Source organism: Argiope bruennichi, chromosome 10 (genome assembly GCF_947563725.1).
Source record: "Argiope bruennichi chromosome 10, qqArgBrue1.1, whole genome shotgun sequence".
NCBI classification, from domain to species: domain Eukaryota; kingdom Metazoa; phylum Arthropoda; class Arachnida; order Araneae; family Araneidae; genus Argiope; species Argiope bruennichi.
The window spans coordinates 74,941,251-75,013,339 of NC_079160.1; the positions used below are offsets into that span (position 1 = coordinate 74,941,251).

Consider the following 72,089-nt stretch of genomic DNA (forward strand, 5'->3'; position numbering starts at 1 on the left):
AATTATTATTATTATTATCTATCCTCTGTTCACACTTTCCTGAGTTCAAAAACACATTTTTGGAGTTATGCCTGTCTGTGAACACGATAAATCTAAAATGAAGAGCTAAATGGCTGAAATTTAGTATATGGAGTTACGACCAAAGTTGTAAACTTTTTGAACTAAATCTACTCACAGGGAATCTGTCTTTTTATTGGAGTCCAAGCGAATTCAATAAATACAAAACGCAAAGAGATAGGACAATAAAAATTGATACACAAGTTAAGCATCTAAAATATAAATATTTATCAAATTGTGTGCCAAATCTGCCAAACGGTTGATCATCTGTCAGCTGATACTTTCCAATATATGTAAAGAATGATTCATAAATGCATATCAGTGAGCTTCGAAACGTTATCTTGAGACTAAAACTGTAATTTTGTGTCAAACTTTCGTGCCGACCAGACCGATAAAAAGACCAATTCCAAAACGTATATTCCCGCGATGAATTCAATAAAAATTTTAGATTCCGCAGCTATCATTCAACAATGCCATGCAAGGAATTCGCGGCCCAGTTCAAGATCCACAATTTTATGATGGGGAAAGAGGGATAAGACTTACATTGGAGGGTAAGTGAGAAAGTTTCAGAGAGACGCTCCCGATGGTTTTATTAATAAGAGGGATAAGACTTACATTGGAGAGTAAGTGAGAAAGTTTCAGAGAGACAACTCCCGCTGGTTTTATTAATAAGAGGGATAAGACTTACATTGGAGGGTGTGAGAAAGTTTCAGAGAGACTACTCCCGTTGGTTTTATTGATAAGAGTGATAAGACTTACATTGGAAGATAAGTGAGAAAGTTTCAGAGAGACCACTCCCGCTGGTTTTATTAGTAAGAGGGATAAGACTTACATTGGAGGGTAAGTGAGAAAGTTTCAGAGAGACTACTCCCGCTGGTTTTATTAGTAAGAGGGATAAGACTTACATTGGAGGGTAAGTGAGAAAGTTTCAGAGAGACAACTCCCGCTGGTTTTATTAATAAGAGGGATAGGACTTACATTGGAGAGTAAGTGAGAAAGTTTCAGAGAGACTACTCCCGCTGGTTTTATTAATAAGAGGGATAAGACTTACATTGGAGATTAAGTGAGAAAGTTTCAGAGAGACAACTCCCGCTGGTTTTATTAATAAGAGGGATAAGACTTACATTGGAGTGTAAGTGGGAAAGTTTCAGAGAGACCACTCCCGATGGTTTTATTAGTAAGAAGGATAAGACTTACATTGGAGGGTAAGTGAGAAAGTTTCAGAGAGACAACTCCCGCTGGTTTTATTTATAAGAGAGATAAGACTTACATTGGAGGGTAAGTGAGAAAGTTTCAGAGAGACCACTCCCGCTGGTTTTATTGATAAGAGGGATAAGACTTACATTGGAGGGTAAGTGAGAAAGTTTCAGAGAGACTACTCCCGCTGGTTTTATTAATAAAAACCAAGAAAATGTTTCTATTTGAATTACAATGCCGGATGTATCAACCATCTCATAATAATTTGATATTTCATAATCATATGGGATAGAGGATAAGACCTAACCTGGAGAGTATGCAAGAAAGTTTCAGGTAGGCCACATGCACAGGTTTTTTTAATCATGAAAATATTTCTCTCTGAAGAAACGCCGGATGTCTCAGCTATTTCATAATAATTTAATATGGGCATGTTTTTATATTTTCGAGTACAAAGTATATAAAAAGGAAATATTGTAATGGTTAGAAAATTTGAACTCAAAATTTTGATTACTCCCCATTAGGGTGAAACGAAAACGGCCATTAAAAACATTTTTTTTTTCTATTTTAGTTTGGTAATAGCGGGGAAAAGTTGCCTTTTAGGTTCATAAAGAATAATTGAAAATTTGGTTGCAATATTGCAACATCTTGAGATGCCGCAAAAAGATTGAAATTTGAAAAAAATTGACAAATTTTAAAATGGGCCTTTAAATTTATTTTTTCGATTTCAGTTTGGTAATAAAGAGAGAAAAGTGCCTTTCAGGTTCAAAAATTTTTTTTTTAAATTTGATTGCAATACTATAACATTTTGAGGTGCCGCAAAGAACTTAAAGTTTGTAAAAAATTGAAAAATTATAAACTTTGACAAAAAGAACTTTATGAATTTTCCGTGGGTATGATGCTACAAAAGATGGTTTTAAATGCTTATATAAGTACTACAACTCGAAAAATTCTTAAATACAAAACATAATAAAAAAATATATTGGAAGTTAAATTTTGTTTCTTAGTTTTGTATCCTTAATGATTACAAATGCTACAGTTCAAAATCTTTTCTTCTTCTTCATTGCCACATTAAACTATTTTTTTTATTAAATTTTGGCATATTTACACATGAGTCAATTTTTGCTCTTATGCATCCTCTTGCCTGAACCACAGACATTTTGGGCCGATTCGGTTGCCAGTTTTACAGCTCTTTCCACAGCTTGCGAGTGACAAGGAAGCCGGAGAAAGTCGATAACCGAGTCCACTATATTATTTGGTTCAACTTCAGATGCCTTCAGTATAAAGTCCCATGTTTTAACAAGGATGTCACAGTTACGTCATTTTCAGATCAATGAGATCATTTCCATGTAATCCTGGCGTCCTGGCATAGGGGTAGCGCGTCTTCCCCGTGTTCTGGGCGTTCTGGATTCGAGTCCCGGTACGGGCATGGTTGTTCTTCCTCCGTTCTATCTGTGAGATGTGTGAATGTGTGCAAGCGAATGAGATGTGTGAGTAGCTAAGACGTACTCTTGGCCCTAGTTGGCGCTACTAAAACAAGAGACGCTCCCTTGGCTTAAAATCGCTGACTTTGTCAGAAAGGCCGGCGTCCTGGCATAGGGGTAGCGCGCCTTCCACGTGATCTGGACGTCCTGGGTTCGAGTCCCGGTTCGGGCATGGTTGTTCTTCCTCTGTTCTATCTGTGAGTTGTGTGAATATGCCCCCCTGTAAAAAGGGGTTGTGCAAGCGAATGTGAAGCGTGAGTAGCTAAGACGTACTCTTGGCCCTAGTTGGCGCAACTAAAAACAAGAGACGCTCCCTTGGCTTAAAATCGCTGACTTCGGCAGCGAGCTTATCCAGGGCAAGTGACATTAGAAACAACAACAACCATGTAAACCTTTGCATCGAAGTTTATCTTTGGAAATTTGAACTTCCTAACTATGTCTCTACTTTCTGTTTTTGCTTTTAAAATACGTTGTAAACCAAGTTCTCTTTGAATAATTATCTTCATCACTCAGCATGGATAAAAGGATATTTTCTGGAGCAGCAAAGTACACATTTCTTTGAATAATCGGGTCTATAACGTTCTTGAGATCGTCAGAGAGATAGAGCGAATATGAGATAAGATTAAAAAGATATTTGGAACCATACGTACCTGAGGGTTTTAACTTAATATTAAACCACGCAGGCGCACACACTTTCATAATATACTCAGCCAGATTCTTAAGATTTTCAGTTGCCACATACAATCGAAGCAAGCGATTGGCTAATGTCAACCACCTGGAGCGAGCAAGTTTTCCAGGGTTTCTTAAAGATAAATCTAGTGAGCAATTTTCACTTGATACAGCGATACACATATCCAATAAATATCTTTGATCTCTACTTAAATCATTTTTGTCTTTCAGAAGAGGAATGTTATTTTCAATTGGCAAGAAGGTAGCCATACCAAGACTAGCACAGTTTTCTAGCTGCAGACTTTTTTTTTTTTTTTTTTTTTGCCTTTAAAGTCATTGGATCTTTCCATTTTACCATCTAAATGGCAAAAAAGATGTCGCAATGGTAGTTCATAACAATGGAACAAAAAACAGATTAACCATTGTAAGGATCTTCCTATTTCCTTTCCCATCAAAGAAATCACTCTATTATTATACCCAGTGTTTACAACGGTTCCATCACACCCAACAGCAGAAAAGTTCAAAAGTTGTTTGTTGTGTTCTCTATCTTTAAGAAATTCCAGTATACTGTCTGCTATGTCTTTTCCGGTGCAAGATTTAGGTGTTACGTGGCCTAAAATCTTTGAGTTTAGTTCCTCTATTAGTGAAACGTGCACTTCTGAAACAACTTTTTTATACAATTTACTACCTCTCTTTTCTTGAACAATTGTTATGTCTTTTCTCCCATCAAAAAACAATCCTCTATTTTCGATTATCTGTGTATAACGATTGTCTTTAATGAAAACTCTTTGATTTCTTGATCTTACTCTTGTAATTTTCATCCTGTCTATTACATATGTTTTGTCTTCTTCTGTGATTATCCCCAAATCTTGTAAAACAGCACTAGCTATAGCTGCAGCAGCTCTATCTGATATTCCGATACGGTCAGCAATGGAAGCTACAGATGGCAATTTAATACGCATTTGAGTGCTTTTCTCTTCGTTCAGTTTCGAAGGGTCTGGTTGTTTTATCTCTTCATGTCTATTTGATGGATGCGGTTGGTCTATCTCTTCTTGTGTGTGATCTCTTAAAGAACGATGTTGTTCTTCAGCTCTGTCAATAACCATTTCTGGCACACTAGTATTTTTTGCCCGTTCTGGATTAAACTTAACTATTCTCTGTAGTTGTTTACTTTTTCTTCCTTCTCGCTCCCGCAAAGCGCTTGTGGTAACTACATCAATGTTACTTATAACCATTTTCCTTTTAGAGCGTTGATCGTTTAGACACTCTTGTTCCATAACTGGTACTTTGTTTTCTTTTATGCAAGTGCAAATATTACAATTTACATGTTCACAGGCAGCAATATCAAATAAACGTTCAGCTTCTTCTCTGAATTTTCTGAAATTGGAATCAAACTTATTTGAATCTTTTTTGCTTTTAGATTTTAATAAATTCCTGTATTTAGCCATGATAAGCTTTTATCATTTGTAAAATTCTTTTGCTAGAAATAACGGAAATAAAAGCTCTTGACCATATTTGTTCTATTTTGTGAACTAAAGTGTCACATATTTCAGTTACAGAAGGATCCTTTTCTGAAGCAATTTTGAGGTTATGTCTAATATAACAATAGCAATTCATAACAAATTTGTAAGTAGGCTGTTCAACTTCAAGCAAATCACCAAATTTCCCAAAAATAGGGTATTTTCATATTTTTCTTCATTTCACTTAACTTAATTTGAACCATTTTTACTAACTACATAATATACAAACGTATAAATTCACAAATCAGTTGCGTTAATCATTACACAATAGACAGAGCGGAGACTCAAACTTAACTCCAGTGCATCTCATCACCAAATGCAGACATAACCCCGCCTCCCCTCAATAACATCTACTTCAGTGATGACTCAGCTTCCTGGATGTCATACCAATGCAGGAGTAAAATTGTTTTAACAAACGTATAAATTCACAAATCAGTTACGTTAATCATTACACAATAGACAGTTAATCATCACCAAATGCAGACATAACCCCGCCTCCCCTCGATAACATCTACTTCAGTGATGATTCAGTTTCCTGGATATCATACCAATGCAGGAGTAAAATTGTTTTAACAAACGTATAAATTCACAAATCAGTTACGTTAATCATTACACAATAGACAGTTAATCATCACCAAATGCAGACATGACCCCGCCTCCCCTCGATAACATCTACTTCAGTGATGACTCAGTTTCCTGGATGTCATACCAATGCAGGAGTAAAATTGTTTTAACAAACGTATAAATTCACAAATCAGTTACGTTAATCATTACACAATAGACAGTTAATCATCACCAAATGCAGACATGACCCCGCCTCCCCTCGATAACATCTACTTCAGTGATGACTCAGTTTCCTGGATGTCATACCAATGCAAGAGTAAAATTGTTTTAACAAACGTATAAATTCACAAATCAGTTACGTTAATCATTACACAATAGACAGTTAATCATCACCAAATGCAGACATAACCCCGCCTCCCCTTAATAACATCTACTTCAGTGATGACTCAGTTTCCTGGATGTCATACCAATGCAAGAGTAAAATTGTTTTAACAAACGTATAAATTCACAAATCAGTTACGTTAATCATTACACAATAGACAGTTAATCATCACCAAATGCAGACATAACCCCGCCTCCCCTTAATAACATCTACTTCAGTGATGACTCAGTTTCCTGGATGCCATACCAATGCAAGAGTAAAATTGTTTTAACAAACGTATAAATTCACAAATCAGTTACGTTAATCATTACACAATAGACAGTTAATCATCACCAAATGCAGACATAACCCCGCCTCCCCTCAATAACATCTACTTCAGTGATGACTCAGTTTCCTGGATGTCATACCAATGCAAGAGTAAAATTGTTTTAACAAACGTATAAATTCACAAATCAGTTACGTTAATCATTACACAATAGACAGTTAATCATCACCAAATGCAGACATAACCCCGCCTCCCCTTAATAACATCTACTTCAGTGATGACTCAGTTTCCTGGATATCATACCAATGCAAGAGTAAAATTGTTTTAACAAACGTATAAATTCACAAATCAGTTACGTTAATCATTACACAATAGACAGTTAATCATCACCAAATGCAGACATAACCCCGCCTCCCCTCAATAACATCTACTTCAGTGATGACTCAGTTTCCTGGATGTCATACCAATGCAAGAGTAAAATTGTTTTAACAAACGTATAAATTCACAAATCAGTTACGTTAATCATTACACAATAGACAGTTAATCATCACCAAATGCAGACATAACCCCGCCTCCCCTTAATAACATCTACTTCAGTGATGACTCAGTTTCCTGGATGTCATACCAATGCAAGAGTAAAATTGTTTTAACAAACGTATAAATTCACAAATCAGTTACGTTAATCATTACACAATAGACAGAGCGGAGACTCAAACTTAACTGAACTCGGCACCAGTGTATCTCATCACCAAATGCAGACATAACCCCGCCTCCCCTTAATAACATCTACTTCAGTGATGACTCAGTTTCCTGGATGTCATACCAATGCAAGAGTAAAATTGTTTTAACAAACGTATAAATTCACAAATCAGTTACGTTAATCATTATACAATAGACAGAGCGGAGACTCAAACTTAACTGAACTCGGCACCAGTGTATCTCATCACCAAATGCAGACATAACTCCGCCTCCCCTCAATAACATCTACTTCAGTGATGACTCAGCTTCTTGGATGCCATACCAATGCAAGAGTAAAATTGTTTTTATTTTTCTATTCATATTATAACGCCTATTTAAAGCTTTTTATTTCCTAATCGAGGCTCGCAAAAATCTGTAAAAAGTTGCAAAAAGTGTGTTTTTATGAAAATTTAATGTCCTTGTGGCACCACAAGATGTAATCTAATATTTTTTATAATTTTTATTTATATTATCTATACCAAGAGACATCTTTTCCACGCTATTACAAATTTAAAATCAAAAGCTGATTATTTCGTAAAAAAACTTTAAAATGTAGTAAAAATTTCAATTTTATGAAACTTTAACGCTATTGCGGCACCTCAAGACGTACTCTAATTTTACTCATATTTATAATTTATTTTATCTACACCAAAAGGCAACTTTTCCACGCTATTCCGAATTAAAAATCAAAAGTTCGTTTTTTTGTTCCACCCTACTCCCCATGTAGTACACCCTACTCCCTTTATATCTCCTTGAGAAAGAGAAAATACGCTTTTAGAGTTATATCTGTCTGTTAAGTACAGAAAAATTTTGAGCTTGACTAGGGAAATTTGGTTTATGATTTTTACTCCAAATTTCTAGATTGCTCTGAAATATTAAACGAAATCCATTCAGAGGAACTTTATCAGACCTAATAATATCCCAGTGAAATGAACACAATAACTACAAAACGTAGAAAGATAGGTAAATATTAGTACAAAGATTTAGTATTTAAAGTATAGGTATGTTTTAAATTTGAAAAATCTGTACCGAGATTCTTTCTGTACAGTACACTCCCGATTATCCGAGGGCGGGTTATCCGTGCCTGCCACAAAGAGTTTTTTTTTTTTTTTTGGACTGATTTCTTCAAAAAGGTGCAGTTTTACAGTTATGCTTTTGTAATTACATAATACATTACAGAATTAAAACAGTACATATGTATTAATTTTCTGTGCATCCTTGACGCCTCTCGTAAGTACAAAGCACTTTTCTGTTTTCATTAACAAAATGCATTTTAGGTTAGTTTTGAGTGATATACTAAAATATTAAGCTTTTGTTAAACATTTCCTGCTGTTTATTTTACGTTTTATTGTACATAAAACGATTTTTCAAAGTTGGAATGACTGTTTTCTCTTTTGCTATACCCGTTTTTAGCTTTTTTCGGATTATCCGTGATTTCTGTTATCCGCGGCGGCCGCGCCACCCAATTCCGCGGATAATCGAGAGTGTACTGTATATCATTCTGTACTATTGGTCTGCGCTCTCACAAAAATGTATAAACAATACCTCAAAAATACAGAGGTTTAAATAAATTAAATTTGAGTTTTCTTATCTTGTGACTAGAATTGCAATTCTGTATCAGATTTTGTTTTTAATCGATCAGAAAAAACGCACATTCGTTTTATCGGTACATTTGTATTAGCCACATTCCAGCAATTAATCGCCAAGGTTCGCATATTACGAGACCTTTCCGTAACTATTTTTCGCCAATGGCATGGGGTCAATACTATGCAAATTTGATTTATAAGAAAATATGCGAGGAAGTTTTCAGGAGATCATTCTCACTGGTTTAATTTGTTGGCAGTTGATTACAATTGCACCCGTTAATAAATATATCTACAAAATTAGTCAAAAGTATTAAATTAGAAACTTATTCAATAAAAGATGACATTTAATATTGTTGTATTTGTATTTATTTTGTATTATTGTATTGGTATGTATTTTGTATTGTTGTACTTGTATTTATTTTGTGTTGTTGTATTTACATTTATTTTGTATTATTGTATTTGTATTTATTTTGCTTATCCTCTATATGATGTGTGCATTTATTCTTTCTACTTATCTTTGCATCTAGCTCCAAGGCGGAAATGTTTCTTTACGTCAGTGTGACCAAAAAATGTGTGCTCACGGGAAAATGTCAAAGGATCCAGCCGCGTTTGGAATTTCCGTCACCCCTTTTGAACTTCCATTCATTTCTTAAAGATCTTCTGTAATCTTTTGCCGGCACTCCTGCTTACATCCGGTGCGCCCATCTGAGCATTCCTAAAAAGTACTCCAAGAAATAATCTGTTTGCTCTTGCTAAAATGCCTCTGTGACAACTTCCCCATATTTCACTGCAGTAGCTGAAAGGAAGGAACTGTCAACCGTTCAGGGGGATGGTTACTTTGCTGCAACTACCCCTTTTTGCAAACGATTTCTGACCTTTCCTTTTTCTTTTCTTCGTATTTAACTTCCCCATTCAGAGAAAGATTCTTTCTCGTGGTTTGTTGACTTTCATATGGATGAACTAGGGGTCGAAAGGGGGTATTACTTTCTTCAGAATGCGTCGCGTCACGTTCCAGCATGCTGAAAGGAATGACTAAGTGGAAGTTAATGTTCGATCTCAATTGATTCTTTGTAAACGTTTAGAACCCTTTCAGTGTGCAATCATTTTCAGAACCATGGATGACAACAGAGAAGGAATAGATAAGGCGTTTGAAAATACAAATACCTGAAATGTGGCAGCTTTTCCTTCTTATTTTCTCCTATATAAAGAGAAATTACTGTAATTGTCAAAACGTTCAAACTCAAGATTTTGAAGATTCTCCTTGTTTCAGATCTCCCTGCACTATCTCGAAATTTTAAAAGCATATTTTTAAATTTTTGTCTTTTGTCTGTCTGTCTGAACATGACAATTAAAAAAATATCTTGTACTAAAACGGTTGAAATTTGATATGTGGTTTTTGCGCCGAATTTCACATATTTCTATCAAATTTTGAACGAAATTCATTCAAAGGAATGTCCGTCTGGCTATACAGACACAAGTGAACACAATATATGCAAAATACAAATAGCTAAAGGAATAAAATGTGGTACACTGATTTAGTTTATAACGAATAGATATGCATCAAATTTTGAAAGAAATCTATCGAGGTGTTGAACGTCTGTCCTTCTGTACTTTTGTGCGCGTGCAAATGCGGTAACTCAAATTTGCATTTTCTATAAGCATAATTTTTAGATTATGCTCCATATTTTCGATTTTTTTTAAAAAATTTTTTTATTTTCAAGTAAAAACTAAAAAAGTAGTTTATTGAAACTAGAAAAAAAAATTAAATAATTTTTACTTGTTAGATTTTTTGTTTTTTTTTTGTTTTGTTAGTTGAATGCATCCATATTTTCGGTCCTCGGCGATTAAGACTCTTAATTACTGAACGATTTTACATTTTTACAATATATTGAAACAAAAAAAAATAATGAAATTGCTAACTGCTTTTAAAACCTGAGCATGATAACAGTGAATTAAAGGATTGTATTGCTGATATTGAAGTTTTATTATACAATTAATGAATTTAAAAGACTGTATACAGTTCGTTTATAATAAATAATTATCTATTGAAATTATTATTATAATTAAAGTGATAACTTTAAACTATAATGGTTATCATTTTGTTTACTAAAATCATTTACTGCTTATTTGTTAATGATGCATTATTTATTGGTGCTGAAAAATATTAAAAATTAAAGTTCCAAGCCATTTTTAATTTTAAAATTGTCGTTTTCTCTTATTGTACTAGTTTTTATAATTATTTAATTTGAATAATTAATTTGAATAATATTTTAATTTGAATTTGTTTTAAAATTATCGTTTTCTTTTACTGTACTTGTTTTTATACTCATTTTTTTTTATTTGAATTTGTTTTAAAATTATCGTTTACTCTTACTGTATTTGTTTTTATACTCAATTTTTTTTTATTTGAATTTCTTTTTGAATTATCTTTTACTCTTACTGCGCTTGTTTTTATACTCATTTTTTTAATTCGAATTTTTGGGCAAAAATCTTTATTTATTTTATTTTATTTATTTATTTTGTGGTCTCTTCAGTTTCACAAAATCCTATTATAGAATTTTTCTTAGAAAAAAGATGTTTACGATTTTGCAAATCAGCCACATTCCCCCAATAATGATTTGTTAGATAACCCGCGAACCTCATCTTATCAATTTTATGATCCTCTTCCTCTTCCCCACCGCTGATTGTGTGCCCAACCCGCAGAGACAAATTTTAACCCGAAAGGTCCATGTAGGAGGTCTAAAAGGTGTCTAAATCAAAGGGGCCCATAAAAATGTCATTTTCAAATAGGTCAGCTGGCCTGACGTCATTAAAAAGTAGATAAGAACTCACACCTCTGCGCCATTAAAGCGTCTCAAGCCGAAGAAGACACCACCCGAATTGAGGAAATTCCCTGTTCGAGAGTGTTTCCCCATCGGAACTCTACTGGAAAGCACTGCTGACCTTTAGATGACATTGTGTCGTACAGAGGAATCCCATAAAATCCATTTCTCATGGATTAAATAATTGCATCGAGCCCTAGTGCTTTTCTATCTTATTCTGAGGAAATTACATTGGATTAAAATCGAAGTGAATTTAATGGGGATAAACTGCACGGTATACCCTTAATTAATAACTATTGGGTGATCAGTTCTTGCAAAAGAAAATGCACAACAGTGGCACAGCTAGGACTTGTGACATTTTATGATTATTTCACCCCTATTGCCATTAGTCCAAACGGATTCATTTAGATAATAACTTTGTGACGGATTGCGATGAGCGGGGATAGAGCCTGGGACCTTATGGTCCGCAGCCCAGTAACATGACCACGATACAAAAGCAATTGCTCGGGTAGCGTAGTTGTTAACTGGCTTATAAGCTTTCACCACAGACTCTCCCTCCAGTGAGTCGAATGATATGGCTGTTGAGTGGTAATGTATTAGCTATTGAGCCTGTACCCATTTGAGTAGCGCCAAGCGTTATGGCGAGAGTGTGTGAGTGAGAGGTTGCTGACGCTGTTGCTGCGTCGAGTCTGACGACTTTGGTTTGCTGTTTAGATGGCGCCACGACAGCTGTACGAAGGTTGAAGGTTCATCGTCCGATGTCCAATATGGCGGATTGTGATGAGCGAGGATAGAACCTGGGACCTTATGGTTCGCAGCCCAGTAACATGACCACGATACAAAAGCAATTGCTCGTGTAGCGTAGTTGTTAACTGACTTATATGCTATTCACCCCAACTTCTTGCATATTCTCTAATAAAAGTGTTATTGATATTATACATTACTCCCTCTTCGTATGATATTACAGACATTGAGCAAGGCCGCGAATCTCCTGAATGCTTTTGATTTTTAATAGGATCAGACATATAGGAGCTGTATATAGTAAAAAAAATCGGTACTCATTTTTAAAAATAAATCTGCAAAAATCATTTGAGATCAATAGTTATGAAATATCGATCTTTGGCGTGAATCTAGTTGCTTTGCTGTATCTGGCGTGCGATTTTTGGCGATTATTCATTGGCATGTGGTTAATATACATGTAATATACAGAACCCCTTTATTCCAATCGATTGAATACATTGATGATCCGCCTCATCATTCATTCATCAACTAGATCAATATATCAATGATCTGACAAAATTAAAATGTAGGCACAAGATCATATATCAGATTTCACACATTTAAACCATTGTTCTTTTTGAGTGAATTGCATTTGCATGCATAGAAAAGTAAAGACTGACAATCGATCAACCCTAGATGGATTTGGTTCCAAATTTGATAGGTGTCTAAATATTTAGATATTAAACGTACATGCCAAATTTTATCCATCCGCCTCTCTTCGTTTTTTAGTTATTGTATTAACTTATATTCAAACAGATAAATATCCTTCAGATGGATTTCGCACAAAATTTGATAAAAATTAAGATTTTGGTGTGAAGTTCATATACTAAATTTCATTCGTCTAGCTCAAAGCGTTTTTCAGTTACCGTGTTCACAAATAGAGAGACAAACATAATTACAATTTTTTTTTTTTTTTCAAATTCAAGAAGTTTTGAAATATGTCGATTTATTATCACCTCAGTTCCATAATTTTTTATGCAATATTTTCTCCTTGTAAATTTTGCATACAAGAAAGTACAAGTAAATCTGAACGGCAATGAAACGGCATATAAGTAAGAAGTGTATAAAATGTGTTTCATTGTATTTCATAATTCAATATTATAATTATTATGAATATTATAATTATTCTGATCAGTTTTTGTGCAAATGCTTAAGCACCAAGATAGCGCTTCTCATATGGATTCAAAATTTAATTAAAATTATATGATTAGCTGGTATTTAAACATTAAAATATAATATTTCTGTTTGAAATACACTATTGAACGAAATTTGAAATCTGAAAGATCAATAAGATAGAGAAATATCAAAAGAAAATTTTCATCATTACAATACTAAATAAATGAATTTGTGAGTTCGAACCTCGCGTGCCGATGACTCTCTGTGTACATGGTATCTGGTGCACGTATAAATCTGTCGTAGCTACAAAGTCCTCCAAATCGAGACAATACCACTGGGGGGTACACTGGAGGTGTTCTTTTTATGATTCAGGTTTAAATTGTAATCTGTGGATAAGTGAATGAAATGTAGGAATGAAGTCCGTCCTGTGAAAAGGACTGTGACGCATGAGCAGCTAAGACGTACTCTTGGCTCTAGATGTCTCTACTGAAACAAGAAACACTAAAACTCGGCTTTAAATCGTTGATTTCGTAGGCGGACTTGTTTATGACAAGTGTCAGAAGTAACAACAACAACAGAAGTGAATTTAATTATAGGTGTATAAAAATATTCTAATCAAAAGCAACAATTAAAATATAGTATAGTAAAGCATTTTATACATTTCTCATTTATCCGTCGTTTCACAACAGCTCCAATTCAATTGTAACGATTGTACTGATAAAGTAGATCATTTATACGTCACAAAGTTTTAGTTATACGTCGTTTTATACCTTTCTAAAACAGGCAGATACAGAATTTCCGAAGTTGAGTTTGCAGGTTTCGAAGAATTTGTGCACTGTGATGCCGATATCATGAATTCGGAATTATTCACAAATAATAGGACTAATTTTTTGAAGCTAATTTAAGCGATGACATCTACGTGGAATTTTTAAGGAGTACGTGGACTTTTAGCTAGCAGTCTCCTACACTAACAAAATTTCTAAAACTGCTAAATAAATAAATTTATCTTATTAATTGATATTTCAGCCATGATAAGGAAGAAAACGGAAGTTGTTTCATCTTCTTTTAAAGTCACAATTGAGAATTTGAATTCGTCAGTAATTGCAATATTTTTTTCGCTGGCTCCTTGATATTCCTTTTAACATAAAGCCCAAAAATATCGTCAATATCACCATTAATTAATTCAAAGAAAGGACTAAAAGAATGTTTTTATTTCTTATTTGGTTAAATGAAGACGTCCGTGCATTGCTTCAACAGCAATCCAAATAATAAATTTTTAATAATGAATTAATAATGAATGAATTTTTATGGTCCTGAATTCACTGTAGGATTTTTTGCTTTCAATGTTTCAATGCAGTCAATCAAAAAAAAAAAAAAAAAAATTACAGCTATCTCTTTTTAAAAATAGCTATGAACAGGTTAGTTGTGAACTATTCTATTTATTTTAAACTTTTATTGCACAACTTCTGCTATTCAAAGTACAGTAGAAATCCATTTACCCAAAACCCAGATTATCCGGACTGATTTCAAGGTCAAAATCTTGTCGAATAACAACGATTCAAGACCGCGAAACGATAGATTCGACCGATGTATACAAGTGATATTTTAGTACAGTAATAAGTATACAAAATATAAAAAGACATTGTATTTGGAATCATTAAAAAAAACGCATTATATTTTATTCTATTTTTCTCCCGAGATATCTTTTTAATTAATTTTACAACTATCTACGTTGGGTCTTGTCCCAATTATTTAAATTAATAATACAACTATCTACATCAGTTCTTGTCCCAATTACTTAAATTAATAATACAACTATTTACATTGGGTCTTATCCCAATTATTTAAATTATAATACAACTATCTACGTTGGGTCTTGTCCCAATTACTTAAACTAATTAATACAACTATTTACATTGGGTCTTGTCCCAATTATTTAAATTATAATACAACTATCAACATCGGGTCTTGTCCCAATTATTTAAATTAATAATACAACTATCTAGGCGGGTCCTTTAATGCTTACTTATTATAACAACTTATTTGTTATTTTTTCAAGTTATTAAAACTTTATAGTTAACATTTAATTCGATAAAATTAATTAATATTTACTAGATAATTTTTCAATATTCTTTAAAACGTTAGGTAATGGAAATGTATCTTTAATGACATCTTTAAATCAAAAATCTTATTTTTTTTGTTACGCAATGCTTTGACTTGGTTTTTCTTAATTTCAAATTTTAGATAAATCAAATTTATATTGTGATCCTGACAACCTCGAATTAGCCATATTTCACTACATTTCATGCTGTCAAATTTAATTTATTTCTTACTCACAAATTAGCAAAAAAAAAAAATTCTTCAGGGGGGGGGGAGATATTTTCCACAAGCTTATCCTAAAATAATAATAATTTATTCATTTGAAAAGGTAGTAACAAAAACATCAGCCTGTTTCGCCGCAACTATTCTTGCATCGATTTGGCGTCAGTTCTAGCATATCGTAGCCGGTTTTGTTTTTCTTGATCGAAACAAAAATAAAAAAAATCTGGCGATTTATGAAGCGAAAGAGCCATAAAACATCGCCAACAAACCATGACAAATGAATAGGCATGATGGATGGATATTCAGAAAATAACAAAAGTGTGCAGTAAGAACAAGTTTGTAAAAATTTTGATGCTTTAAGCGAAAAATAAAAAATCCTGAAATGGAGTAAGAAATATATTAAGATTCGCCATTCTTTTCATATTTTTCTGTTTTTATATTCAAAAAGAGGATTCATACTAGCTGGAATAGACAAAATAAAATTGCATTTAAAAGCAAACTGTATTTTCTGGCGAGCTTTTGATATTTCAGCAATTGTACGAAGAACACTACAACAGAAGCCTTCCGTTTGACCTTGGGAAAATCAGTTGGGATGAAAGTTTATTTTCATGGTTCGAGATTGTAATAAAAGTTGGGTTTTAGTCGAATTTAGCCATCCAAATACAGATTTGCACTTTCTCGTGTGCCAAGGGAACGAATAGTAATTATAACTATTCCATCTCGAAATTTTGATCTCGAGTCCGAAAAATACGTTTTTTTAAATAATGCTTGTCTATCTGTTAACTCCAAATTATGTCCGTCTGTGAATCCGTTAACCCTGAAAAGCATAAAGTTAGAAGAATCATTTGTGGGATTTTTTTTTTTAATTGTAATTCATTTCCCTACATCAAATTACTAAATTTCTATCAAATTTGAACAAAATGCATCCACATATAATTCGCCACTTTTTGAAATTTGTCCGAGAGTAAGTGAATAGGATAAATATATATATATATATATATATATAAGCATTGGTATACAATTTTAGCATCTGAAGTTTAGATCAGTATCAAGTTTTAAATCAAATTCCTCAAAGGTTGAACGCCTGTTAGTTTGTAAATAAGCATGCTTGTAAATACGATAGTTGAAAAAAGGAAGCCATTTAGATAAGTCATACCACTAACTCTCCGACCCGCCCGAAGGCACACGGATAAAGAGACCTGAATGACCGAACCGCCGCAACAGCAACACTGGCGGGAACTGTGGTTGAGTCCTAAGGGCCATCACCGGCCACGGTACAACCCTTCCCGAAGGAAGTACGTCCCCTCATCGATGGGAGGAGCCAGATCCCCTACCTTTTTGTGTACCCACCAGGGTGGCGAGATCTAACCACCATACCGGAATCATATCATCCTCGTTTCGACGTGCCTCCCCCGGGATAAGCCATTTAGATAAATGAAATTTGGTATGTGAACTTGTTTCAAAATTGTATTCTGTATCAAATTTTGCTTCCAATCTATCGCCAAAAAGGTAATGCGTACAAAAAGGTATTTATTTAAAATGCGTTTCTCCACTGTACTTGAAAACACAAAACGCCCACGTGTGGGACTGAAAATAAAATTCATCTTTCAATGTTCAATTCTTACACCGTTTCAAAATTCATAGGATTATTTTTACAAAGATACAAATTTAGTTTCTGCATCATCTTCTTTAATCTAAATTTTATTAAGTTTTAAATTTATTTTTATGTACATTTTACGGCAATATTTATGAGTATTGAGAATGAAAATCGAATGTTTTTTTTTTATTGTTGCTTCTAATATTTCGTATCTCAGAAGTAAACAATGATTAATTAAAAAAAATATTCTCACATTTTTAAATACTTTTACATAGTTGCTCTTTAACTTGATGTTTTAGTTTAATGTTTCGTCAATGAAGTATGTCTTTATTGAATCATCGAAATTCTTATTGAATAATCCTCTGATACATTACGTAAATCAGAAAATATCTTCAGTAATAAAAATATTTTATTATATATGTGTGTAATGATGTTTTAAAATCTAATTTAAAATTTAAATAATTTCCTAGCTTTTATCTTAATTCAGCCCATATTGCTTTAATCTAAATTTTTCTCTTATTTACTGATCCATTTAATACTTTTTATTTAATTATTTTTAATTCGCCCTCTAAAAAGTTGATGTCTAATGCATTTTCTCACGCTTTGAGCGAAGGGTTAAAAATCCCTAGCATTCTCACATACTTTTCAAAAATACCTAAGATACCTTTGCCTAAATCGGCACACGGAAAAGAAATTCCCATTAGAATATAAAAGTAAAATCACTAATTGGAAAATTTCGTCACTTCGCTTTTATCTCGCGATGAAAGCAGACGTCAATAATTTCAACTAACATTATGAGTGTTGTGGCTTTTATGTGAGGCCGGGATAGCCCGGTTGGTAGGGCGTTGGATTCGCATCCCTTACATTGTGAGCTCGAACCCCGACGGCGGAAGGCTTTCTGTGTACATGGTGGCTAGTACACGTATAAATCTGTCTTAACCACAAAGTCCTCCAAGTAGTGGCAATACCACTGTGAGAACCGGATGAGAGGTTATCGTTCTCTTATTCAGGTTTAAATTACGGTCTGTTAATAAAGTCCACCCCATGAAAAGGGCTGTGACGCATGAGTAGCTAAGACGTTCCTTTGGTCCTAGATGGCGCTACAGAAACAAGCGACGCTAAAACTCGGCTTAAAATAGCTGATTTCGTCAGCGGGCTTGTCTTTGACAAAAGCCATAAGCAACAACAACAGTAACATTATCGTACCTGTTCTCACTTTATACAGATCATTGCAGTGTAACTCTAATCTTAAATATGTTTTTTTCCAATTCGGAGAGGTTTAAAATACGAACATTCATTAATACGCAGTTAAATATTTTTACGACTTAGGAAATAAACCTATTCTTATTTCCTTCAGTTTTTCAAATTACCTCTACTGTATCTGAAATCAATTAATCCGCATAATTGGAATCATTTTAAAAAATGACCACCCGTCTGTCTGTGACAAAAAAAAAAGCGAATTAAGCTAGACGGGTGAAATTTGGTATACGGTCTTCACACCAAATTCGCAGATTTCTATTACATTTTGAGTAAAATCTTTCCAGTGGAAATCCATCTGTCCGGCTGTTCGAATATAAGTTATCCAGATAAGTACAAAATGGAAAGAAAAATTCGGTAATGGAGATGAAGATAAAAATGGAGATAAAATTCGGTACACTGATTTAACATCTATAGTGCAGACGCTTGTCAAATTTTAAGCTAAATCCAACTAAGGATTGGTCTTCAGTTGGTCTATACTTTCAGAAATATGTAAACACGACAATTCAAAAACGCAGTAACTTAAATAAGTCACATTTTGTATGGGATTTTGGGACTAAAAGTGCAGTTTTTGTTTCGATCGATTGAGAAAAACGTGTTTCAAATACAAACCTTATTTTTGTATGCTATTAACACATTCTAGAGATTAATCGCCAAATAATTCGGCAAGGATTACAGGATGCATACAGTAAAAATGCTAAATTCATGCCAAAAATTAATATTTCGGAACTATTGCATGCCAACGTAAGGTATTCTCCGGCACAAAAAAGATTTTTAGAAAGTATGCTAGAAAATTTTGGGGAAATCACATTAATTTATTACGAGAAAGTAAATAAATGAAAGAAATTGCGCCAACCAGCCAGAAAGCATTGCCTTTCTGTTCTAACCACAAATCAGCTGTGCGAATGCAAATGGCGTAGAGATGGCGTTTTTGATGGATGCCCGCAGACTCGTTAGAGGATTAACCGGAGGTTGTGATGTATGGACGTAGCATAATCCCAGATAAAGGCCCACGCATCCGAAGGTGGAACAAACAAAAGGGTTTGCGCAGATTACAGTAAACAATGAGACTGTCTGGAGAGGTTCCATTGTGCGCTCCTATCATGCAGATGATCGAGATGGAGCCAGTACGGAATGTGTCCCGGAACAGACAAACAGGTGGTCTTCGACGCCGTTGAATCGGAAGAATTCTGCTATAAATCTCAACCCTGAAGAATTGGCTTCCAATTTAAAATGTCCCTTCCTAGAAACCCCTTAAGCTTATATATCGCTATTTAGTACACACTTATCCAACGACGAATCAAGTTTTTCGGATATATTGTAACCAATTGTATGTAGTTAGTATGCTGTACAAAATGTGCAAACTTCTACCTGTTGAACAACGATATTTTTGATGTTCGAAAAAGATTTTTTATTTTTCGCTCGATAAATGAATAATTGTTTCTATAATATTTCTGTTTATTATAGAAACAATTTGTTTGCCGAAATTACTTGTGAATATTGCTAGTTATGTTTTCCAACCTATCGGTCGTAGTTAATAAATAAAAGACTTTTCTTAAAAAATGTTTTTATTAGTGCTTAAAAAATAACTTTTTAATAAAAAAAATCTGAAAATAAAAGCAAAATATGTTGATAATAACTAACATGAAGCTCCAGCCGTCTTTGGTGACCAGCTGTATACGCTTAAAATTTGTATATTTGTTGTTGTTTCTTATGGCACTTGCCATGGACAAGCCCGCTGTTACGGAGACAGCGATTTTAAGCCGGTGGGGGAGCGCCTCTAGTTTTTTATAGTGGCGCCAACTAGGGCCAAGAGTACGACTTTGCTACTCACGCATCACTCATTCGCTTGAACAACCCCTTTTTACAGGGGGGCACATTCACACATCTCACAGATAGAACAACCATGCCCAAACCGGGACTCGAACCCAGGACGTCCGGATCACGGGGAAGATGCGCTACCCCTATGTCAGGACGCCGGCATTTGTATATTTAAAATAATTCGTAAAGCTAAAGAGTCAGTCAGCATCACAGCCGGCACCACTACACTAACTGCGCCATTTTTTATTTTGTATATTCTTTTATTTTTTTTTTTCGATTTCCCTCAAAAATGAAAGGTATAAGAGGATTAAAAAAAAACCATTAATGACATATTTAGAGGCTATGAGCTTTCATACAAAACACAATCTTTTGGAATTGGCTCAATTTTTGGGGTTGTCTCTCTCTCGCTCTCTGTCTCTTTTTCCTCCCTCTTAAACAACGCACAGTAAATGATTTTCTCTTAAAAATGAAGTAGTGGTGGCAATTAGCGATGACTTATTTAGCTTAAGGGGGGGTGGCTAAATGAGCGATTGGTTTATTGGTTACCCAGAATACTTTAAATACATAGATAATAAATAAAAGAGCTCATATACTACTATGATAAAAAAAAATATCCTAAATGCTTCAGTTAAAATAAATCTAATGTAATGTAATCAATCATCACTTTACATGACATTTTCACTAGGCAGAAAGAATCGAAAATTAGATTTGTTCTCATTAATATGTTGCTTTTGGTGACTCTATACATATAATAAAAATCTGGAATATGCAATCAGATCTCTATTAAAAATGAATTCTCGTTAACAGTTTTACTTTCTCGTTTACGTAGTAATTGAGAAAGTACAGAAACCGTCACAAAATTCAAATTCAATATTTTGACGAATCTTCTCGTTTTAACCCTCCCTGCGCGTTCGAAAAATACATTTTTGGAAAATGTCCGTCTGTCTTTAACAAAAATAATTGAAAAATGCTTTAAGTTATTATACGAAATAAGGCCTTACACCAAATTTGTAGATTTCTATCAAATTTTCAATAAATTCTGTTCAGAGGAAGTCCGGCTGATTGAATAGAAGTGAATACGACAATTACAAAACGAAGAGAGCTAGATAGATAAAATTCGGTGCACATATTTAACATACATAGGGTAGACACCTGTCAAATTTTGAGCCAGATTCAACAAGGGGTTGACAGTCTGTTTGTCTGTATTTAACAAAAAACATTTAAGGTAATTCAAAAACGCAATGACTTAAATATATCAAATTTGGTAAGGGATTTAATGCCTATAAGTGCAGTTTTGTGTCAAATCTTTGTATCAAAAGTATCCAAAAATAACTTCGATTTTGGGGTACTATTAACCGCCCTGTAGGGATAAAATTCGGTGCACAGATTAACATCTATAGTGCAGCCATCTATCTAATTTTGAGTCAAATTTGACCATTTGCTGGCCTGTATTTTCAAAAGCATGTAAACGCTATTATCCAATGATTAATGACTTAAATATATCAAATTTGGTGTAGGATTTTGTGACTACAATTGTGGTTGTGTATCAAATTGTTCAATCGTTGTGAAAAAACGCGTCTTAAACACAATTTCGATTTTCGGATACTATTACCGAATGCTAGGGATTAATCGCCGAATAACTCGCTAAGGATGACACGATCGATTCAGTAAAAATTCTAAATTTACGCCTAAAGTCAATATTTCTTACTTATTGCACGCCAATGGCATGCAAACGTCCTGTGACGTGACAAGTTTATTAAAGAATATGCGAGAAAGTTTTGGGTTAGACCATTACCGGAGGTTTAAAATGTGAACGATTTATTTATTAGTGAATGATTGCTTGGTTTATTGCGGTTTAGAGCTTTTAGTTTAGTTATATTAACGTCCCGTTTTTAAAGCAACACTAAGGCTATTTTCAGAAGGACTTCGCAATTTTGAACCGTGGTCAGATGCTGAGGACGATACCTGAGCTGACACCTCCCTCGACAAACTTCTACGGCGTAACAGCTGGAGGCTGCTTACTCGACGGTTCTTCAGTAGAGTTGGGTCTCGAACCTGAATCTTCTCCAACTCCGAAACAAAGATCTCACCACCAGGCTACCGTGGCCCTCAATTTAGACATGCAAGAACAGAGATTTGATATTTGCTTAAAAAGAAAATGGCTAAATATTAATTAGGGAAATTTAGCATAATGCTGGAATTATAAATACAATTCGGATAAATGAGGGAAATTTAGATTAATTCAGATCCCTGCGGGAAATCTAGACAAAATTTGAAACAATGTGGGAATTTAAATAAAATTAGGGAACACACTCCAAATATTTTTGTTATACGTATGAATCTCTGATAATTTGCGTCCCAGCTAATATGGGACGTCCCGAAATCACTTCACTGACTAGTTCATTTTATGTTTTATATCATATTATGGTGAGAAGATATATATCTTTTTTTTTACATGTTATTATCCTTTCTGGAATATCTTATCACATTGTTTTCAAAACCACCCACCAAATATTTTGAATTCCAACTCACTCCAACACCATATCATTTTTAGAAGAACAAAATTAATGACACATCCAAAGAATCACAGTTTCCCCGCCACAAATAATAACACTTTCATCTAAAGAGGGTATTTATCCAGCGCATGCGTAGGACACGTCTAAACCCTTGGGTGAAGATTAGCATCCTTCAAGAACAAACTTTACCTTCAACTGTGAAATCTGCATCAGAATGGGAGGGTGGAGGAAGCGGGGAGGGCTGCTCTGGCTCACACGTAATGATGATGTCAATCAAAAAGGATGATCTCGTGTATGTATGCCGCCCGTAAAAACACACGCCTTCGTTTTTTTTTCTTCATTCTTTCGTTTTTAGAAATGTGCGATGAAAATCGTAGTGAAGTTTTTCATCATGAGGTTACGTGAGGGTGTTTCTTTGTTTTATGGTGTGCTCAGCTGATTGGGCAGATTTATGTTGCAGAAACTGCTCTAAAAAGAAAGGAACATGCGCGTAGGTGTTTTCCGAGCGCCAGTTTATTTTCAATTAAAACCATTGTTTGCATTCACTTCCTTAAAGATAATTGTCTTTTAATTCCCACTAGTCCAATACTGAGTGAATGGTGTGTGTAATTACCCATAGTTCCCTGTTTAGATCAAGTTAATATGGTTGATAGCTCTTAGAAATGATGTTTACTGGAATTGGTATTGTAAACAAATGTTTTCCAAAATAAAGTTTCGAATGAGCAATTGTTTTTAGTGTAAAAAACTGAAAGGTAAAAAAAAAAAAAAAAACGTGTAAAGATCATTAGCGTAAATATTTTTGTGAACTAATTTTATGAATGATTTAAGTACAGGAAGAAAATTGTTATGCAATTTGTGTAAACAACATCAAAAACAGGAAACTAACTTTTAAGAAGAAATTAAAAACGATCAGATAAATAAATTGTTTTTCATACTGAGAATCATAGGATTAATCATTTATTCATCATGGCCAATTTAGAAGAAAAAAGGATGTGAAAACTGACTTTGAAATTAAATATTTTCTGATTTATTAAGTCTGAATGTATTTCCAAATGACGTTACATTCGCGAACAATACCATTTAATATTTTTCAAAAATCAGCATCTACTAATTAATTTTTTTTTCTTTTTCCCAAAGTTAACTTTTACCGCTTTATTATTTGAAAATCGATCATTATGATGGAATTTAAAAACGAAGAACAATAATTTCAGAGTAGGATCATTTTTTTTGAATTGCAGATTCTGATTGACAGGAAAATGCTTATAGGTATTTTTTTGGTGATCCTGTTTTTTTCGACAAAATTGAACTTCGCAAAATGTCATGCAAATATTGATCTGAAATTATTAACATTTATACCTTTCTATGAGGCATCCACTTTACTCAATTAAAAAAAAATAATCAAATTTGTGCTTTTTAAAAATTTACTCCTCACCTAATTAAACTATCATAACGTTGAACAGCTCATTTAGTAAGTCTATTTATAAAATTTTTTACCTTAATATTTTTCTCTCTTATTACTATCTTTTTATTTAAAAGCAAAAAACCGGTGTTTCAACTTACACCTCCTGCCTTCTTTATCCGCTACCATATCCGGGTGCAAGCAGAAGGACCTGAATAAGCCAAATCAACAACTTGTGTTAATAAAATTTCTGTAACATATTTTTTCCACATTTTGATACTCATTCATGAATTCCACTGACTAACATTTTAATGGATGAAATATGTATCTATTTACATATAGTGCCTATACATAAATTTATGAGGTCTACGAAATCGCCAAAAAATTAATCTATGAAAAAAAAAAAATGAGGCAATTCTTTTCGAAATGACTGTTTCATCCGAAAAAAAGATTTTATGAAAAATAATTAATTATATTTTTATATTTTAGACAAAAATAAGTAAAGTAGAGTGTAGGTAAAGTGAAAAAATTATTTAACAGACTTTAATATATATGATAATCAGGATGAATGATTCTGTTGATCTTGTGGTGAAAGCTTATAAGCCAGTTAACATCTACGCAGCACGAGCAATTACTTTTGTATTTTGGTTATGTTACTGGGCTGCGAACCACCCTAGGTTCTATCCTCCCTCATATCAATCCGCTACAATCTCTCTATATTCACTCAAAATGTGGAAGTAAATTAAAACAGAATTATCCTCCTTTTCTTATCCATATTGATTTTTGCGCATGTTTTTATTATCTTGTTATATATGAAGTATAAAGGAAGTATAGTAATCGTCACAAAATTCGAACTCTGACATTTTGACGAATCTCCACGTTTTAGACCTCACTCAGTTCGAAAAACACATTTTTGGAAAATGTCCGTCAGTCTGTCTGTGGCGAAGATAATTTAAAAATTCTTTGAGCTGGACAGTCTAAATTCTATATACGGTCTGTCTTTACGTCACGTTAGCTGATTTCTAGCACATTTTCAGCAAAGACCACACACAGGAAATCTGTCTGTTCGGTTGTACGAATATAAGTTAGCACACAAATACTACAAAACGAAGATAGATAAATAGATAAAATTTAGTACACATATTTAACATCTTTAGTATAAACGCCGACCAAATTTTGAGTGATATCGAACAAGGGGTTGACTGTCTGTCGGTGTGTACTTTCAGAATCATGTAATCGCAATAACTCAAAAACGTAATGAATGAAATATATTAAATTTGGTATGGGATTTTATGACTACAATTGTAGTTCTATGCCAAATTTTAGTTTCAATTGGTTCGGAAAAACGTGCCTAAATTATAAATTCTATTTTCGGTACTACTAACCGTATACCAAGGATTAATCACCAAAAACCTCGCCAAGAATTACATGATAGATTTAGTAAAAATGCTAAATTCTCGCCAAACGTTAATATTTCGTAATATTGAAAGCCAATGCATTGCTGAGGTTGTTCACTGAGAGCATACGAGACAGTTTTGGGGAGACAACTCCGGCTAGATTTTACGACAGCGATTGCTGAAATTCAACGTTCAACAAATATGAAGAAACAAATTGATTTAAAATTTTCTTATGTTTTTATACTTATAAAAATTACATAATATCTCACGACTTCTTTACAGGAAAAAATGGAGACTCTTCGAATAGGAGCCCATTTGAGAACCAATGGATTAAAACACACATAAAAATAAAGGCATATGATAATTATTAAAATTGGGAAGGATAAATTAAACCAGTAATATAAATTATTGAAAACCCGTGTTTCGAAATACAAAAATAGTTCAGTTTGATAATATGGTAATAAAAATCTGTTGAACACTCTCCATAAATTTACAAATCAGAACACTTTAAAGTTATTAGCATTCTATTAAATGCAAAATGGTGTCGCCAGAAAATAAATAATTTCTTTTTTAAGCATGATAATAGTTGCACGCTCGCTATTTGAAAATTTCACGATGTGTTGTGCGTAATGAAAGTTGAAGTAGTTGAAAGTTGTTCAAAATTTTCTATTTGTATTCAATTTTAGCTCGTAATTCCGCTTTAGAATAAAAATTGCTGAGAAAAAAATTTTTTTAAAAAATTCCAATTAATTTTTAATGAAAATTTCATTGAAAGATATTATTCTACCAAAATTATATTTTATTTCAAAATTAAATTTTTGGCGAAGTAAATTTTATTTCTATGCCTTTTTTTCTTAATATTTAGAAAAACATTTTGGTAAACAACGATTTTTTCCTCGTTATCGTTATTGCACGCGATCTACATGATATTAAATGAATTTTTAAAAACTAGCCGCCATTGACGACCCATTTGTTCGCTCAGATTATTGGATTTTTAGTAGTTAAACACGATGCTTATTGACTTGAATTGTTTAATTTCTTTTACATGTCCTTGATTATGAGTGAATAAGAATTTTTCGTAAGCTCTAGTAAGAGCGTTTCTAATAATATTTTGCAGCTTCATTTATTAGCGAAATGTTGAATTAAGTGCAGATGTAAAATCATTTAATAAAACAGTCTGAAATGCTAGTATAGCAATTTGTTTACATTTGAATGTTGATATTCAACAATAAGCAATAACAATGATTTCTGCGCCACATGTATTAGCGTTTATATATATATATATATATATATATATATATATATATATATATATATATATATATATATATAATTCATTCAGACAAATCAGTATCATATACGAGGTTTCGAATCAAGAAGCTCGAATTTCCTTTAAAAAAATATTCAATTAATACTACCTAGACTACACCTTCGATAAAGTTAATATCTACTGCAAGCACGACAGGTATCTTGGACGTTGCGCAAGGGAGATTTATATTGGCCCGGGCACCGCACTGCCGCCCTTGGGCCCCGCTGCGCCCTCACCTACCGAGTGCCCCCCACCTGTAACCACGTCGGTAGAAGTGACGGATTTCAGCGGTGGCGGAATTCCAAGCACGCTTCTGAGCCTTGGCGATGTATCGCCAGATTGGCGCATTTTGCTATCTGTAGAAAATTGAACCAGTAATTAATTTTCATGGGTGTTGACAAATTGCAGGTTTTGACTCGTAGAGATGTCAAGAAAAATTAAAACAAAAACAAAGTTAGACTGTTTACAATTAAACGTATTGCAGCTTACAATTGGAAAAGGATATTCCTTTTAACTTTCATATATGTGCAATTCTTTTTTGGCTTTATCGTATATTGTATATTTAAAGTAGGGAAAATAAAAATCACAAAAAAATTTGTTCTCGAGATTTTGAAGAATCGATACGTGCATTGCTCTCTGGTTCCACATGCAAATCACTAGACAATTAACTCTCAAATGGATTTGGTTCAAAATCTGGTACGAATCTTATCTTTAGATAATAAAACTGTGTATCAAATTTTATTTATCCAAATTCGTACTCTTATGAATTCACATGTATGTGAAATAACAGATTGACAAAAGGATAACTCTTTGACAGATTTAGTTTAAAATGTGTCATTTTCTACCCTTTAGATGGCATCATTAACACATTAAAAAGATTTCTATACTTTAGATGCTATGTGTTCCAAATTTTATCTATCTGGCTCTTCAAGTGTTGATGTTATCGCATTCCATTGTACTCTTAGAGCAGGGATGGACATTAAGTCAATAGGGAACGATCGGTGGACCACCAAGACTTACGTTGTGACCGCCTTTACTAAGACCAAAGACGCCCGCACAAAAAGAAACCAATTGTTACATTCACGTATTACCCATTTGGCAATGTTGATGTGGAAGAAATAACTGAAAATATAAATTATATATTATCTTTATTTCTTGAGGAAAACGAAGTTTTTCTCCTTCAAAATGATATAATTTCAAAAGCACATAGTTCAGAACCTAAGAATTACTTTTGAAATCTAATGAACGAAGTAAAATAACTTAATTGAAAAAAAGCACCGTACTTTGGCTCCAACTACCTGTGTGAATCTGCATTTTCAACGATGAATATAATTAAGACAACATACTGTTCCCGTCTCACAGACGACCACCTACAATCTATTGCAAGATTAGCAATTAATAACTATACACCGAGATATTCAAGTTGGCGAACAGTATGCAGACTGCCTTCTACAAACTATGACTGCAAGAACTAACTTCAGATGAAAATGATTCATTTGTTAATGTATATTTAATTGTTTGATATTGATTGCATCATTTGATATTATTATACAGGGTGTTCAATAATTATTGTCGGGGTTTCCGTATTTCATAACTTTCGAATAAAAAATATTACTCAAAAACCGATTACGTATTCGTAAATTACAACTCGAAGAATTTTATTAATGATATTAAAGTGTAAAGCTTGTACAATTTGCACTTTGTAGGCATTCAGCTGAAGGCGATTATGTATTCGTAAATTACAACTCAAAGAATTATGAATACGTAAATTACAACTCAAAGAATTATGTATTAGTAAATTACAACTCAAATAATTATGTATTCGTAAATTACAACTCAAAAAAATATGAATACGTAAATTACAGCTCAAAGAATTATGTATTCGTAAAGTACAACTCAAAGAATCGCCTTCAGCTGAATGCCTACAAAGTGCAAATTGTGCAAGCTTTACACTTTAATATCATTAATAAAATTCTTTGAGTTGTAATTTACGAATACGTAATCGTTTTTTGCGTAATATTTTTTATTCGAAAGTTATGAGGTACGGAAACTCCGACAATAATTAATGAACACCCTATATTTTTGCTTATTATTATTATGTTTGTAGTCATGTTGGTAAGTACATATTCCGTATTTATTATTAAGTTGTAATAAATATTGTTGACTCTTTTTTCTAGGTCACCACACCTAAGACACTGGATGGACCGCAACACCTTGAAAAATTTAGAAGTAGCCCGTATCTTAAAAAAGCATGCTCATCCCTGTCTTAGAACAAACAGACAGGTTTCCTCAGAATGGTTTTCGCTCAAAATTTAATAGAAATCTAGAAATTTGGTTCAAAGTACCGTATACCAAATTTCATCCATCAAGTTCAAAGCCTTTTTAGGGTTATTGTATTAACATAGTGTCAGACAGACTTAACTCCGAATATCTGGTTTTCGGGTTGAGATGTGGAAATTCCTCAAAATCTCGTTTTCGAATTTTTTAACGATTACGATACTTTCTCTTTTCATTCTTCGTATACAATAAAGGAAAAAGTATTATTATCATTAAAATATTCGACCGCACGCTTTTGATGAATCTTCGCTTTTCAAAATTCCTTGAATCCGAGAACACGTCTAATGGATTTGCGCCTGTTTATCTGTAGACAAAATAACTTAAAAACGCTTATGTTAGACGATGAAATCTGGTAAGCAGCATTTACACAAAAAAGTGTAGATTTTTGTTATGTTTTACGCGGAATAGCAATAAAGGAAGGCGACCTCTCATTTACTTTTCTTGCTTACAAACAGACAGTTTTAAAACTCCTTCCCTGTTTATTATTAATTAAAGAATCATGTTTAGATTCATTTTTTAAGTGTGGAGTGGCTTAAAAATTTAAGTACAATTTTTTTTATTACTCGAAAATGGTTTGAAATATTTTATTCATTGAAAATGATTAAATGTTTAAATTTTAGTAAAAAAATAGCTCTACATTAATTTCTGGAAGAAATTTTATTAGCTGATCTGCCGTTGGTATGAATTTCTCTTTTCAAAATTTCCTTCGTCAGTATATTAGAATTGTCCAGTGAAGTCTGTAACGTTGGGAAACTTTTAAAAATATCCCTATCTATGTGAAATCCTAATTCCTATTAGTAATCCTAATTCTATTCTTACTTTCACGGATTAAGTAGAAGTTCTTTCTTTCTATTTTATCTTCAGCAATTTCAATTTTTTATTTAGTAATGCATTTTTTACCGTTAGTAGACCACTGTTTGTTCCCATTCGATTTTAATTATTAGTTTTAATTTGATTGCAGTTGAACATTATATATAAAGCAGATACTACTGAAAAATAAACAAAGGTTTAGGAGTTGAGGAATCACGTGATAGAGGAAGAAACAAAGCTCTTAAAAATTCGTTTAGGATTCGCAAACTGCATATTTTGTTTATATATATATATATATGTGTGTGTGTGTGTTAATGCCATTACGAATAAACATAAATCATCGCCATACTATTTAGGACTAGAGGAATTCAAATCGTCTTTAAATATTTTTCATCGTAAACAGAGATTAAACTTGTATTTGCCCTTGCTTGGAACGTGAAAACAATATTAATTGATTAAAATGGCAAGTAAAAAAATAAAGCTGAGATAAAAAGAATTTCTAATTAAATTTTCAGATGTAATTAGAAAGGTGGAGGAGTTGTAATTTAAATTACTGAAAAGAAAAAAAAACCTTGATACATTTCTCATAATTAAAAATTCAGTTGCTCTTTCATCTTTCTCGGTACTAATTGACTGGAAATAACAAAAACAGTAATTTAATCGGAAATTAGAAACTCTCTCCAAGATATTTATATTTTGTCCCTCTGAGTGGATATTCTCTTCTGCTACGAGATGATATCCGCGATCTTATCAAGTGGTCAGACATCGAAAAAGTGTCGGGTGAGGATCTTCGGAGATTTATTGCGCAATGTATATTTATAAGAATATTTCCACGTGACTCTTTCATTAGATGAGAAAGCCTTTAAAACAGTGAAAAGAAAATTAAGAATAACGAAATTCCTTTCGAATGCTATAAAGCATTTTTAATAGCAAAGCTTCTTGAATTATGAGTCAAAACTCTGCATGGCGTCTCGCAGTCAGGTTCTGAAATTCTGACAGCGCGCATTCTTACACGTTAGTTAATAAGAGTAAGTCAACGAATTAGCTTTATTTCCACACATATGTGCTACATTTTAGAAATTCTGACTCTGATTCAATGCCTGTCCAAAAATAATTCCACAAAAATTCCACTCATTCCTATCGTTTTTTAAAAGAAATTCTGACAGCATGTACTCTTTTTCCAGTTTTTAAAAATTAGACAGTAAAAATAATTCAACAAATCATCTTCAAATCACTTCAAGTTTCACACATTTCTACAATATTTTACATAATCTGTCAGGTTATATTTTAGCCCAAATTTTATAAATTAACAAAAAAAAAAAAAAAAAAATCGCCTTAAGTTTTCCGCATTTCTGCAATATTTCAGATATTCTGACAGCATATATTCTTTTCCAGCACTTGTACATTAGCAAAAATAATTAAACAAATGAAACTAGATATCACACATTTCTGCAATACATTAGATATTCTGACAGCATATATTCTTGTCAGGTTCTTACACGTTACTTAGCAAGGATAATTCAACGAATAAGCTTTATTTCCACGCATTAATGCTACATTTTAGAAATTCTGATGACATGTAAGCTAATTCACTGCCTGGCAAAAAATAATTTTACAAAATAACTTACATTCCACTCATTCCTATCTTTTTTTTTTTTTTTTTTTGAAATTCTGACGGCATATATTTTTTAACAACTTTTACAAATTAGATAGTAAAAGTAATTCAACAAATCAGAATTCTTTGACAGAAATCTGAACTTTGACAAAACATTTACGAATTGTGTCTTCATTTGGCAAAATAAATTTCAGGGTTTTTATTCTCCTAAAAAATTTAAAAATTTTAACACTTTCCTAATTTATACTACCTCTGTTATACTCTAATTCAGATTCAGAAATTTCATTAGCAGCCATTTTTTCGTATTTTGTTTTTCAAAATAAATCGTTTTCCAAATATGTTATTCAATCAACCAAACAATTTTTTTCCCATTTTCGAATTTTTTTTATTCAATTTAAATTTACTTCGTTCTCGAATCCTTTTTCAACATTTAAATTGTATTGCCATTTCGAAAAAGTAAAATTTAACTCGAAATACTTATAGATATGTTTAAGATAAATTAAGATTAAGATAGATTAAGTTATAGATATGTTCAGTTAAAATTTAACTGAAATCGTCTGCGAATGATATTGCATTATATTTAGCAAAAACAAGATTATATACTTAAAAATGAAGCAGCTTTCATAATTATTGTACAATTTTTGTGTTTTTAACTTTTTTATTTCATATTTTGCCCTTTCGAACGCTTACTTTTCCTGTTTAAAATTATACTTATAAAGTAAAAAAAAATAATAATAATTTATTTATTTTGAAGTCAGGTGAGGAGATGCACTATCAAATTTAAAGCGATTTTAAAAATGACAAAAAAAAGTTAATAACGAAGGGTTGTTTTTTATACATATAATTGTGCAGTTATTTAATTATTGTTTAATAGTGTTTCCTCCAAATATCGAAAATGAATATCGTCATTTGTTAAACTTTTTATTTAAAGATTTGATTTGTTCAGAAGTTTTATCTTGCCTATTATGAACTCAATAACTTGAGAATAAGATAAATAATTTGGCGATTCTTTATTTAATGGCATTATTTTAAATACCAGGAAAAAAATAATTTACCTTATGACAGTAAAAATTACAACAATCGACTCCAAGATTGATGATTTAGCTATTCTTTCAATTAATACATCGATGCTAATTTGGCTATTATAAAACATTGAATAATCTTTCATTTATTAATAAATTGATGTGATAGCTTTCGACACTTTTAATTAGAATTAATATAATGAAGATATGAAAAAGTTTCAGAACACAAAGTTTATGAATTATTTATGTATCATTCAATTTCTTTACTTTCTTTTCTTTACTTTAATAATCTGAACGGTGTTTGACGTAGATTCATATGTTTTGAATTGTCTGCTAATGATACAAATGACAAAATAATCTATTGTTGACTAAATCCATTGTTGAATAGTAAGACATGATATATGTCATGTCATTCAACAATAGATTGTAAAGATAGAATCATTTTAGAAGGTAATTTTAAACTCTTACGGATTCCTTTGTTTCAAGATGTTGCTACTTCATTTTGATGTGAAGTTGTTTTCAAGAATGAACTGAGATATCCAAGTCATCGTTTCTGATTGTCATTTAATCATTTTAGAAAACTATCTACATAGTTACAGCTGGAGAGCAACTTATTAAAAAGAATTAATAAACAATGTAGATGCCAGATGTATCTCTGTCGAGGCAACATGAAACGAAATTAAAACTCAAAAAATCAAAGAAGAAGGAAAACAAACACATCGGCGGAGAATTCTAAATGGGAGTGGCGAGTATTTTTTCTTCTTCTTAATAATCCGTTGACTGGCTGAGAAATTAGAATAATACGAAATGCAGCCCTATCACGTTTAAATTCAAAGGGAGAACGGGTTGCTTTTGTTTCCCAATTTATGACTCAGCTACGAATTTTGGTACTTTCTAAAGTTGTTTCGGCCAGCAGTTTTTTATTTCTTAATTCATTTTCTGTCTTCTTTCCTTTTTTTTTTTTTTTTTTTTTTTCATATTGCCTTTCTATGAGCTCCAAATTTTCAGAAAAAAAAAAGTAAGCAAATAAATTTTAAAATAAAAATGCAAGTTAAAAAAAAAATATTAGTGACTCAACCATTTGATGTTGCTTTTTTTTGTGTGTGTGGTTATTTCAGTGTAATTCTAGTTTCTGCTTTCATTTGATTTACAAATACTCTGCCACCCAAATTTATTCAAAACGTAATTAAATATCATTTAAATTTCTAATTATTTTTATTGTGATTATTTTACTGTTTTCAAATTGGCTTAATAACCAGTGCACTCGAAGTGTTTTTTTTTTTTTTTTTTTTTTTTTTTTTGCTGGTTGCAGATTACCTTCGGAATTTAAAACCTATGCATCAAACTATTTAGACTACGTTAAAAGGTTGAAGTTTTTTTTTTTTTTTTTTTTTTTGACAAATGGGGGGGGGGGGTTATACATGATTCTGAAACCTTTTCGCTCAAGAAATTCAAATGCTTTGTTATTTCATTTGTCAAGATATTTGTCTGACACTCTTGTATGGAGATTAAACCAAAATTAGTAAAAAATATTTGACTTTTAAATTTGTGAAAATAATAATAGGAGGCAAAAATTTGGATCACCCATAGGTCCCCTATATGGCTTAATATGGTCTAATGAAGACAGCAAGTATCGAATTGCACAAAAATTATACAAAAAAGGATTCTGAAGATTCATTGTTAATCATTAAAAGACCCAAATCCTCCTTTAAATGTAAAATTTGAACACAAACAGTCAAGAAACAATATTTGATGGCTATCAAAGGAAAAAGAATTCAAACCTTGATCATGGTAGAATTCAAGACCAAAATATATGTTTTGGGATAACATTGTTTTCATAAAATATTTTTAAAATATAATGTTGCACTTTTTCAAAATTAATTATTGCGTTATATGCGGTTTGTTGCTCATAAAGCTGAAATTCGTTCATTTATGAGCAGCAAGTTACAAGTATAGTCTCGGAGATGGGTCAACTGGACGAAAACCAAGGAATGGAAAAACCAATGAGGAAGAAAGAAGCAAAATTTAATTATGTGCAAGGAAAACTCCGAATTTACACTGAGATATTGATGGATATTTGATGAAAAATATATATTTTGGGATAAAACTACTCCAATGAAATATTACAAAGAATATAACATTAAATTTTTCCAAAATTAATAATTGCGTTATAAAATTCTTTTACGTATAAGGCTGGAATTTGTTCATTTATTTATAGCAAGCCAGACTGCTACTAGCGCCTTTAAAATTAGTTAAAAAGCCATTAGCCGGGATGGAAATCACTGTGACTTCGTACCTAGGAGACTTACCCGTTGATCAGAAATTATTATTATATTAAACCAATAGGAGTAGTCTTCCCAGAACTTTCTCGCATTTTTTCTTATAAATTTGGCACGCCAGAAAATTCTTTGCATGATATTAGTGTACAATAATTAGAAAATATTAACTTTTGACGTGAATTTAGCATTTTTAGTGAATCTATATTGTGATTCTTGGCGAGTTATTTGGCGATTAACACCTTGCATGCCGTAAATAGTATCCGAAAATTGAATTTGTGATTTAGACACGTTTTTCTCAACCGATTGAAACAAAAATTTGGCACAAAACTACAATTGTAGTCACAAAATCAAATACCAAATTTCATATATTTAAGTTATTGCGTTTTTTATTTTACATATTTCTGAAAGTACAAACCGACAGTCAATCAACCCTTTGTTAGATTTGATTCAAAATTTGAGGTGTCTTCACCATATATGTTAAATCTGTAAACCTAAACTTATCTATTTAGTTCTCTTGGTTTTGTAGTTATTGGGTTAACTTATATTCGAACAGCCAGTCAGACGAACACAAACTTTATTAGTAACCTGCACATTTAGTGTGAAGACCGTATATCAAATTTGAATCGTCTAATTAAAAGAGTTTTTGAGTTATATTTGTCACAGATAGACAGACACATTTTCCAAAAATGTGTTTTTCGAACTTAGGGTAGTCTAAAAGGTGGAGATTCATCAAAATATCGAGTTCGAATTTTTTGACGATTATTATACTTTATACTACCTATACGAGAAAGTAAAAAATCTACTTATGTTTACTATTTATCTCGGAATGATACATAACACTATCGAAACGATGCCCACTCCAATGACAAGATGTACCGCTTACATGAGGTTTTATACCATGGCTGCTAATGATCACTAGGGGTCAGCCTAGGTTCTCGACGTGCACTTACGTACTTCAGCAAGTTGAGGGCAAAATTATAAAAATAAATGTACATGTACCGCTCTTGCCTTTAAAACTAAATATTTTATTGATTTTATTATTATTATTTTTCGAGACCTCAAGTTCTTGCAATGACTTTGAAAACTACAGAAACTGAAGTGTCATTTGCAAGAGTAAACCCGAAATCTGAGGAAATAAAGAAGCAATTTATCAAAGTCAGGCATCTAGGTCCGCTGTCGCTATGTTGAGGATGGGGGTAGTGTAGGTAATCGATTGATGGAATGCAGCTTTCTTATTGTTGCGACTTATGGAACTTTACAAGCCTTCTAACATTAAGCCGAGTGAGCGTCTCTTATTTTTGCAGTAGCGCCAGCAAGGGGCAAGAGTGCGATTCGCTTGCATAACTCCTTTTCACAGGGGGACACATTCACACACCTCACAGACAGAACACAGAAGTAGAAAAACCATGCTCGAACTGGGGTTCGAACTCGGGACGCTCAGATCACGGGGAAAACGCGCTACCCTTATGCCATGATACCGGCCTAGTTTTCCTGGTTACCAAATCAATAAGTCAATAAAAAAATCGCAAATTCTATGAATTATAAAATATTATATATTATGAAATATATAATATTAACAATATTTTTATATAATAATGATAATTATGAAATTTCTCATTAATTTCTTTATGTTCATTTAGTTTTTACAGTATACGTAAACATCAATTTTGTTTAAATGAAATTACCTGCAAACATGAAGGCAATACATACGTGAGTCATAGTAAACTAAAAAATAAATTAAAATGAATTCTTATTGTGTGGATTATGTTAAAAATATGTTGATACGTGGAAGTATATTACCAATTTATTTAAAAAAAGAACGTCATAATGAATACCAACTAGAGTCACAAAATGGTACAGTCAGCCACCGAATTTTATTAAAGCCGTATAGTTATTTATTTGACCGATCGTAAAGTCATTCAAATATAGAAAGGGATCATTCATAATAGAATGCAAAGAAAAAAAAAAGACATATAAAAACGAAGAACTCACCAAACATTTCGATTCGAAGAACTTTTTTTTTTCCCACCGAACCAAATGTATCCAATAAATGATATATTTTTCTTAAACTTCTATGAAACAAAAATGATGAAAATTGATGGATATTTTTACCCTCGGAAATATAAAAAGAAAAAAAAATACTAGATTTTTCGATTACAAAGGTAGCTTGACCTGCAGTTAAAAGGTACCCTTCAATTAATCATAGCAATTTATCATATCTGAATTTCTGACACGAAATAATAACCACAAAAAATACAGGCTTTTAGTGGCCTTTAACCAGATACATTGTAAAAATAAATTTCTCTTTTTCTTTTTTTCCCTTCATGTGGCTGTGACGCTTAGAAAAAGCAGTCGCTTCCTTTAAAGAGAAAGTCAACCCTATTTGTCTTGATCGGCTCACAAATCTCGCCAAGACTAGCAAAAGATGCCAAATACACTACTGAATTGCATGATAACTCCTAAAGATGCAAACGTTGAACACTTTGTATATTTCGTCTGTTTTCTTTTCTCTCACAACTTTCACTATACTTCTACAATATGGTTTGGTGTGCGTTCAGCTTCGTCATATAGTGAATAGAAAATGGAATATAAATATTTGAAAAATGCCGTTTTCCTTTAACTGAGTAAATTCAGAGACAAAAATCTAAAGTTTTAGCGTAATAATTATATGCAGCAATTCATTAATTTTGCTAATTGCATTTCTGAGTTATAAGATTCACATACAAATGAACAGACGTGCAAACAGTTTGTTGGAATTAATTTTTTATATTAACGTCTCGTTTTAAAGCAACATTACGGCTATTTTGGGATGGATCTCGTAATTTTGAACCGCTGTCAGATGACGACATCTGAGCTAACACCCCCTTTACGAACTTTCGCACCACACCAATGGAAGTTTGTTGAGATAGATTTCATGTAAATTTTCATACAGATCTAGGATTTTGGTGATAAAGTCACATTCCAAATTTCATACGTCTATTTCATTGAGTTTAGAATTATCACATTCATAAGTATACCTACATATACGCAAACATTAAATTTTGCTATTATATTTTATTAATAACTAGCCGTCTTCGACAACCAGCTCGTTCTCTATGAATATTAGTTTTCCAAGCCATTAAACCATTAATTAAAAATGCATTTTTTAAAAAATTCACCTTGTTATTCGATAAGATTAAAAAATTAGAATGTAATGAAATTCGGTTCACGACAAATTACCGAGTGTGTAAATAAAAAAGTGTATATGTTACCAAATAAAAGCGGATGTGAAAAGCCAATTTCAGAGTTAACATAAAAAAAGAAAAGCATTTTTTAATCCTAATTTTAACACTGGTAAAAAAAAGCACGCGATTAAAAATAGTGAACAATGAAATTAATTTGAATTTAATCATAACGATAAAGACACTGTCATAGATTTGACATCAAATAAAATCTTAAATGGTGTTAAATTAGATAGAAAAAGGTACGAAAATGAAATTGGCATTATTTAAATGGTAATTTTTTCTTTTAAGACAGTGTAAAAAGCTTTTTTCTAGAATAATATTTTCGAAAGATGTTTTCGATAAATAAACATCAAAAATGTGCTTAGTATTTAATTAAATTACTTTTGGACTCGGCCGGGATAGCCTGGTTGGTAGAGCGTCGGATTCGCGTCCCTTAGGCTGCGAGTTCGAACCCCACCGTCCGAAGATTCCCCGCGTGCTTGGTGGCTGACGCGCGTTAAATCTGTCGTGGTCACAAAGTCCTCCATGTCGAGAGTAATACCACTGGGGGCACTGGATCAGGGGTGATCGTTCTCTGATTCAGGTCTAAATTACGATCTGTGGTTGAGTGCATGAAATGCGTGAATGAAGTCCACCCCGTAAAAAGGGTTGTGACGTGTGTGTAGCTAAGTCGTACTCTTGGCCCTAGATGGCGCTACTATTGAAACAAGAGGCGTTCCCCTTGAGGCTTAAATCGGCTGTCTTTGACAGCGGGCTTGTCCATGGCAAGTGCCATTAGAAACAACAATAGCAACACATTTGGACTAACTTCTGAACTTTGTAAATTAATACTCACTTTCTTCTTTCCTTAAAGAGCTCTGCCGAATTTTAGCAAAAACGTACATTAATTGTAGATTTGCATGCACGACTTAAAAAAACATTATTTTTAATATGCAGGGTTCGCAAGAAATCAGTTTCTCACTTCAGAAAGCTCTAGAATCTGTTCGATTCGTCCAAATGAAATACAATTTGAACTATAAGTTATTCAAAAAACGTGCTTTCCATTTAAAAAAAATGGAAAAAAAATTCTCTCAATAGATAGCGCTATAACATAAGCGGTATTCATCTGAACATTTTTAAATTGCGAAACATGAGCGTATGCCTATTCGCCTTATTCATTGGGTAAAAAGGATGCAGGTTCTGCCGAACATTAGATATTTATTTCTCTGTATATCATGCCTGCTTTGGAAGAAATAGATGAAAAAACTTTCTTCCACAACCACAGAACACTATTGCAGCTGTCACAGAATTCCGTAGTGTAAAGCGGACATGAAGATATCCAATGTCTCCACGTGTCGTATGCAAGATGATACAGATATTTGCAACAAGTTGGCAACTTGAAGTTCTTTCTGATAAAGGATAAAAGCAAATCCTATCTTCTGGAGTCGAAAATGTGGCTACCGCGGTGACGAAGCTCACTTATGCTTCAATAGGCAATTTAACACCCACAATCGTCAAATTTGGGTTTCATGCTATCCAGAAACAAACTTTATGGGTTCAAAATATGATAGTATGTTGTGGTTTTACGGTTATATTTATCACTGGACCGTGTTTTCGTTCTTTTTTTTTTTTTTTTTTTCTTTCGAAGAGATAACTTCAGATGGAATCTACGCTGATGTTATTTTTCAATAACATGGACTACTCTTTCGTCAGATATTAATACCTCCTGCGATTTTTGGTTGTGAGGTTCTCTGAATGCAATATCTACCGTCAAAGACCTGCATCTGTTCAAGATCTAAAGGATAACATTCCACGGCATGTTCTTGATATTTAGACAAATTAATTCCGGTCACCTGTGGAAAATATGATTCTGCAATTCGAGCGCATTGTTGAACTAGAAGAGGGGAATAGTGAGCAGTTTTTATGCTGCTTTTTATTTTATTTAATATTTATAAAGCATATTAAATGCTATTATATGCATTACAGCTCCATTTATTAGTGGATTTTGTAGTAAAACGCTTTATATAATTAATACCAAGCGCATTATTTGAATTGTCTGTAATTCAAATGTTATCTCATTTGGACCAACAGAATGCCTTTTAGAGCCTTTTGAAGAGGGAAACTTATTCCTCATTAACGCTGCATGTGGATTCCATTTTATAATTGGAATTATTTTTCATATATAAACCTACAAAATATTAATTGGGGTTCATTTTACAACAACAAAAAGAATCTGCGTATGATGTTCAGATTTGTAATTTATCTTCACTTAAAAAATTGATAATTAAATGCTACTAGAGATATTTTCATAATATATTTTTATACATGATTTATAAATCCAAATTCAGCGTTATCAAAAATATTAATTCACGAAGAAAATTTTCATCGAATTTTATAAATAATGCACTCATTTAATTCCAGGCACTGAGATTTATCTAAAACTGAATTTATCATCAGCCAAAATGTAAAACTCTTTTAATTGAAACTAAAAGGATTGCTTTTTGATTTTAATTTCAAAATGAAAGTAATAAGGAATTAAAAAGAAAAAAAAGTCTATTTGGATATATAAAAAAGGAGAAGGGGGAAAAAAACCTTTATTCTGGTCCCCTTTTATCAAAACCCCTGAGATCTCCCCTGCAAACACTCATATTACCAATATACTTATTTCACGTAAAAACCTGATAGAGATCAATGATTTTGATATTAATATCACATATCATTTTTTTTCCTGGCGCATTTCGTTTTCAAATAATCATGATGACAGTGATGGATTTCTGTCTAGGTAGCTTAGCTGCCTAAGTGAGTTGCGCTAAGGGAAGGGGAGAGTAGGCAGGTAGATTAAAAAAGATATTTGTCTGGTTAGCAAATTAATGAATTTGTAAACAATGTAATTTCTATGTATCAAATTCTAAACAACGAGGATAATATTAACACTTCGCCTAGTATAATTAATCAAATCTCTACTCTTTAATATGTTCCGTTATTTATTTTAATTTTATAAACATTAAATATTAGTTTATTCAATAATACGTACAAACATGAATGCTAAGCAATCATGGATCATAATATATAAATAAAAATATTTGCTTTTTCACAGTTAATAAAATAAAATAATAATCCAAAAATAAATCATTGGCATGATGTTAAATTAACCATGTGTTGAAATGAACCAGTTTATTAGATGAAGGTATTAGCATTGCTTAGAGCAGGCCACCAAATGTTTAGTATCTATCATTTTGTATTGATAGTTGGAAATATTTGTGTGCCGGGAAGTTAAAAATATGGAAATTCCGCAACATTTAGAGATGGAATTTTAAAATGACTACAGTACTTTTAATTAATATTCATCGCGTATGAAATAAATTCCTCTTGGCAAGCTGGAAGGGAAAAGTAGATAGATTCCTTCGCATTGAAGTTACAATCTGGCAATATAAACTGTTGATGTTAGAAACAGTTAATATTAGGGCTTGGAATCACTTTTCAGCCCCTAACTTCTAAGAAATTGCAGTTATCAAAAAATTTTAAATGTAAAAGTTGTTTGTCTTAATGAGACACTAATTTGGCTAATTGGATTTATTTTTCTATCTTTAATATTAAGAAATTTTATAACGAAATGAAAATTCCAACGCCCACCATTTCCACCGCCTTTGAGCTAGATGGGTGATTTTCGAACTTGCCCGATATTTTTACGTTTCTAACAATATATTCGAAAATAGTTAAAATCCAAAGAAGATTACTCTCTGTATATAAACTTTTGAACGAAGATTTGGTTATGGGTTCCAGGGATCATGATCGGTAAAGAATTGCAGAAATTTTCCCAAAGTCTTGTCATGAGAACTATTGCAATATATAGTCGTCCTATAGGAATCTACCTGAAAAATAGCATTGAGTGTCTTCTAGAACGTCAGTCAGTCTATTTGTTTCGATCATCCAGTAATTCTCGCCAACGATGCCAAATTCACCTGACATCTGTCTGGTAACCCCTGAAGAAGCGAGGCAACAAGTGAAATCTTGAAGCAGTTTACACATCTCGCGCGTTGAGAATGTAGACAGCACTCATGTTCCGGTTTCTTATCTACTAACAAGGGTTTGAGTGTTTGCAAGTAGCATTGGGCTGATAAAAATACCTTTCCTGCGCTTGATGGACAACATTAGAACTGGATAGCAAGTAGTTCTTGTTTTGTTTCCGTCTTCAAATATTTACGGAAATCCTTTGGCAGCTGATTGATGCCAATCGGCAAATGCCTTTTATCTCTCTTTCTGTTTTTTTTTTTTTTTTTTTTTTTTTTTAAATATTGCAGAAAATAGGGATTTTTGACAATCACGGAATTAACAAACGAGCATCAAAATCGCGAATATCTTTAAAATTTTGTTACAAAACTATATATCGGCTGACCAAATTCTGAAGAAATTTTTGATAATCTATATAGTGTTTTCGTAAAAACATTATATTTCAAAATATGATATACATTGACAGTGAATTAACACTTCCTAAAACCACCAACAATTCAGAAAAATCTTTATAATTTCATTATATAATTAGTAAGATAATCTTATAAATAAGATGTTTTTATAAAATACAATTTTAGTACAAAACCACTATATTTTAATAAATAATATTGGACTGACCACATTATTTTTGTCCTTTTTGTATAATGAAAATATGAAGATTCTAAACTTACTAACTCAGTGCGTATTTTGACTACTCCCCTTCCGTCTAATTTAGGATAATTTAAAAAGTTAATTTTTTCTTAATGTTGTGAAGAACAATTAAAAAGAAACCAACTATTGTTTTAATATTTATTATCAAAATTGCATAATATTCTCAGAATTTTCTTAGTAAATTATTATCATTTCTTAAAATTTTACATTGTTGCCAAAGTTACGCTTGAAAGAAAACAGAAAGAAAATATATACATTTCCTTCTCTAGATTATCCAAAAAAACACCAGCTCTTCTGTTACTAAATTCCTCGGAAAATATCGCTTTCTCTAGTACTGACATTTAGAGGGGTGGTGTGTTGAAAAAGTCACCGACATTCAAAGACATACCTGGGATATCAAAATCACCTGAGAATTCGGAAAACGTCGTTGTTAAGTCTGTAAACATCACAGGTGTGGTGGGTTTTCTAATCCCACAACCCTCCCCCCTCCTCCTCTTTTCCCATCCCTGCCTGGCGCACCCCTTTTTTACTACAAGGTCTGCTTTCCACCCCCCTCCCTTCCCACCCGAGGGGACGGAAGTTCCAACCAGAGAGCACGTGATCTGGGGGATGACTGAAGAAGTCTCGCGGTTCGCCGGCTCAGCTCTCAGTTACCTGTTCGTCTTCGTCTGGTGTGGATCGTTTGTTGGCAGAGGAGATGATAAGATCGTAACGGATATATCTGCTGCAACACGGCGTTATCATTGTCAGACGAGATATGGATATTCGTCTGTGCAGAGAAGACCGGTGAAATATTTTAGTTCTCATGTTTCATGTCTGCTGTGTTGCCAGGAACGCTTCTTGGCGAGTTGTTTTTGAGAGATAGAACGAGTGTGTTAAGAATGACTTGAAATTTTTATTTTTATACTACGAATTTTAAAGTTGATGCTTAAAATTCAATTGACTATTATAAAGATATTTGTTGAACATATTAGCTGCTGGAGGAATTTTGTTTCTTTTTGTGGTGACTGGTGATTAAAGGAACTGATGCAAGTCACAGGTAAATAACGAATTGATTGACAAATCAGTGTGATTGATTAGTGAATATTTATAAAGATGATGCATTTTATTTCCAACAACTTTCTTCCATAACAGAATTATAAGCTAAATATTATAGGCAGCGATTCTTCAACTTGCTTTGAAAGTGATTATCTGTGAGTGTTTTAGGTTAAATTATATGTAAATATCATTCTAAAATCAGTGAAAGTTAATAGACTGAATATCGTTTTTATTGATTATTTCGAAATCGATGGATTTTGTTTTCAAACTGTGAATTAATGTGTTAATCTGCTTACATACTTTTCAAATTACAGTAGCTGTCTCTGATGATATAGTACCGCAATGAAACTAATGGCAGCATCTGTGCTTCCTCTGTCTACGGTGCGACCGCGTTTTGAACACCGGTCGTTCTCCGTCCCAGTGTCATTCGCTGCCGGCGTTCTGATTGGAATCCCTCTTACTTACTTCATTTTGATTCTCACAGTGGATAACCCTTATACATCTCATCGGGCTTGGGTGGATGGCGGTTCACGACGATTTAGCATTTCTCATAGCCCTGTGGCGTCTTTGTTTAGACTACCTTCTGTAAGTTCTACATCCGATTCTAGGAAGACGGACTTAACAAAAGATCTTCCTTTGATCTCCAGTATTCTAGTCAAACCAGACAGAAAAGTGAGGATTATTCCAAGCCACAGCAGTGATTTATTGGTGAAATCCGTTAGCAGCAACAACGAATCGACTAACGTATCAAAGCCATTCAAATTAGATGATATCGTGGATGGTGTCTATTGGACAGCACTTTCTGAGAGATTTGTCCCCAGAGGTTTCGATGATTATGATATTAAACTCTGGAAAAGGTTTCTGAATTCAACTGATGTCCTAAAAGTTGAAGAAGGATGTGGTCGGATGCAAAACCGATTAGTCACATTAGCAGAGGGTGGCAAATCTTGTTGCCGCTACAGGCATAACAACGATCAAATTCAAGGTGAGATTTTCTCTTTCTACCTTGGAAGACTCTTGGGGATAAGGAACCTATCCCCATCTTCTTTGGCTTTAGTGGATGCCAGAACAAGACGCTGGTCATCTGCTGCCTCCCAGATAGCACTTGCACAGTGGAGTTCGGAACGACCTGTGGTGCTTACACAATTCGTGGAGAATCTTCAACCTGCCTACATTCCTCAACATTTTCGTGAAAAAGATAAAAGAAGGTTGCATCCAATATTTCAAGATCTGGGCAATCTCACGGCTAGTGATATATCTGAACTTGTGCAGTGGACAGATCTAGTAGTCTTCGATTATCTGACTGCCAACTTGGATAGAGTGGTCAACAATCTTTACAATGAACGGTGGAACCCAGGTATGATGAAACAACCTACGCATAATCTTGCTAAAACTCCTGAAGGCCTTCTCCTATTTCTGGACAACGAATCTGGCCTCTTACATGGGTATAGACTGTTAGAGAAATATGAGCATTTCCACAGAGCTTTGCTAGATGGTCTATGTGTCTTCAAAAAAGATACTGTGGATGCTGTGGACAAATTGCACCATGGCAACGTTGGACACTTGTTGAAGAAATCTTTCCTGGAAAACGACCCAGGTATGTTTGATTGGCTACCTTTCTTACCTGACAGAAGTTTAAAAACTCTGAGAAAGAGGATAGCTCATGTGCATGAACACATAAGGACGTGTAAATCCAGGTTCGCACCGGATTCGGTGGTCTTGGAAGCGCCAATAATTAATTAGTGATAATTTATTACATTTCATGTAATAATTACATTATTTGATGTAAATAATCCAAGCCAGTCACAAGAAAGTGTCCTAAATACAGAACCAAAGGAATTGAAAACTTCAAAAGGCGAGTCATTGATTTTAAAATTTCAAATTATTTCTCTTGTGTCTCTTGAGAACTTAAATGTAGTCAGTGAGTTTTATGAATGATGCTAGTGAAAATTTTCGTAATTTTCTTAGAAGCTGTATATTTTAAATGCTGTATATTTGTAAATAATTAAGACAATATTTCTCTATTCATAATTCATTTGATGTTCTGAAAATAATTAAATATCAAATAATTACTGAAGTTTTTTAAATCTTCAATATAGTCTTAAAATTTTTAAATTTTCATTCAAAATTTTTGGATTTTTATGAATATAAAGTTTTTGTATAAAACATTTAAGTGCAGATTATTAATTACTTTTTTTGAAAATGAAAAAAATTGCAAACTGTGTTATAAGTAATGCTACAGTATTCCGGATGTTGAATACTATAAAAAAATGAATTTAATCTATAGCCAATTTTATACTTTATGATAGAAAATCATTATGTAAAAGTAAACTTTTGGAAATATTTTAATTTACGCAATACAAAATTTTTTTGTGTTGATTTATTGCAGAATAGTAATGTTTTAAATCTAACATTTTATAAATTAGAATTACGAATTCTTCTAATTTATTATAAAGAGAATATGAAAGGAAAGTAAATAAAACTAAAAAAAATAAAGAGTGCATAAGTGTAATGTAAAAAACGATGTAATTATATTTATTTATTTATAATTTTTAAAATGTTTTTGAAAATGGTTGATATTAAGAAATTAAAAAATATAATTATTTAAAACTTTTTTTAATTTGACTAAGACAGTTCAAATTTATTTTGCCTTAAAACTTATTTTTTAAACAATGCTTGTAAATATTAAGCAAAATTCTAATTTCAATAATTTTTTTGTTTGTGTACTGTAAAAGAAGAATTTCGAAACTTCCCAAAAGAGTTCCTGACAAATCTTATTAAAAGAAAATTTCATTTAGATTATATTATTTGGAATGACGTGATTTAATATTTTGATTTTCATTGCAAAATTAAAATTAAATCGAATTTTTAGTTACAAGTTGATCTATAATACAATTTGCTTCTTATAATTACGCATTGCGTTGGAACATATAACAAAAATTTGTTTGAATTTGTACATTTTTCATTATATTTTTTTCACAGTCATATATTTTTGTATTGATTAAAAAAAAAAAGATGCGCATGCTTTTTTCATGCATTTCTATATTTTACTAGTCTCTATTCGTGGAAAAACCACACTGTATATAGCATAGTTGAATAATGTATTTTTAATAAATATAGTTATGAAAACTTATTTACTTTCAGTTTTCTTTCACATTTAATATAGAAGCCATACTTCATAATTTTATATCTTGTTTACCTTTGAACCTTCACTTCAGTTTATAAAATTTTATTGCACTTATGATTCGAAATGTAAAAGTAAAAATACATTAATACATTTATGATTACAAAAATACAAATTATTAAATAAATTTCCCTGAAATTCTACTCATGATTTTAATTTAATATAAAGTAGGTTTTAGTGAAAATTTTACGACAATTAATTAAATAATAAATTTTAATTACTAAAAACAATATTCCCTTATACAAATTATCAATTTGGTATTGCTATTGCTGTTAAATGAAAACATTATAGATTTTTAAAACATTTTATTAATTACCACTGACATGCCACTCTTAAGATGTTTTAATATCAGGTTGTAATTTTCACTATTTATAATTTTTGGAACAAATTAAATTTAAGTCATCTTTGAAAATCATTTCATATACAATCTGTGATTTTTTTTAATTTTTAATTTAGAAATAGACCGACAAACATATGCATTCTCATTTTAATTAAAAATAGAATTGCAGTTGATAAGAAGATTTTATTTATCATAACATATTAGCTTACTTATTAAATTTGTTTATTGATGTTTTTGTTGGAATTATACTAATGTATTAAACTACATATTTTATCTTCTTTCATATTGGTTTTACATTAAGTAATTGTTGACAATTTATTTTATGTATGATAACTATAATTTTTGAAATGGGATAATTATTTAAAATTTTACTTACTGACATTGAAGTATAGGAAAGGATTTAATGAAGGTTTTCTTATTATTATTTAAACATTTAATTTTTTCATTAATATAAGACATGAAGTTGTTTTGATCCCGAGAAATAACAAGTGTCATAATATAGTCACGTTTTTTTTTTCAAGATAATTTCTTTTTAACTAACGCAATTTAATTAATGAATACTGTACATTTTCAAGTTTAAAAATTTGGAATACTATGTTTTTTTTTTAATTGAAAAAAAGGAAAACATCATGTGTTCGTCTAGCTGAAATATTTAAATTTATATTCGGGATAGAATTTTATGCGTTGTGATAGAAACAACAACAACAACAAAAAATATTCCTTAAATTTTTTTGCCATTTTTTTTTATCGAAATAACAACTGATTTTAAATTACTTTATTATTATTAATTAAAAACTATTTTATATACTTAACCATGCTGATCCTCTTCATTTTTTCCTGGTATAATCAAATTATCGGTTATACTGCAACAGAAATCCTTTTATCATCTGTAACTCTTATCACTAACTAAAATTTAAACATCAGTTGAAATGAAAAATAAATAAATAAATAATATTACTCTGCAGTACAGCAAATAGTCCCAAACGATTTTTAAAGGCTATCGAAAATTTATTCTTTAATTAGTCATTAATAATTTTTAAAGAATGCAAAGTTTCATTTGACATTGCGAGTGGCAATACAGTAAAAATAAAGAAATAATCGAATAAAGTTACAAAGTAAAAATAAAGAGAATAATAAGTAAACAGATATTTTGTATTTAATAGAAATGGCAATACTAAAGATAAAATGACCATTTTTTATACAGGGTAGCATTGTTTTAATCACTGAAAAAGTGAACTATTTCAATTGACTCGAAATCTTTTTTTAAAAAAGTCCTTTCTTATACTTAGTATGCTTTGGGAACAAATTTTAAAGAAAATTTTTTTGAATAGTTGAATTTTATAGAATTCAAAAATTTTATCTTTTTTGTGCATACATAAATCATTTTATAGTTAGGAGAATATTAAAAAAAGTTAGATTAATTAATTGCAGAAAAAAAGTGGTAAAGGAATATATTAAAAAAAATTATTTCTGAATTTTGTTTACTTCATTTAATTACAGTGATTATTATTTTTTAGAATAAATGAACATAAACAATTACTTAAAAAATATATTTAATAATTAAGAGCGGTAAAATTCAAAACACTTGTTCGAAAAATGTAAATGGAACTATAATTTAAAAAAATTAAAGATAAATTTAAAATTTTAATAAAAAAATTGTAATTTAAAAATTATTATGTTTTACATTTTAAGCGATGTTTTAAAAATTTTAAACATAATAATGACATAAAAATAATAATTATGAACGATGATATTCAAAATACTTAACATAAAGACGATAAAAAGATTTTAAATTTGGATAAAATAGGCAGCAAAATAACGTATAACCAAAATCGGTTATTTCAGAAATTACTTGACAGAAAAAGAAAAATAATCAATTTTCCAAAGTACATCATTTAATTAAAATATATTTTTCCTCGTTAAAAAATTGTGGACTAAATTTTAAAAAAAATACTTTGTTTAAAATTTATTTAACAGAAGAATGATTTCAGTAATTCTAATAAAATTTAGTATTTTCAACAGATTACTTAAATGAATGGTCAAGTTAAAATCTCACTTTTTGAAACATATAAACCTTGGTATTTATAACATGAATTGATGATCTGTTTGATGAAAAGACCCAGAAAGAGAACTAAATAATATTTATTTTTATAAAAAAGAATTAAATATTCATAATTAGTTTACGCAATAGAAATTCAAATTACGGAATAAATATTCTTCAAAGTTTGTTGCTAATTGAAAATCATAAAATTTCAGTTCATGTTGCGTGACAATTCATTAAATAATTTATTTTTTGCTAATCATAAACAAGGCTTTCCCTATATAGTAACAATAATTTCAACTTAAGTATTTCTTTTCTTTTTGGAATGAAAATATTATAGATATTTTGAATTGTTTTAATAATTTGCCTCCACGTTATTACTAGTAATGTTTTATTAAAATTTCTAATCTTTAAAAATACTAAAAACACGTTTAAAAACTTATTTTTCTACAGTTTCTAAAAATCGTTTGGTATAGTTTGTAAACATCAGCTGATTTAAAATATTTATGTTTCAATAAACTTGCAGACGATAAGATGTGTATTACAACTCAATTTAACTATGATACTTGCCTTCTTTTTATACCCGATCTTTTCCGGATGTATCAAATACTAATAAAAATCATTTTTATTGAACTATATCTGAATTTTAAAGAATATACTTGTCATAAAAAAAAAGTTGTTCTGGTCCAGTGAACTTGGAAACAGTTTCTCTATATCTCAGCTGTTGTTGTGAAATTTTTGCAAAAGTTTTTATCACTTAAATGGTATAAAACTTGTTAGTTAAAACAATATTAACAAATTGTTTCATGGTCATTGAAATGTAACATTCAGCAATTTTTCTTCAAATTAAGAATCATTTTTTTTGTATAAAGTTGCAATAATAGTTAATGAGATGCTTTATGAGAAAATAATTTTTATTTATCATTGAGTTTTACAAAATTCTAACAATATACTCTTATACAACACTGATGAAAAAATGCGGAGTTTTGAATAAAAATATATTGCGCATGGTATATTTTTTAAAATGTGGATATAGCCATAAAGTTCTGTTTCGAAAAAATAAAACAGTATATTGGAAATGTCAACACAACAATTCATTATATCAATAAAGAAATGCTTAAAATCATTGAATGAAATTCGATTTTTAAATAAATAATCTAAAAATTCATTTTCTGACATTCGTTGGGACATTTCAATATCCATTGTATTGTCAAACATATTTCTTATATTCTTTTAAAATAGATAAATTCTTTTTTTTCCATTCCTACACTTTATATTCTTTCCTACTTTTTCAAGTTTTAAAATAATGTTACATGTCACATTCAATAAAATGGCGAACGGAGAAAGCAATTTGATAAATAATAAAAAATAAAAATAAATAAATTGTTATTATAAATTTGTAAGAATAAAGTTTAAAATGCAAAAAATTATCATTGTTAAATTCTTAACAAGTTTAACATGAACATGAAATTGCTTGTGCACGTTTTTGTTATTTTTAATATTCATATCAATATCTATCAACTTTTATGAAATTTCTTGATGTATATCTTGTTTTCATTGATACATGTATCAATTGATATTAATAATATTTCAAATAATTACTGAAAATCCAAGTGATATCACAAATAATGATTCGAAAAGCTTCAAAATTCATATGTACTAAAATAAAGTACAAAAACAATGCATATAACTTGCTTACATTCTTAATTTTCATAAAGTGAAATGCATATATGTTGGTCCTTAATTATTATATATGTTTTATAAGAAATTTTGAGCGATAAAAACTAAATAAATAATTAATTAAAATTAAATTACATTTTAACCTAAAATACAAAAGAATTCAGACAGTTATCGGATAAGGAAATAGAAAAAGAAAGTAGAAAAATGGAGAACGTGCAATATGAAATCATACAATAATAAAACGTCGATAAGTCCCGAATTAAATGGACCGGAGCCTTTTAAGTCTCTATTTGTACATCGTTTGTAATCTATCAGTGTTAGCTATTACTTATAATTCCATATTTCCATCCTTTGAATAAAATCCCTTATTCTAACTCATCTGATAATACCTATTGAAAGATCTTGAGATAAGATTCTCTAAATAGAATTTTGTGTTACAATGTAGAAATTCTCCAGATTTGTACTGTTTCTGAATAAAATGTTCTATGTCGTCATTAAAAAAAAATTGTAATAAAGAGTTCACGTTAAATTCTTTTTAAAAGAATGACGTAATGGAATTTAAAAAAATTAATATCTGAAGAACAATTCCTTTATTTTATTGTTCTTAGAATATAATTTTAGGGATCAATAATCCTAGTTCTGCACTGAATCCCATAAAACTCCATTAAAAATTATGAAACTCAATATGTAAGCCTATTTTTGAATGTCGATGGTTAAATGATCATACAGGTTCTCAGATTGTTCAAATAGTTCCAATTTTACTACGTACGTAAAGAATGTTCCTGAGTGTTTGATTCTTAGCAAAATGTTCTAAATTATTTAGTCCACATTTTTTAAAGGAAAGACTACATATTAAAGTTTTTTTTTAAAAAAAGAAGAAAACTTTTATTTAATTTTAAAAAGCGAAATTCTAACGAGTTCTTCATTCCAACTTTTCTAGCATAGAATATTGTCGTTTATTTTAGTGAATATTCATTGCTACATACCTATTACTTTTGAATCTTATGACTGTCCATCATTTAGGGTAAATATTAAAATGATTAGACAATCTTCTAGTAGTTGGTATACATCCCGATTTTATCACAAAAAAAAAAAAAAATATTGGGGCATATTTCTGAACCAATTATTGGTAATTTTTGTTTTTAAATAAAGGGTTCATATTAAAAATTCACAGAAAATACATTTCATATGATAAAAAAAAGTTTACACCTGAGAATGCTGTCTATATTTATAAATAAGAGAATACAGATATTCTATTTTAGTGAACAACCTGACTCCATGTCGTAATTCTTCTAAATATTATTAAATTGTGAATGTAAGTTTTAAGTAAGTTGTTACATGGACAGACACTCTTATTAGACTTTACAATGTCCTAACCTGCTTTCTAATATATCTTCGAGCGCCTACATATGACGTTCTGGAAACATGGTCACTTCAATAATATTTCAAAGAGTATAACTCATTATCGGGAATAATTTAGTAGAATTGAAATAAATATAATAAAACAGTGGAACTTGATTAATTCCAATGTTTCAATTCGAATTCTTCAGAATTTTTTAATAGTGTTCTACTAATTTCTTGAATTTCTTATTAAAATATATATATATATATATATATATATATATATATATATATATATATATATATATATATATATATATATATATATACTGTAATAGCCTTTTATTTTTATTATTTTATTATTCCAAAATTAAAGTCAAAAACTAATTTTAAAAAATTATTTTGTTTTAGTAAATATATATTCTCATCTTGTATACTCATGCATCTAGTGCAAACGATATTTTAAAATCCTACATTTATCTAAGAATTTACTGCTATAATATATCCAATGAAAATGCAATAAAAATGTATCAGCTTTAAAACAACTCAAAACACGTTAGCTGTGAACTATTACAAAGTCTTTTATTGTACAGTATTTATATTAAAATATGCTTGTTTGTTACTTAATTTCTATTGCCATATTAAGAAATTTTAATAATACGAATAGTTTTTCATTAATTAAAATAACTTGTTCTTTATTGATTTCTAATAGCTATTAAATAATAAAATTAACCTTCCTTTTTTCAATTTAAAAATTCTCATTTTCTTTTTCTATGCTAAATTTTTTATTGGTTTTTTTTTTTTTGAATTTTTAAACAAATTCCATTTTTATTGTAATTCCAAATGCATCAAATTAACAAAGTTCCATTGTATTAATTTATTATATCAACACTTTAATAACTTATGATACATTTAACATTTAAATAATTTATTATTTATCTATTATTTAAAAAAAAACTATTAAATAATAAAACCTAATTTTCCTTTTTATTAAATTAAAAATTGTCAATTTCTTTTGCACTGCTAAATTTCATATTCTGTTTTTCCTAAATTTTTAAATAAATCTCATTTTTACTGTATTTTTATCATCATCGAATTAACAAAGTTCAATTGTATGAATTTTCTAAATCAACACTTGAATATTTTAAATTAATCGATTCAACGCTTATTTAAAAACTTTTTCTAATCCAATCAAAATTCAAAAGTGTTTCTAACTCTAGGTTCAACATTGCTTACATAATTTCTTGTCTCTTTTAAATAGTTTCTTTATTTTGTTCAATTGAACTTAAAGCAGAAGTTGTTTTGCAAATTATCCTATCTTAAAGCTATTGTTTATTTTCCGGGTTTTGGGAGGGGGGAGAGTCTGTGATTATATTCTAAATAGCAAGCACCAAAGATGTGTATATTTTAAAAACTGGTCCTTATGTTTGATTAAGAATGATAAGTTGTATCTTCAACAAAATCATTTTTTTATATTCTATCATAATTAAGCTTTGAGTTCAATTAATCCTTTTTAAAAACTTATTAAATAAAACAAGCAAGATTCTGATGACAAAAAAAAAAAAAAAACATTTTTTTTTTTTTAAGAAATCTGAGTTTTAGATTTAGTAGTATGATGTTAGAAGCACTCATCAGTTGTTTATTTACTTATCTATTTCTTTTGAAATTCTATTTCCTTTTACAAATTTATAATATTTTGGAGGATTTTATAAACTATTGTTTTTAGTTTCCTGATGTGCCATTTCTCCCCTTCTAATTGTTTTTTTTTTCTTGAATATAAAAGGAAATCAAACCGTAAAATAATTTGACAATTGCATCCGCTGCAAATTTAGAAATCTGAATATTTCTGTGACCATGTTATATTTTGTAATATTAATATTGCACTATTTAACGAAATCTATATTTTTCTGGGGAATTGAAAAGCAAATCATGCTTATTAACGTATCCGACTAGGTTGAAAACGGGAATTTGGATGAAAATTTGTATTTTAATTTACTTTTAATTTGTTTTTTGCTGTTTCAAAAAATAGGTACTTTTCTGTTTCCAGTGATATCTATTTTGTCTCTATATAGATTAAAAGCCTAGTTGTAGCAAATAATTGACATATAAATGATCCTTATTGGTAAGCATTTAAAAAATTTAAATGTACTTTTTAAAGAACGAGTTTTTTTTCGTAATTCTACTGTACCAATATCGTCGTATTTCAAAAAATAATCAAGGTATTTTAATGAAATTTATAATTAGGGCTCATTACATTATGCAGAATGTAATGAACTATGGATTTGATGCTGATTGCTCTAGAAGTGGATTTATGATAGTTTAATGTAAATATTATTGAAAAAACATTCTAAAATTTCATATAATATACACAAAAATTTTATTTTTCAATATAATTCTTAGATAATAGTTAGTTGCATTCTAAGATATGTCACACATTTAATATTACAAAGAAAAATTAAAACCTGTAACAATTATTTTCTTTAGAACAATCCCAGTTTTTGTAAATAAATGTTAAAATTTACATCAAAATATACTTTTTCTTCAAAAACTACATATGTGTATTTAAATAATTTCACTTTTATTCATCCTTTTATCCTTATATTGATAAAAAAATTATATAAATAAAAATATTTGTATGTTTTTTTAAAATTTTCTCCGAACCTAGTCGGATAACTAGTAATCAGTTACTAGTAAACCATTACTAGTAACTAAGTTTCTACTTTCTCTTGAATTAATTTTCATTAAAATGAATTGTTAATAAATCAATTTATAAAGTAATTGAATTCTTCAAGAACTAAGGTCGAAGTTACCTTTAAATCTGCTTTCATATAATTAACTTTCAAAATATTTAATAGGAATGGATGCCCTAATTTGTTCCTATGTCATGTAGAGGTAAATGCATTCTTATAAAATTAATGCAGAAATTTTGGTTAATTTATTTTTATTTAATGACTTTCAACATATTAAATATTACAAGGCGTCCCAATTTTTGACTCCTAGTATTATTCTTTCATCACCGCTGCCGAAATTCCGTTTAAATGAGCTACCATTTAAATATTTTTTAGCATATTATATATGAATAAATGTCCCCAATTTTATTTCGCAAGTAAATGAATTCTTCTGAAATTAATGCCGAAGTTATGCTTCGTTGCGCGTTACTTTAAATAACTTTAAGCATTTTAATATGATGAAGCATCTTTAAAATTAGTTGCTTTTATGAAATTATTATGTGTGAATCAAGAGCTAAAATCTAACACACGTCATTAAATTTGCGATTTTAAAACCTCTAGTTAAAATAACGACATTTGAGATGAATATACACGAAGAACTAGAATTTTGTTCATTCAAACATTTACTTAAAAAACCTTTGATGTTATGGAAAATTTTTTATGAAAATCTTTGGTGTTTGTTACAGAACATTTCTTTTTGTTGGGTTACCAAAAATGTAGTCGCTGTTCGTATGCATTATAGTTTCTTACAACTTATAGATATTTATTTCTTCTTAACTCACTACTATTTTCCTTCCACTGATAAGAGTTCCATATTTGGAGAGTTCGTATGAAATATTTTCGTCAAAGCGATTTTTCTTTATAATGGCCATCACAGTTCTACCAACTATTGGTAAATTTTTGAAGTGACAGAATAATCAAATACTGAGCAGTCCTTGATTTCCTAGCATCGCAACAATTAAAACGATTCCGTTTTCCTGTTCTTATGTTCTCTTGTAAACAAGAAAACTGCCTGTAATAAATATATCCGCATAAATCAATCTGAATTCCTCTTTGCATCATTCATTTTATATAAAAAGTGCCAATTCCATGCTCTCACAAAAATTATTTAAATATGACTATTGTAAATTTCATTGGTTGTTTTTCACTTCTATTTATAACTAAATACATCATCTGCAATTGAACATATAGAAATGTATGAGTCGTTATTTGGTTCAAACATCAGTTATATGATTTTATTTTTTTCAAACCTGAGAGTTATTTTTCACTCTTTAGAAAATCATTAATAATATTAATAATTTAAATTCATGCATCGTACATAAATTCTGACAATCCGATTATTCATTGTAAATGCATTTTAAACATATGCTGCTTAGTGATCTACAGCTCTTTAAGTAACCAAGAATAGAGTTCAAAATTAAATTACATGTAAGCAAAACATTTCTTGATTTAAGAAGAAGCAGGCGTAGAATTTTTTAACAATACTTTTTACTTTTTTATGCTACTATGGGAAAAAGTCAATTTTTATTCATTATTAAAATTTATTAACGAATTATTAAAGAAGCGTAACTGAAGACCGCCGTGAACAGAAAGAATGGCAGGAAATGGGTGAAAGAAACCGTGAGAAAAAAATTTGGAATTTAAACAGCTTTAAAAGTGGAATTTTGCAATAAAAGCATTTTATTGCAAAATGTTCTTTCTCGTGGAAATTATTGAAAGAAATTAAGAGCCCACGCAAATCTGTTAAACTTCAATTTAACATTAATTTCTGAGTGCGAAGAAATTAAAAGATTTTCTCAATTCAAGTGTTTAAAAAAATGAGTTTTAGAACACAGATACATTGAAATTATTGCATGATCAAGCATATAAACTTTAAGAAGCTTATTATCTGGTGTGAATGTTTTTTTTAAATGCATTATTACTTGGTTATCTAGATCTCCTTAAATAAGCCTAAACATGTCCAACGTTCCATTGTATGCGACGCATAAAACACTAAACAGATATATTTGATTCTTAATTTTATTTAACTATCAAGTTAACTAAGATAATCAAGAGATAATTATATTTATTCAAATTTCGTTACTAATAAATTGATTATTTATGTCAAATGTTTTTAAAACTCAATCCTATTTTGTTTCAAAACAGAATCACCGATAGGCTAATATGTTATTAATTTGAATCATAAGACAAAAACAGAAAATGCGTTCTGCATATCAATTGCTCAAAGAATGTTGTTTTAGTCGTTATGAAAAGGCAGGAAAATCGGAAATCTTGAAGCTTGTCTAAATCGGAAGGTCTTTATTTTAAATTTGAATTTTTCTCTGTTTCATAATTACATTTTTATCATAACAGTATAGCTTGAATTAATTTTTATTAGGCGAGTTTCAATGAATATTATATTAGGAATATTAGGAATATTAGGAATTTTATTTTATGCTTCTAAACCTGGTGATAAAATCAACGAATTTGAGAGTTTTATTTTTATAAATATACGAATTCTTCAATAATTCGATTGAATTTTCTGTTAAAGCAAAGTTAAAATATCTTCTAGAATTCAAATAACCAATCTAAAGTAAGAAATATTTTGAAAACGAAAAGAAATAGTTTCGGAATCGCAACTAAAAATTATTTCTTATTCAGAATTCAAAGAAAATTCTTCTAGAATTCAAATATATTCTTTGATATTGGAAGTCAAAATTAAAAAGTGTAAAAAAAAAGAAGATTTTATTTCTGAATTGTTTTCGCTAGATGAAATCTACGTTTTTCAATAATTATAAATGAATAATCTTTTAGGATCTTTCATTCAAACCGGAATTTCAATACAGCATGGTATATTCAATTAAAAAAAATACAAAAATAATTTCAGTAAAACGAACAATGTTGCGAATTGAATTGATATTTAAAATAAGGTATATTGCTTATCAAATTTATTATATTAATAATTCTAAAATTAAATATTTGTTATTATTATTTTATTACTTAAAATTGCTGCTTATTTATTAGTTATTTATAATTAATAAAAAAAGTTAGAAATTAAAAATAAATTTTTACTGACGTTTCTATTTTTAAAATAGTTGCTTTCTTTTGTGCTCATTTTTAGAATCAAATTCTTTTTATTTCAATCGGTTGTTTAACCGCATCTTTTATTGTTAGGTTTGAATTTGCCATGTTTCTTTCATTTATAAAATTGTTAAATCTTATTCACATGTATCCTGTTATTACAGATTTTTTTTTTTGTCAAATAAGCAAATTTTGAAGCGGATATGATTTTCTTGCAATATTAATAACTCGTTTTCTTGACGAATTCTTAAAATGTGTTACTTCTCGTAAATGTTGACAACATTTCTTGCAATATTTATATTCATAACGTCTGCTGCAAGTGAGTTTACAAATAATAGTTCTTTAAGTGTTTCAAAGCATTTTCTTCAATCTGTTTTTAATTGTGCTTTGGATTCAGATGTTTGTAAAACTGTGGAAATTGCATTCTCGCAGGTACTTCAGAGATGGACCTTCTGCTCCAACATTCATTTATCTTTTTTTTTTAATTCTGTTCTTTTATAAACCTTTATTAAATGCACACCAAAGTTGTTGCAGTTTCTTTTTATATAAAATATAGAATCACTTGTTTATATAAGTGTGAAAATGTATACTAATAAACACTACAGAGAAATGTTGGGAAATATCTCAGGTCTAAATAAAAAGTTAGTTGTTTTTGTTTCGATTTCTTATAATATTTCATTAAATGTTTCATCTAAATTATTCCTATATCTTTAAAAGGTGATTAGTATTATATTTATAAAAGTGGGAAATGTGATGTAATAAACACTAGAGAAAAAGGTTGAAAAATAAAATGTGTCAAAATAATAAATTTATCTTCTTTGATCTCTTATCATTGAATGACTCGTTAATCTATTCCTAATGATTTCTTATCATGGAATGATTCGCTAATCGATTCCTAATGATTTCTTTTAACTGAATGATTCGTTAATCGATTCCTATTGATTTATTATTGAATTCGCTCTTTATGACTATTATCAGTTATTCCCTTTAAGGGTGTGAAAAATGCGTTATAAATGATACTACTGGAAAAAAAATCCTTTTTCAAAATAATGATCAGATAATACTGTTGTATATGATACTCTTTCATCGGAATAATCAAAACAAAAATAATTTTTCCCAACATTTTCAATAACTTATCGTCTTTTATAAATATCGATAGTATCGATCGTTTCTATGATTTGAATGACTCTTTAATGTTTACTATTATTATTTATTCTCTTTAAGGGTATGAAAAAAAAAACGAATCTTAAATGATACTATAGAGAAAAGTTCTTTTTCAAAATAATGATTAGATAATGCTGTATATGATATTCATTCACCAGAATAATTAAAACAAATTAAATTTTCCCCAACATTTTCAATAATTTATTATCTTTTATAAATGTCGATAGCATTCAATACAATATCCAATTTTTTTCTACCCTTAATATGCGTTTCATAATGTATTCCTGTTTGAAGATTATTCTGAAATCCGAAACAATTTGAAGTTTATCTAGCTACATCTCATAAACTTAAATTATTTCAAAAAAATTATTTGGGTGCTTAAATATTTAAAAAAATCAAAGTCCTTTGTAAATCTTAAATCGAATTATGGACAACGGTGCCATACCGATGAGATTATATATTTATTTACTTATTCATATATATTTAGTAGATGCAGAACGACGGAATAATACTCATTTATTTCATTCTATAACGTCGAATATGACAAAGGAATCGAAAATGATCCAATCTCGAATACCGCTTTACGCCATTGGCCAGCTGGGAATTTTCGGTCTGACTAAACGAATGTTTCCATTCATGATTCATGCCTGATTTCAAGAAAAAAATATTGATTGTTAAATTTATTAAAATAATTAAAAATTTATTATGTAAATGATTAATAACTAGGTTTCGTCATAAATAAAATGAATAATAAAATGAGCTATACACTTTTTTTTTTTTGAAAAAAATGAAATCCAAAGCAGTCACTGAAAGAATTAATAAAGTCCTTACAAGAGAAATTAGTAAAATAATTAATGAAAAAAAAATTCATTACTATCATATAATAAGATTCACCCATGAAATAATAATCTAGTATTTTTAGGTAGTTTTCTTATAAGGAGATTACTTCTTGCATTGATTTTTATAACATGACTTCGGAAAGTTGTTATGGTCCTGATTATGGTCCTTAACTGACGACTATGGTCCTTAACGACTGATTATAGTCCTTAAAACCCAAACACACACACACACACACACACACACACACACACACACACACACACACACACACACACACACACACACACACACACACACACACACACACACACATATATATATATATAGCTTGGGATGCGTTGTAAATAATATAAAAACCTCGATTGAGTTCGTAGATAAGCCACTCAGTTAAAAGGGTGTTTGATATTCCCATTTCCCTATAGTTCCCTTAATACTAAAGATAAAGAAAAAATTAATAAAATTAAAAGAATTAGTGTATCATTAAGATGAAACATTTTTGTATTAAACGTTTTTCGATAACTTCAACTACTTAGAATTCAAGGGTTAAACAGTGATTTTCAATCCTTAACTTTGACTACATATGCTGATAATTTATGCTGCCAGTTTAAGAAAAAAAATGAATTAAAACTTCTATCTTTTCTTCATTTTCTTTCTTACAAATTGTTTAAATGCACCTGGTCTAAAGTTTAAGAGCCCGAATAAAATTAATTAAATAAAAATCAAGAAAGAGAAAGACATAATGGCAAAATTATACAAAAATAATAAGCTTAAAAATTTCTAGGAGCTGCACGTGTTTTAGTTCTTTTAAATATATTTTATTGTAATATTTATCTTCTATGAGTGTGTTTGTTTAATTCCTCTTTTAAAAATAAACAGAATTATTTTCTAGATTCGTACTTTTTTCGTGACATTATATATTAAATTTAAATATTACTAAATCACTCACTTAATCGTTACGAATGCAACTGAGATTTGTCAAGTGTTTGTTTTTTGTGTAGTAGAGCTCTTCTTTAAACGTGATTAAGTCTTGCAAGAAAGAATTGATTATTATTTTGCTGTCCAAAGAAAATATTTACCATGAAACTGACTAGCATGAAGATCAACCAATTTACTTACTGCATGTTGATTATTTTACCAAACCGTAAAATAAGTTGCTGCTCAAATTTTGAATTTTATTTTGTTCTTTTTATTTGATGTCTGTCACATTATTAAGAAGATATGTATTAAAAGAAGGACAATTGATATAGTTTTAATGACAATTACAAAGTATAGCAGTTTACAGGATGGATATAATACATTTTATGAATATAATGCAGTCCCTACAATAGTTTATGGACAAATTATGATTAATTGGCAAAGATATCATGTTTGTCTATTGGCTATGTTCGCCAATGATATGCAATTAAGCCCAAAGTTCGCCAATGGTATACAGATAATACTCAAGTGCCGAAGTATATTTTAAAAAAAATTGTTGATATATTCCCTTTTATACCAATTAATAGGTATAACTGAAATTTTCAAAAGCGTAGCATATAAGATCTTAAATGCTGTATTAACTAAGATAATTTTCTAGATAATAAAATAACTAACTGTATTAACTAATTGAGATATCAAACGATAAATTCTTATTTTCTATCATAAATCGTTATTCTCTACTTTTAATTGTAATAAGTAAACCTCAAATGATAATTAATTTCTTTAAATATGTTTAAAATGCAGATGATGAACCTTTATTTCTACAGACTGAACAAGCTTACATAATAAATATTATTTTTATAATATATATCACCTTAATATTATTTATTTTGCAATAGATATTATGCGATAGCAATAAAATCATTAACTATGTATGCGTCAATAAATGATATTTCAGTGTTTTTTCATAAGAATTGAAAGGAATTTGAAAACATTAATTTGATGTTAAGGAATCTATCTATCTTAGCCTTCTAGCTTGCTGAAAGGAATTTCTTTTCACATTTTGTGTTACCTTTGTAATATTTATATATAGAACATTTATATATTTATATATAGAACATTTTAATGAAAACTTTTCGTAATTAAAATAATTTTTAATTGTTAATTGATTTTCTCTATTTTAAACTAGAAGTTGATTTTTTCCACCAAACGATTTTTTTCTCCAAATAAAACCAAACGACTTCAAATACATTCTTAGAAAATTCATAATTCTTTTACAGTTAAATTGCAGCTGCCAAAATCGAATACATTTTATGTTGCAGTAATGCATGGAATTTTTAAAAAAGATTCGAAAGTTCAAATCTTCAGCAAAAAAAGTAAATTTTATTCTACTTCTCAGTATTTTTGAATTAATTATAATTTTTTTATTTTATTGACAACTTATAAAGTTAAACATTTTTATTTATTATTCCAGATCAAAATGAGAACCATTTTTTAAAAACATTTATAATTATATAGTCTCCCATCTATCATTCTCCAATGTGATCTTTGTTTTTAACTTACATTTAAAAGTAATTTAAATAAAAGAAATGTTGAAATTGAAGTAAAATTTCAAAGATGGAATTTCCCTAAATATTTATATTTATACTTGTAAAATTTTGTTTCATAATTAATCTACATATAATGGAATCATAATGATCGACGTCAGTGAATTATTAATTATTTTTATAAATTGGGCTTTCGAAAGTTGCTTATGTAAAAAAGAAAAATAAATTATTTTTATAAAATAGCATTTCCATTCCAATTATTGCTTTTGCAAAAATCTTTGGTGATAAAAATATAATGCTTATCATATTTCAATAACAAACTTCCTGTACAATTTCTACTGCTAATGTAAAATTTTTGGTAAAGCAGGTACAAAATTATAATGGTTCACCTGATTTATCATAATAAAGACCCAATGAAATATCAAGTTCTTGATTTTCAAAAATAGTTTATGCATTCAAAATTTATTTCCTTTAAAATTTTGAAGTCTTTTTTATTTGTCGAATGTTATAGAAAAAAAAAGATTCGAATAATATTTATCATTCTAATATTATTTTTGGCAATATTTGTCTTAAAATTTATTTATTCATTTTCTATTTTTCGGATACCACAAAGAAAAATTTTAAACAACAATTTATGAAATTTATATTATAAAACGTTTTCGTGAATTTCCCAACATATTTGAATTTTAAAAATATTTATTCTACATAAAATAAACTTTGAGAATCCTAATGAATACGTCTTTTGTTTCTTGAAATTTACTCAACATTTGCTGCTGTACCAGCTGTAAGGAAAAAAACAAACATATGGAATATAAATGCGAGATATATTGCAGACGATATAATATATATGCAGACGATTGTATTGTTATTATAAAGACGATTATGCCATTTTTTCTTCATACAATTTGTACTGGATTGCTGTAGTTATTTCCTTAATTTTTCGGATTTTTTTCAGTTTTGCTACGTTATCATTATTAATTACCAGCATAAGATTAGTTAATATCTTATTTATATATCCTATATATACTGGCCTCATTTCTAATTTCTCTAGAGTAATTTAAATATTCCATTTCATGTTTCTTATAAATACACTTCCATACTTGTTACTGCATGAAAAACATTTGTGCTTTCTATTTGTATTCATGTATATTCGATCACTGTATATTTGTGTTTGTAAGGAAACAACAATAATGGAACTGGGAACATTTGTACTGACAAAAAAAAAAGTGATTTCCAATTTTAGTGTAATAAAATGCAGGGTATTTCACTGATTCCAAGATAAATATATATTGTATAGCTTTGAAAAATCGAAAGTTTATAAAATTTAACAAGAGCATCTGTGATAGAAAGACAATTTTTATACCTTTTTCTCGAAACATACTTTTTTCCCCCTTCAAATTTCTATTTTCATAGTACACAATCGATCACAATCGTATGAAACCTTATATAATAATAATAATTTTAAACATGGATCTCTTAAACCTACATTTTTTTCTGTGAAATATTATTAATCTTTAGTTATTATTTATCATGCAAAATATCCTATGTTTTTTTTTTAGATTTTCCCCCCTAGTTACATATGCCCCTATGATATATTAATTTTCGAGTGATTCTACTCAGAATTGCTTTTTCCCAGTGCATTGATTTATTGTTATAAACTTGAAGTTTATCGCGTTACAACACATATTTGATTTATCATTAAAATACAAATATTTTAAGAAACAAATATATTTCTATTGTTTTATAATTAAAATAAATCATTCATTCTATATGTCCTGAATTTTCTACAAGTTATGAAATTTCCTTACAAAAAGATACCCTTTATTTGTAACTGAACATTTAACAATTTTCGTTGTTGAGAACTTCTTAATTGGGGAGATGAAATTTTAGGACTTAACTGGGGAGGAGCGGTCTACGAGACCACATTTCATTTCCACTCAAATTAAAATTTTCTAATGAATGCATTAGTAGGAAAAACTGTCAATATATTTTGCAGATATTTTTCTATATATATAGATATGTTTTAGAAATTTTTCAAAATATATTATCATTGAAAAAAGTAAATGCGTTGGAAGGTACGTTTTCTTCTCAAATTATATGTTACAATAAATAATATTCTTGAAAAAACATATTACTTTTTACTTTTTAAATCATATTTATTTTTACAGTATATGGAGGTATATAAAAGACAATATAATGTAAATTTCAACAATTATAGGAAAAATAAAAAAATTGACAATGGGTAAATTGGCCCTTTTTTTTATCGGTGTGTATGACTTTCATAGCACGGTTTTCTAGGGCATTTTAAACGAACAGGTTAAGAACTAGTATAAAAATCAACCTATAAATTCTATATATATCTCTCTTGGTATATTAATATATTTTATACATTTTTCAAAATACATTATCACTAGAAAAATTAATTATGTTTGAACATACATATCATAATCAGTTGAATGCGAACTTTCATCTAAAAACTCTTCTGTACAATTATTCTTATCACTAAAATCACTTTCTGCTTCATTTAAAAGTGTCTGGAGCACTGCTTCATAATAGGATCAGTAAACTGGATGATATTTCGGGACCCAAGTTTTAGCGCCATCTGCAAAGCCTTGTTTATCACTGGGACACTAACAGGGAGGTGCGATCTTAGAGACCGCGCATAAATAAATAGCTGAATTATTTTAAAAAGAATCCGCTCATATCGGTTGAAAAAGTGCACGTCTATTGAAGTTGATAAAACTGGAAGCTACAGGGTTAATCCATTCAATTGAGCTAAAAACAGAATAGGGATGACCGAAAATCCATCGCTAGCGGTCTCACGGACCGCACGTCCCCAGTTAAGGGTTAAAAGTGCTTAGTGCTCTGAATTACCTTATGAAGTGCAAAACATGTATTCATTTTATTCATTGAATTTTAAATCAATTATATTTGTATTTGTTTTTATAATTAAAAAAAACCCATATACCTCTCTTTTAGTAGAACTACTTAGTAATTTCGTTTTTAATTTCTTGTATCCGAAGAGAATGTTCAATTTCGTGATTTTGATGAATTTATTATTAGAATTGTAGACCTGTTTCAAAATAAATTTTATGAAAGGTTTAAAAGTCTGTCAGTTTGCGTATTTGCTGTATTTATACAATAATTCAACAAATTATCTACGTTTGTTTTCGTTTATATTTTCCATATTAAAAATAATTATACTAAGCTATTTAATTATATAAAATGTGTTGCTTTTTTAGTAATAACAATATAAAATATTAAATTATATCAATAATAATTTCCATATAAGATCCAGTATTTCCAGACATAGTAATTCCGTCATTTAATAATAAAAATATCCCTTTTATAAACAATTTTAAATAGACTTCAGAAAATATTTATAACAAAGTTTGTCATTCTTATATAGAAACTGGCATTGAACGATATAGTTGAAAAATATTACTATCCATCCCATTTTGCCAATAATTAGCTAATCATTTATAAATCGTCTTCAACTGTAAAAATTTTTATATAGCTTCAGGTTATTTTGTCTAATATGTTGTTACATATTCGAATTCTATTTTAAATAAGAAGCTACTCAAAATTAAAAAACTGGATTTATTATATAATATTCATAATCTAAAAATTGAAGGGATCGTTATAAAGTCATTAATAAAGAGTCTGACAGTCTTGAATTATTTAACTGTAATCATTTTGTTTTGCGAACCAAAATTTTGACTAACAGAAAGCAGATATTATATTTTTTCTTATATATGTGTAATAAATATTTTGTAGCTCTTGATATTTTCGATACATCATTTAATATTTTAAGATTAAATATCTTAAACTTCACATTGAACCTTCGTACATCAATTAGGTTCAACATTTGAATCAAATCTAAAATTAGGTGTCAAGACCTCATATAAAATTTCAGTCTTTGTGTCTTTTGGATTTTGAAGTTAACCGTGCGCATGAAAAGTGATCAAAGAAACAATTAATCTACAAGATGATGGATTTAGGCTAAAATAAATTATTTTTTAAGTAGCTTTCGTTTAGGGGTAAGCGTTTGCATTTTCATTATAAATTTTTTTTAAGCACAGAAACTGTTCCCTAGTTACGCTTCAATTGATGAGTTAAATGAATATTATGTGTTAACGGAACATAACCGTCACGTGAACTTAAAGAATTATACATTAAACAGTAAATTAATTCAATATAATTATAATGTAAATCAATTATCATTAATGCATACGACATGTCAATAAATCGTGATGAATGGAGTTAGTCAATGAATCATAGTGTGCACATATTATATTTGGATTTTAACTATAGGAATATAAAACTATTTCATATATTTTTGGCAATACATTTTAATTTTTATAAGTTTTTTTGAAGTAAAATTATGTTTTGTATATTAGCACTATCCTCCATACGATGAAATTAAATGACTTATTTACATATTGCATGTAATACTGATTTTATTTAATTTCAATTTGAGAATAAGTACCATTTGTAGTATATTGTACCAATTGTAAATAAGATTATAAGAAAAGTGTGTCTATAGAAAAATTTTCATTTCATTTTTTTTTCTGCTATCGTAATTATTATTTTTATTTTTTTTCAGTAAAATTAAGAATAAGAATCGAGATAATAGCTAAAAAAAACTTTTCAAGATTCATTTTTTTTTGTTGAAATATTTGAGCATTAAACAGTAATGGTAAAATTCAGCTTGTATAAAGAAATGTCAGTATACTAAGGGCTTTATTTATATAAGTTGAGAGCCTAAGACATTTCTTTACAAAACATTTTAACTTTATATGTACTTATATACCTTGGCTGAACCATGAACTGTAATATACTTAGATATCTTTAAATCTTCATGCATAGTACTGAGGCCTAGACCTTGTAGTGTACTGCATATTACATATGTTTTTAAAATTAAACGCAGATTTCCTTAACTAAAATTTCTACATCTTTCGGAATTTAAATATTTCTTTTCATCACCATTTGTTAGCAAAGACAGTTAAGAAAATCTTATTAAAATTATTTTCTACTTTTCGATGAAAATAGTTATAATTTTAAGACTAAAATTCGTTCAGTTCTTATTTTGAAATAAGTTTTTTTTTCTTTTGTTTCTCATTAATGATTTCTAAATACTTCTTCATTTCATATTTACTTACGTAAGAAATGGGATCGCGAAATTTTTTGAATGAAAAATTGTTTCATTGTGAAAAGAGTTTAAGAAGGTCTGCTTTACCAAATAAGAAATAATTACTTTTAAAAATGATATTCAAGCTTATTATTATTTATTTATTTAATTATTTTCTTTCTTACATATGCTCAAATAAATAAGCCTTCTGTCTTGCCTAAATATTCGAAATTACTGATAGCAATTTATTTATTTAATTATTTTCTTTCTTACATATGCTCAAATAAATAAGCCTTCTGTCTTGCCTAAATATTCGAAATTACTGATAGCAATTTATTTATTTAATTATTTTCTTTCTTATATATGCCCAAATAAATAAGCCTTCTGTCTTGCCTAAATATTCGAAATTACTGATAGCAATTTATTTATTTAATTATTTTCTTTCTTACATATGCTCAAATAAATAAGCCTTCTGTCTTGCCTAAATATTCGAAATTACTGATAGCAATTTATTTATTTAATTATTTTCTTTCTTATATATGCCCAAATAAATAAGCCTTCTGTCTTGCCTAAATATTCGAAATTACTGATAGCAATTTATTTATTTAGTTATTTTCTTTCTTACATATGCCTAAATAAATAAGCATTCTGTCTTGCCTAAATATTCGAAATTACTGATAGCAATTTATTTATTTAATTATTTTCTTTCTTACATATGCCCAAATAAATAAGCCTTCTGTCTTGCCTAAATATTCGAAATTACTGATAGCAATTTATTTATTTAATTATTTTCTCTCTTACATATGCTCAAATAAATAAGCCTTCTGTCTTGCCTAAATATTCGAAATTACTGATAGCAATTTATTTATTTAATTATTTTCTTTCTTACATATGCTCAAATAAATAAGCCTTCTGTCTTGCCTAAATATTCGAAATTACTGATAGCAATTTATTTATTTAGTTATTTTCTTTCTTACATATGCCCAAATAAATAAGCATTCTGTCTTGCCTAAATATTCGAAATTACTGATAGCAATTTATTTATTTAGTTATTTTCTTTCTTACATATGCCCAAATAAATAAGCATTCTGTCTTGCCTAAATATTCGAAATTACTGATAGCAATTTATTTATTTAGTTATTTTCTTTCTTACATATGCCCAAATAAATAAGCATTCTGTCTTGCCTAAATATTCGAAATTACTGATAGCAATTTATTTATTTAGTTATTTTCTTTCTTACATATGCCCAAATAAATAAGCATTCTGTCTTGCCTAAATATTCGAAATTACTGATAGCAATTTATTTATTTAGTTATTTTCTTTCTTACATATGCCCAAATAAATAAGCATTTTGTCTTGCCTAAATATTCGAAATTACTGATAGCAATTTATTTATTTAATTATTTTCTTTCTTACATATGCCCAAATAAATAAGCATTCTGTCTTGCCTAAATATTCGAAATTACTGATAGCAATTTATTTATTTAATTATTTTCTTTCTTACATATGCCCAAATAAATAAGCATTTTGTCTTGCCTAAATATTCGAAATTACTGATAGCAATTTATTTATTTAGTTATTTTCTTTCTTACATATGCCCAAATAAATAAGCATTCTATCATGCCTAAATATTCGAAATTACTTCTAGCAATACATTATAACACAAAATAAGTAAATACTATTTGTAATAAAAAGTAAATAATAAAATAAGCAATACTAATATTTAAATGTATAGGATGTACACATAGGAAAGATGTCAATAAAAATTTATTTTTAAAGTAAAATAATAAATTAAAAATAAATAATTAGAATAAATTACAAGGAGTATTTAATTAAAAAGAAAAAGAAGGGGGGAAACTAATGATTTTAAAGTATTTGATGCATTTAAAAAGTTAGAAAACTAATTTTGAATAAAATACGACCTGGAGATTTTAATTAATTTTTACATTTTTATTCTTTCTTTACTAAAACAAGATAATCGTTCTTGACAGTGTATGAATACGATTTTTCAGAAAAAAGGCACCACTTTTGATGAATGAAATATTTTCGATCTATATGGAAAAATTACAATTTCTATGAAATTTTGGATGGTAATCTCTCTACATGAAGTCTTTCTTTTCTATCGCCCACATTCTTTCGAATGTGATAGCACAAAAACGCGACAACTTTTATATATAAAATTTGGTCGATAGTCTAATTTAGGATTGAGTGATACTGTATCAAACTCGTACTTTGTATCAGGTGCGCAAAAATATCGGGTAGTCTAAACTGATATAGATAAGCATGTTCTCACTATCCATTTTTGGTTTTTTTGGTACTAACTGGTAATCTGCTTGACTTCATTCAGGAATCAGTATGTTGCTGTCGTTGTTTCTTATGGCACTTGCCACGAACAAGCTCTCTGTTCAAAGACAGCCGATTTAAGCCTAAGGGGGAGCGCCTCTTGTTTTTATCGTAGAGCCAACTTGGGCCAAGAGTAGGACTTGACTACTCACATCCCCTTTTTACAGGAGGGCACATTCATACATCTCACAGATAGAACAGGAAGAACAACCAGGCCCAAACCGGGACTCGAACCCGGGACGCCCAGATCACGGGGAAGAGGAATCAGTATTCAAATATAATATTAATGTATCAGATACTATATCAATCTGATACAAAGCATTTGGTCGATATAGCCTAGTTCGTTGTCCAGCTTCGACAGTGTGCGATGATTTTTGTTTATATATATTTCATTCTCAACTATTACTGTCCTTTATTCCAAGTAACAGTACACACAAACCACTGAAGAATCCACATCTTATTTGCTATTATCAACAAAATCTTTCCTTTCCTCTTTTCATCCATCCGTCAATCACTGTAAAAACCAAGGTCACCAGCACTTCATTATCGATACCTATTTCCGAATAAGTAAAATCCGAATTTGAAATCATATTCGTATCAGTATAGACACCAATCTTGGCGCAATTGCAAGAACTGATATCCAATGAGTATCCAGTTTTTGATGGAAAAAGAATTCATTAACAGTTGTATCAAGCACAAAAGCATCAGATACAATATAATATCAACGTATGCCAATAAAGCAAAGCTGGGTATCAAAACTAGTTTTATCATTTGAATTACATATTTAGAACAGACATTTTCTTCAATTTTACCGTCGATTTATCTTTCTACTCGTATAAATATGTGTATAATAATATAAAATAGTGCTGAGCCATTTAAATCAAACTTAATCTGTGGTCTTGGCATTAGACTAGTTGATCTGGATTGAATTTTAGAATTTGCCAGATAATGAGAAGAGAATTAAATAATACCTGATTTTCTTAATAATTAAGAAAAATGCAAGATTTTTTTGTGAGAATACAAAAATATGAAAGGCGAAAAGTTTGTTTAAATAAAATTACCCTCTTTGCATCATAAAATAATCTTATTCAGAGTGTGCAAACTACTATTAATATGTATTTCATAAATTCATCATCGCCCGATGTATTTCATAAATGATGAAAAGGTAATATGATCTAAAAAAGTCAAAGAGCCGGAAAAAATATTTTAAATTGAGGAACAATCCATCAAACTGCTTGCTGATAGTCATGGACAATCGCGTAAACGAAATAGAAATTAAAATGATAAAAACCGAGTTGGAACGATAAAAACCTTAGAGAAAAGAATTGAAATTAAAAAATGTTCCTAATATAATTTCTCAAAACTCTAGAATCTTTTCCTATTTTCAGTAACTTCAATTTTGAAGCAAATATTAAAACATTCTTCCCAAACAATTTGAATGGAAAAATGGAAGCTTACTGTTTCGTTTCTCTTTCTCTCTCTCTCTAATTCTATTCAATGGCAATAAAATTTATCAAAAATATCTAAAAAGTTATTGGCAAGGAAAAGCGAAAATTTTACACAGTCTAAAATTGATTGGTTTTCACAAGAAAAAGTTTTTGATAGTAAATATCAAACAATATCCGGGCATTTTATTTCGATGCGCTTTCAGAGCTTGTTTATATAAAGAAATAAAAAAAAAATATCTAGAAGCTCAAGAAATTTACTTGTGAAAAGCAAATATTTGAACATATTTTTATTAAATCGTCAAAAACAGGAAGACTGTTTTCAATAACCATGAGCAGATAAAATCGTTTGCTGGTTTAATATAAACTCCAAAAGGAAAAATTATATCGAAAACAATCTTGAAAAGCTGGAGATGGTTTATAAATAATTTTTAGTTTCTATAAACTAGAAACTGATGGATATATAAGCTTGAATTCTAATAACAGAAAGGATAAATATTTTAGATATTTAAAGATGGCAATCTTATTTTTTAAAAGAATTTCTGCTTCCTTAATTAAAATTTTAGG

At 29.9% G+C, this 72,089-nt stretch overlaps 1 protein-coding gene across 1 annotated transcript; it reads left to right on the forward strand.

Annotated features, from left to right (window-relative positions):
- Positions 1 to 43,385: 43,385 nt before the first annotated feature.
- LOC129988370 (extracellular serine/threonine protein kinase four-jointed-like) lies at positions 43,386 to 45,825 on the forward strand. The gene has a single exon (XM_056096584.1). It carries the CDS (start codon positions 44,104 to 44,106, stop codon positions 45,502 to 45,504), a length of 1,401 nt encoding a protein of 466 aa, XP_055952559.1. The 5' UTR covers positions 43,386 to 44,103; the 3' UTR covers positions 45,505 to 45,825.
- Positions 45,826 to 72,089: the final 26,264 nt, after the last annotated feature.

Coding starts and splice junctions, on each gene's coding strand:
- LOC129988370 (XM_056096584.1), top strand. CDS start 44,104: ATGAAACTAATGGCAGCATCTGTGCTTCCTCTGTCTACGGTGCGACCG.